The 72,089-nt window shown below is 41.9% G+C and overlaps 2 protein-coding genes across 3 annotated transcripts in view; one reads left to right on the plus strand and one right to left on the minus strand.

Moving 5' to 3' along the window:
* The first annotated feature begins 19,664 nt into the window (after positions 1-19,664).
* On the plus strand, positions 19,665-47,851 carry LOC118359299 (D(4) dopamine receptor-like). The gene is made up of 4 exons (XM_035737773.2): positions 19,665-20,532; positions 23,897-24,009; positions 24,658-25,337; positions 47,129-47,851. Exons 1-4 carry the CDS (start codon positions 20,260-20,262, stop codon positions 47,338-47,340), a joined length of 1,278 nt encoding a protein of 425 aa, XP_035593666.1. The 5' UTR covers positions 19,665-20,259; the 3' UTR covers positions 47,341-47,851.
* Positions 47,852-62,789: 14,938 nt separating this feature from the next.
* deaf1 (DEAF1 transcription factor) overlaps positions 62,790-72,089 on the minus strand; it is a 37,624-nt gene continuing 28,324 nt past the window's right edge. For both annotated transcript variants that reach the window (XM_035737775.2, XM_035737776.2), the window contains exons 10-13: positions 67,818-68,086; positions 67,508-67,606; positions 66,952-67,041; positions 62,790-66,604 (exon numbers count right to left, since the gene is read on the minus strand). In XM_035737775.2, the coding sequence (XP_035593668.1) occupies positions 66,500-66,604; positions 66,952-67,041; positions 67,508-67,606; positions 67,818-68,086 (563 nt within the window). In that variant the 3' untranslated portion in view covers positions 62,790-66,499. The remainder of the gene's footprint in view (positions 66,605-66,951; positions 67,042-67,507; positions 67,607-67,817; positions 68,087-72,089) is intronic.

Genomic DNA, 72,089 nt, shown 5'->3' on the forward strand with positions numbered 1-72,089 from the left:
ATTTAAAACCTGTTTTGCCCCCCAAAAATACTCACCCTAATGTGTCCCCACCCCAATGTGACAATGTCAATCTCTCCTACGCCCCTGTAGACATCAGAGTCTGTCTGACAGACTTACAGCAGAGCAGCAGAAGTTATTCTGACCCACAGCATGCATGGCGAGAGCTGAGTTGACAGAGACACAAAATAAATCTGATCAGAACGCTGAATTTAGCCAAGCTGTCACCAGGAACATACTGTAGAGTATGTGAATGTAACAAGAGCATGCATATGATTACAATTAAATTAGCACCAATTATGCTATTTTTCTGCCTCACACTTCTGTTCCACGCCACAGGCAGAGGGGGCCGGGTGTTGGGTGGGCATGGGGTTGGGGCGGCGGGGACAGTGGAACAGACAAAATGACAGAACAACAGCCACAGTAATATAAATGTCTATCCCCGTACCAGCTACCCTGTATGACAGATATTCCAGTCGACCGAGCCCCCAAAATAGCCCTTCTAAAGCATGTCAATCAGTCAGGTAAATGATAGAATTTACTGTATGCTGTAGAGGTAATTATCTAGGCAGATTAGGATTATCCTTATTGAATGTGCAGTACCAGGCCGGTTGATGGAGAGGGCACTAGAACCGCTGAGGACTCTTGTAAACGGGATGATCTTTCTCTGATGACCCACTGCCGATAGAATGCTAGTGGCTTGAGCTCTACTGGCTTTGACCAGCAGAGTGAGTGGAGCCATGATTTGTTTTGACTGAGCGTTTCACTGGCCACAAGTCTGATGCTCGAATGCTGCCAGAATACCACTACACTCCATTGTTCACATCCTGGTCCTGGGCAATGGAGCGGTCACATATTGTCTGCGGCCAAAATGGCAACCTATTCTCCCTATGGACCCTGGACAACAGCAGTGCACTATATAGTGTATAGTTTGCCATTTCAGATGTATCCATTGTTAAACTTCCAGTTGAAGCTCGCATCCGCTACAAGACCATGGTGCTTGCCTACGGAGCTGTGAGGGGAACGGCACCTCAGTACCTCCAGGCTCTGATCAGGCCCTACACCCAAACAAGGGCACTGCGTTCATCCACCTCTGGCCTGCTCGCCTCCCTACCACTGAGGAAGTACAGTTCCCGCTCAGCCCAGTCAAAACTGTTCGCTGCTCTGGCCCCCCAATGGTGGAACAAACTCCCTCACGACGCCAGGACAGCGGAGTCAATCACCACCTTCCGGAGACACCTGAAACCCCACCTCTTTAAGGAATACCTAGGATAGGATAAGTAATCCTTCTCACCCCCCCCCCTCCCCCCTTTAAGATTTAGATGCACTATTGTAAAGTGACTATTCTACTGGATGTCATAAGGTGAATGCACCAATTTGTAAGTCGCTCTGGATAAGAGCGTCTGCTAAATGACTTAAATGTAAATGTAAAGAATAATAAATAATCTCTTTGAAAACGGCCTATGTGGCTTCGATATGAGTCAGAGACATTTATTCTTAATAAGATCATTTTGTTCATAACGTCAGTCTCGTCTTAAACGGAGTTTGGAACCTGAGTGCGTCACAACGAGTAAATGAAGGTTAGGTTTGGATGACAATGTCTACAATTCAGCTCCACATGCAAATCGCCCCTCCACTCACTTTGGTTCTCTTCATTGAATGGGGCTCCATTGTTTTATCGCGTTCAAAGGATCAGACCGTTTGAGACTGAAAAGGCCTATACAGATTGACAATGTCTCTGGCTCCGGTTCAACAATGCATACTTCCAGTAGGATGAACAGCCAGCTATGGTTTGCATGTCCTGCTGAATGACCCTACCATGCGGAATAGGTGGTTGGAGTTGGTTCCCAATGGTAGTGTGTATACTGGTAGCTAAACCATATACTGCTGGCTTTGTATCTGATTATGTACAGTATATTTTGATAATCATTATCACTATCATCGCTAGCATAGCTGACGTTAGCTAGCTAGCTAGCTACCTAACTAGCTAGCTACCTGGCTAATGTTAGCCTACCTCAATACAACTCATATTTGGCTTGGAAACACGAGAACACTGATTCCTGGTCGTGAACGGATGCCGGGACCTACCAGAAGGAGCAAAGGTGGGTATCATAACATGTCCAGCAATGTGATTGCAATGGTTTAGCAACCTCCAAAAATAATTTATTTCACTGTACACTTGCTATTTTACAGCTTGTCAGGCAATACGAGAGTCTCCCTCGACTCCTATGAAAAAGACACACGATCATGAGGCCTCAGTGACCTGAGTTACTGCCCTGATGACACAGACAGCTCCATCAACAAAGTGTTAATTTCATAAACAAAAATAGTGCAGAAAATATTTTTTAAACACCAATTTTCAGTGGCAGTTGACGAGACAATAACTGACTAAATAGACACAAAAAACTATAACTAAACGAAAAATATTTTTCATTTCTGTTGAAAAAAACGAGAAGAGACTAAATTATCTCTGTAACCGAAATCTGACTAGTAAATGGACTGTGCAAGAGTTTTTGGAGAAATTGAGAGCTTTTCAGTGTTATTCATTTGGTCCAATCAAAAGCATGCATGAAATTAGCAAAATAGTAAGGCTTTCTCACTGCAATGTTTCAATGCTGTTATTGGAAAATAAATACAATGCCCGGGTCATTCACGAGTCATGTGTCTGCCGTCAACCGTTCTCCAATCTGTCGGCAACAAATCATTGATTTAAATAAGGCACAAGCAATGTTTGGAGACATTTTACTTATCATGTTCATTCAAAAATGCAATTCAGACCCAAATGCAATGTTTCCACAGGAAAAGAGACCGTTTGACCCACAAATTGACTGAGGAAAATACTATCAACCTCAAGAGACATCTGTAACGCACCATCCCAAAATATAAACCAAGTATACTAAACATTAAGAACACTTGATCTTTCCATGTCATACACTGACCAGGTGAATCCAGGTGAAAACTATGATCCCTTATTTATGTCACTTGTTAAATCCACTTCAGTCAATGTTGATGAAGAGGAAGAGACAGGTTAAAGAAGGATTTTTAAGCCCTGAGACATGGATTGTGTATGTGTGCCTTTGAGAGGGTGAATGGGCAAGACAAAATATTGAAGTGCCTTTGAACAGGGTATGGTAGTAGGTGCCAGGTTTACCGGTTTGTGTCAAGAACTGCAAGACTGCTGGATTTTTCACGCTCAACTGTTTTCCGTGTGAATCAAGAATGGTCCACCACCCAAAGGACATCCAGCCAACTTGACACAACTGTGGGAAGCATTGGAGTCGACACCTTGTAGAGTCCATGCCCCGATGAATTGAGGCTGTTCTGAGGGCAAAAGGGGAAGGTGCAACTCAATATTAGGAAGGTGGCCCTAATGTTCGATATACTCAGTCTATACTCTCAGGTAATAACAGATTGACAATGTTACTTAGTTTGCTGAATACTATCAGACCGCTACTGATGACAGAACCTTGATTACAATATAGCTACAGTATGTCAAAATCCGTTATGGTCCAAACATCCTCTTTTTTAGCAGCTAAAACCATGAGTTGGTCAAACTGTAAAGTGCATTAGCCTCATGATTCCTGTATTGAAAGGGTCTTCTGACCCACTGGAATTGTGATACAGTGAATTATAAGTGAAATAATCTGCATGTAAACAGTTGTTGGAAAAAATACTTGTGTCATGCACAAAGTAGATGTCCAAACCAACTTGCCAAAACTATAGTTTGTTAACAAGAAATGTGTGGAGTGTTTGAAAAACACGTTTTAATGACTCCAACCTAAGTGTATGTAAACTTCCCAACTTCAACTATATCAGGATATCAAGGTAAGACCCAAGTGTAAACTGTGTGAAGTAACAATGTTTATTGTAACACCAGGGGCAGGCAAACGACAGGTCAAGGCAGGCAGGTGCAGGGTCAGGGACAGGCAGAGTTCAGTAAGCCAGAGGTGGAGCAAAGGTGCAAGACGGTAGGCAGGCTCAGGGTCAGGCAGAGTGGTCAGACGGGCGGGTACAGGGTCAGGACAGGCAAGGGTCAAAAACCAGGAGGATGAGAAAAAAAGAGGCAGGGAAAAGACAGGGGATAATGGGGAAGATGGGTGACACCTGGAGAAGGGTGGAGACAAGCACAAAGACAGGTGAAACAGATCAGGGCGTGACAAGAATATTGTGTTGTAGGACAGCTGAGCTGACTGACATAATTAAGTGGATGGCGGCAAATTGTCTACTTTTAAACTCGGACAGAACAGAGATGCTAGTTCTAGGTCCCAAGAAACGAAGAGATCTTCTGTTGAATCTGACAATGAATCTTGATGGTTGTACAGTCGTCTCAAATAAAACTGTGAAGGACCTCAGCGTTACTCTGGACCCTGATCTCTCTTTTGACGAACATATCAAGACTGTTTCAAGGACAGCTTTTTCCATCTACGTAACATTGCAAAAATCAGAAACTTTCAGCAAACAGCTGGAGGCAGGGCTTTCTCCTATAGAGCTCAAATTTTATGGAATGGTCTGCCTACCCATGTGAGAGACACAGACTCGGTGTAATGGTTTTCTTCATCTGAACGAGAGAAGGACCAAAGCGCAGCGTGGTTGTTTTGATTCATGCTTTAATAAATCACTTCACATGAACACAACAAATGTGAAAACTCAAAACAGTCCTATCTGGTGCAAAGACAGAGACAAGAACAATCACCCACCAACACACAGTGAAACCCAGGCTACCTAAGTATGATTCTCAATCAGAGACAACCAATGACACCTGCCTCTGATTGAGAACCATACTAGGCCGAAACATAGAAATTCCCAAAACCTAGAAAAACAAACATAGACTGCCCACCCAACTCACGCCCACACCATACTAACTAAATACAAAACACAGGAAATAAAGGTCAGAACGTGACACTCGGTCACAACTTTTAAGTCTTTATTGAAGACTCATCTCTTCAGTAGGTCCTAAGATTGAGTGTAGTCTGGTCCAGGAGTGTGAAGGTGAACGGAAATGTACTGGAGCAACGAACCGCCCTTGTTGTCTCTGCCTGGCCGGTTCCCCTCTCTCCACTGGGATTCTCTGCCTCAAACCCTATTACAGGTGCTGAGTCATTGGCTCACTGGTGCTCCTCCATGCCGTCCCTAAGAGGGGTGCGTCACTTGAGTGGGTTGAGTCACTGAGGTGATCTTCCTCCTTTTGGGTTTGTGCCGTGGGAGAGATCTTCATAGGCTATACTCGGCCTTGTCTCAGGATGATAAATTGGCGATTGAAGATATCCCTCTAGTGGTGTGGGGGCTGTGCTTTGGCAAAGTGGGTGGGGTTATATCCTGTCTGTTTGGCCCTGTCGGGGGATGTCGTCAGACGGGGCCACAGTGTCTCCCGACACCTGTCTCAGCCTCCAGTATTTATGCTGTAATAGTTTATGTGTCGGGGGGCTAGGGTCAGTCTGTTATAGCTGGAGTATTTTTCCTGTCTTGTCCTGTGTGAATTTAAGTAAGCTCTCTCTAATTCTCTCTTTCTTTCTTTCTCTCTCCCGGGGGACCTGATCCCAAAGACCATGCCTCAGGACTACCTGGCCTGATAACTCCTTGCTGTCCCCAGTCCACCTGGTCGTGCTGCTGCTCCAGTTTCAACTGTTCTGCCTGTGGCTATGGAACCCTGACCTGTTCACCCTGACGTGCTACCTGTCCCAGACTTGCTGTTTTCAACTCTCTAGAGACCGCAGGAGTGGTAGAGATACTCTGAATGAGCGGCTATTAAAATCCAACTGACATTTACTACTGAGGAGCTGACCTGTTGCACCCTCTACAACCAATGTGATTATTATTATTTGACCTTGCTGGTCATCTATGAACATTTGAACATCTTGGCCATTTTCTGTTATAATCTCCACCCGGCACAGCCAGAAGAGGACTGGCCACCCCTCATAGCCTGGTTCCTCTCTAGGTTTCTTCCTAGGTTCTGGCCTTTCTAGGAAGTTTTTCCTAGGTGCTTCTACACCTGCATTGCTTGCTGTTTGGGGTTTTAGGCTGGGTTTCTGTACAGCACTTTGTGACATCAGCTGATGTAAGAAGGGCTTTATAAATACATTTGATTGATTGAAGGCATGCAACGTGCAATAGTTGATATTGTTTCCACAGTAACGTGTACACTGTATATCCATGATGTGATGAAACATTGAAACTAAGTTGCAAGCTACTTTTGCAGCAACGCATTGTGGAACAAGTGTTATACAAAAGCACATTTCAGACACTGGCTCATGCTATCTTGCCATAACTGATTTGTCAGAGAAATACACCACATGACCAAAAGTATGTGGACACCTTGCTTTGTGCACGAGGGCATTGTCATGCTGAAACAGAAAAGGACCTTCCCAAAACTGTTGCCACAAAGTTGGAAGCACAGAATTGTCTAGCATGTCATTGTATGTTGTAGCGTTAAGATTTCACTTGATTCCACTGGAACTAAGGGGCCTAGTCCGTAACGTGAAAAACCGCCCCAGGCCATTATTCCTCCTCCACCAAAATGTATGGTTGGCACTATGCATTGGGGCAGGTAGTGTTCTCCTGGCATCCACCAAAACCAGATTCTTCTGTCATTTCATTAAGCGCCCGACGAACATTTTGGAAATCAGTAGTGAGTTTTGCAACCAAGGACAGATGATTTTTATGCGCTAAGCACTTTGTTGCTCCTAGACGTTTCCACTTCACAATAACAGCACTTACAGTTGACAAGGGCAGCTCTAGCAGGGCATGAGTGCAGTGGCCGATATAAACATAATGAGTGCAGTGCTAAATAAAAACCTAAACAGTATGAAGTAGAAAATATCTTGAACTGCCACCTTTTCATTTTTACTAGACATGTGGAATACAAATTCCAAAAACACAAACCACTTGAAACAGAAATGTGGCTCAGTATATGGACACTTTCAAAGTATTTTTGGCAGAATGAAAATGGAAACTGACATGGGCAAAATATAACTCCTAAATCCCATGAAGATCAATATTGGGATCAATATCAAGTTTGAGGCTAAGAGCACTGATCCGCAAAGCAAGGTTGACCTCTGTCATTTTTAAAGATCAAAGAGTAAGCTCAGGTGTTACACTGTAGAACTGTGAGGTGGTCAAACAGTATCCATCAAGATCATCTGTTAATAAATGAAAGATTACTATATGACTGAAGTAATAACCGCCTTCAATCTGATTCAGAACCTTTTTTTAGCTGGAATATTTATGAATATAGTATATCATTTCATAAAAATAAATGAGCTACAATATTTTTGCTTATCAAAGAATCTATCCATAATATCTGTGTGAATATCATATTATGATATCATAATATGATACAGTGTAGGGTGGCAGGGCAGCAAGGTAGCCTAGTGGTTAGAGCGTTGGACTAGTAACCGAAAGGTTGCAAGTTCAAATCCCAGAGCTGACAAAATACAAATCTGTTGTTCTGTTCCTAGGCCGTCATTGAAAATAATAATTTGTTCTTAACTGACTTGCCTAGTAAAATAAAAAATTGCTACCCATTTAAAGGGAAATTAATGAGATTAAAATTGATTAGTATTGATGTCATTCCTAATGTCAAATCAACTCTCTTGTGGAAATTGAAACCTATTTGATCATGAATATCATAGTGCCCTTGCTATTGATTTTAATCAATAATGTTGCATATTAGGCTATGGTCGAGTCGATATAATTAATCAAGGTTCTTGAAAAATATCATTTGAGGTCATAAGGTATTCACATTAACGTGATGGTTGCATGATCCCTTTCAGATCTGTGTTTTAGGTTCGGTCAAACTTTGAATTCCTTGACAGTTTTCTGTTCATGCTAATTCACCAGGAGAGCAGGGTGTGATTAGGGTACTGTACTGAATCATGTCAGCAACATCACAGTCAGTTGCTACAATACATCTAATCCCATATTCATATGATTTATTTGATCATTTTTGTCATTTCAATCCCTCATAATCCAGGAGCTTGGCACCTGAATTGTAATAGGTAAGTGGTACCCTACTGTAATGTCTAAGATGCCAGTGCATTGCGTGTCATGCTCTTGGTCAATATGACCAGCAGGCCATTGGGCTCATGGACCAGACGGTCTCTGTGGTTATACTAACTAACCAAGTGAAAGCATGCAGCAGGGACATCATGCACATTGGTCAGCTATTATCCAGACAGATTTCTATTTTTGACATTTTGCAGGATCTCTTGAGATGCACAATCTCGTTTTCAAGAGTGTCCAAATGAGACAAACGAAACAAACAAACAATACTTAATAACAATCATATTATGGCAACTACTGCCTAATAACAATAATAACAACAATGAAATAATAGTATTAACAATACAAACGTACAGCATGAAAAATTTTGTACAATTAATAAAAACTACTACAACTACTAAAACGACTAATAAATCGAAGTACCTATAATATATACATACTTACATATACACATACTTACTCACATACTACACATACTTACATATAGTACTTCACTGTGTGATTTTAATGCCCTGATTTCTATAGGTAAATGATTCCAGTCAGGTCTTTGTATCTTACAGATCTTACTCCAACCTCATGATGTACCCATTGAATTTATGATTGCTGCTGTTGTTGAAAGGAGTAGTTGCCATATTATTACAGATATTCTTATGTAGGCCTAATTCAACTCCAGCTCCGGCTCCAGTGCTAAATGAGAGCTAAAATGAACACTAGGCAATGCTTTAATAAGCAATTTCTTGGTCATAGTTTATGGATTATGTATAATATCATTGAAGTATGTCATAGATAGTAGTTTTAATTGCACGAATGCACTGCAACCAGTGCATGACATTTCTCACTCACACAGCAAATTTGCGATCAGAATTTGTTCTGGACCTGGACACTGTGAAGAGACCTCTGGTTGCATTTCTTGTGTTGTACCGATGAGCGTCCGAACTGTGCGCTAACTGCTTGAACAGAGGTACCTTAGTGACCAATAGTGATGCAGACAATTTCTCCTCAACTTTGAGCCAGGAGAGACTGACATGCATGTTACTGACACTTTCCCCCTGTGCACATATAAGTGTGATACGTGCTGCTTTGTTCTGAACCAACTGCAATTGACCTATGTCCTTCTTTGCCACACATGACCAGACAGCTGGGCAGTAGTCCACATGTGACAAAACTAGGGCCTGTAGAACCTGTCTGGTTGACTGAGATGTCAAGAAGGCAGAGCAACGCCCTATCATGGACAGACCTCTTCCCATTTTAGAAACCATTGAGTCGATATGTTTTGACTATGACAGCTTGCTATATAGGGTTACAAGCAGCTTGCTCAATAGCAACATTGTTAATTAATAGATATAATTAGGTTTGCTTTGAGCGAGTGATGATGCTTTTAGTTTTTGAGATGTTTCGCACCGGACTGTTGCTATAGTTACCAATTCTAAAACTGACTGGAGATCTAAGTTAAGTGCCTCAGTTATTTTGTCAGTGTACATAGACACAGAGGCTTTATTCAAGGTCAGTGGAAAGACATTTGTAAAAACAGAAAACAAAAATGTCCCTAGCCGGGCTGCCCTGCGGTACACCACACTCAACTGAATTTGAATGAGAGAGGCTTCCATTAACAAAAAGCCTCTGTGTTCTATTACACTGAACAAAAACGCAACATGTAAAGCTCTGGTTCCATGTTTCATGAGCTGAAATAAAAGATCCCAGAAATGTTCCATATGCACAAATATCTTATTTCCCTCAGATTCTGTGACACGGTTAGCTTTTAACAGCGAGGATGGCTATTTCTTGTCCTGGAATCTTAACTGACAGGTTAAAGTCTGCTTGAAAGAAAATGAACGGTTCCAGATCTGTAGGAGCTGTATCTACTACGCTTTGTTTCGGGACAAACTGGATCACTCTGAGTTCCAATGCGGCAATTGTTTGCTTGGCGAGGATTATTGGCTTGAGGTGGCTTCGTTGATCACACAGGTCGCCAGCCTATGTAAGAAACTGGGGAAAACGCAGAGTGGAATGTTAATCTTTTCTACACTGGTGGCTGGACGGCGTTCATATTATGACTATCTCAAACTCCCTTGGACAATACCTTTGATGATACAGTGGTAGCAATACAAGGTTATAACATTTACAGAAAATACCGAAATGCCAGTGGTGGAGGTTTTGCTGTTTATATTCAAAACCACATTCCTGTAAAGATTAGAGAGGATCTCAAGTTAAATACTGTTGAATAAATATGGCTACAGTTTAATCTGTCTCACCTAAAGTCCATTATTCTGGGAAGCTGCTATAGACCACCAAGTGCTAACAGTCAGTATCTGGATAACATGTGTGAAATACTTGATAATGTATGTGATATCAACAGAGAGGTATATTTTCTGGGTGATTTAAATATTGACTTTCATCAAGCCTCTTGTTCAGCTCAGGTGTTTGGAGTTGCCGACCTTCTAGCTGCTGCCAAACCCGCTGCTGGAAAACGCCCTTCGCTCATCAACCCCGGACTTGTCTCGTCATCATTACACACACCTGGTTCCAATCCCCACTTTTTTCACGGTATATCTACTCCCTCTGTCATTTTTGTCTTTGTCGGTCATTGTAAATGTTGCTTGTTTTCCTGAGAGGATTCTCTCCTACTCTTTCCTGAGTACTTTATTATTTTGCACTTTGGGTTTCGTCTTGCTTTTATTATGGTGCTTTAATAAATTCAGTATTTCTGAACCGGTGACTGCCTCCTGCCTACTCCTCTCTATGCTTGTGACACCGGGGCTGAACCTGTTTTTAATTCCATGACAAATCAGGACAGGTCGTTTCACTGAGCCATTGCGAACACAGGCTGTAAAACAGTGATCACTAAGGTCATTACAGAAAACACCAGACTGATCGCTATCAGGATTATTTGTGAGGATAACATCAAGGGGAGTAGCATTTTGTGGGTGTTTGGAGTCATACTTTGTGGGATTAGAAATAATCTGACAAAGATTTAGGGAGTCCCATTGCTTTAGGACTTGGTCAGGTGGTTTAAGCATGTCCCAGTTAAGTCACAAAGCAGGACAAATTCAGACTTAGTGTAAGGGGCCAGGAGAGCGCTTAGGGCAGTTAGGGTACAGGCCCGTGCTGATGGTGGACGATAACACCCAGCAACAGTCAACAAAGAGCTTTTTGAAAGTTTAATACTTAAAACCTGCAAATCAAATTGTTTGGAGACAGACTTGGTGGAGACAACCGAGCTCTGAAGGTGTTCCTTGGTAAAGATTGTCACTCCCCCACCTTTAGAAGATCTGTCTTGCCAAAAAAGGTTATAACCAGAAAGGTTAACATCAGTATTCAAAACACTCTTCCTTAACCACGTCTCAGTAATGACCAACACATCTGTATTGGAGCTGTGTACCCACACTTTCAATTGATCCATTTTAGGTAATAAGCTTCTAGTGTTAACGTGCAGAAAACCCAGGCTTTTACGAGAGCAGAAATCAGTGAAGCAGATATCAGAGCACAAGTCAGAATTGGGGCTATCAACAGTAGATGGGCCAGGGTGTTGTTGTGGAGTTAACTCTGTAAACACGCTGGGTGATTTAGAATCCATTGAAGAGCTTGAACGATTCATTGACGAGAGATACTTACGAACTCAAAGAAACATGTCGCTGGTTTCGGAGGATTCAAGCATTGTCAAGGACAACCAACCAAATCTACAAAACAAAACAAAACCAGGTTGGCCAATAGGTATCAACGATGGAACCAAACCATCCCCTAGTAAGAGGGCGAGTGGGGAGAGGTTTAATGATAATCCATTGACTTGTTAAAATCCATTAATGAAAGGCTTGCCAAACTTGATATCTTGGATATACTACGAGAGGACATCAATGCATTATGTGCCAGTCTAGAATTTAGCCAACGTCAGATTGATGATGTAAGGAAAGAGAACACGGCGCTGAAAGGTACTGTAGACTATTCATAGCAAGGTGGAGGTGGTGCAAAGGGAGAACAAACAACTTAAAGAAACCTTGCTTGATGTACAATGTCGATCAATGCAGGACAATGTAATATTTTCAGGGATCCCGGAGAATGACAACAGCAGAGGCTGTGAGGACACAGTCCGAGACTTTATGTCAACTCAACTAAAACTGCCCACCGATGTTGTGCACAATGCCACTTTCTCCTGAGTCCATAGAATAGGTAAGGCCTCTGGAAATAGACCACTTTCTCCTGAGTCCATAGAATAGGCAAGGCCTCTGGAAATAGACCACTTTCTCCTGAGTCCATAGAATAGGCAAGGCCTCTGGAAATAGACCAATTTCTCCAGAGTCCATAGAATAGGCAAGGCCTCTGGAAATAGACCACTTTCTCCTGAGTCCATAGAATAGGCAAGGCCTCTGGAAATAGACCCCTTTCTCCTGAGTCCATAGAATAGGCAAGGCCTCTGGAAATAGACCACTTTCTCCAGAGTCCATAGAATAGGCAAGGCCTCTGGAAATAGACCACTTTCTCCAGAGTCCATAGAATAGGCAAGGCCTCTGGAAATAGACCACTTTCTCCAGAGTCCATAGAATAGGCAAGGCCTCTGGAAATAGACCCTTTCTCCTGAGTCCATAGAATAGGCAAGGCCTCTGGAAATAGACCACTTTCTCCAGAGTCCATAGAATAGGCAAGGCCTCTGGAAATAGACCACTTTCTCCTGAGTCCATAGAATAGGCAAGGCCTCTGGAAATAGGCAACGGGCTATTATTGCATGTTTTGATAAATTTAAACAAAAGGAAATGACGAAGAACATGGGGAGAGAACTCAGAAACACTGATTTTGGAATGAATGATCACTTCCCCACCGAGATCAATGAAAGGACAAAAAAACTATATCCCATCATGAAGGAAAAGCGTTGCCTGAATCAACGAGTCTCCATGGTGATGGATAAACTTTATATCAATGGGCAACTGTATCAGGACTCTAAAGTAACTCCCTGGTTATTTTAATTTAATGTTTAAAACTGAGTTTGTGTGTTGTAGTGTATCATGACAACTTCAACTAAAAGAAATACACGCTATATTGATCTCCACTTGACAAGGAAAGGGCTGCATATAGCTCAGGTTAATGTATGTAGTCTTCCTAACAAAATACATGAGGTTTTTAACTTGGTCAACATAATTAATATTCATATTTTGGCTCTGACCGAAACACATTTAGATGCATCTGTAAATGATGGGCAAATGAACATTCAAGGATATAGTCTACTGAGAAGGGACAGGAACAGGAATGGTGGGGGTGTTGCACTGTATATTCAGAATCATATACCTTTTAAGAGGAGGGATGACCTTAATGTAGGTCAAATAGAGGCACTATGGGCTCAAGTACATCTACCTCACCAGGCACCCATATTGGTAGGATGTGTGTATAGACCTCCTAGCTCTAAGGTGTCCTATCTGGATGACTTGTGTACTGGGGTTGACCAGGCCACAGATACCAACAGAGATGTATTTATCTTGGGGGATTTTAATATAAATTGGAAGGATCACAATAATTTGAATAGAACGAAAATGATGAGATATGCTAAGAACTGTGGTTTGAAACAAATGGTTAATGATACTACTAGATCTTCAATTAAGTTGGGTCATCGTTCAGACACATGCATTGATCTGATTTTCTGTAATATACCATTGCAATGCTTAAAAGCCAGATCAATGCCAGTGGGCTGGACAGACCATAATATTGTGACCATAACCACGAACACCAAGGTTCCAAAGAAACCCCCTAGGGTTGTGGTCAAGAGAAATGTTAAAACATTTAATCATGAGTTATTTCTAAATGATTTGGCTGCTGTACCCTGGGAGCTGATTTATCTAGAGGATGATTTAAATCACGCTATAGAATGTTTTATTGATTTGCTCACTGAGGTAATGGACTATCATGCCCCTATAAGAAAGAGTACAGTTGGTGCCCGTCCATCTCCATGGATTGATGATGAACTGGGTGAAGCTTTTTCTCAAAGAAATATGGCAAAAGTCTTAGCAGCCAAGTCAAAATTAGAAATTGATGAACAGAATTATAGAACATTACGTAATTATGCAGGTAAATTGAATCGAAGGGAAAAAAAGTTATTTTACAACAATGCTTTTACTGATTGTAAAAATGATTGTAAAAAGGTATGGAACACAGTTAAGGGTTTACTTGGTACATCTATCTCATCATGCCCATCTAGTGTGGAGGTTGACGGGAGAATAATAACAGAACCAGTTGATATTGCCAATCATTTTGCAGATTATTACCACAGAAAATGTAATTACTAAGCAACAATGTAGACATACATTCTTCCAAACAAGCAATTGTCCAATGGATTGATGGATGATCATATTATGAGCAATAAGATCTGCTCTTTTAGTCTACAAACGGTGTCAGTGGAGGAGGTGTTAAACCTATTGAAGTCATTACCTGATGGTAAATCTACAGGTCATGGTCTGATGGACAATTTTTTGCTTCGCTGTGCTGCTCCCCAGATTGCAGTTCCACTGAGAGACATATTTAATTGGTCACTGGAAAAGGGGTTGTTTGCAAATATATGGAAGCATGCGAAACTGTGTCCTATTCCGAAAGACAGCAAAGAACCCATTACTCCTGCCAATAGTCGACCAATTAGTCTACTCCCTACACTCAGTAAGATATTGGAGGGTATTGTGAGTAGACAAATGTGGGCGTATATGGAAAAGAATGATCTGATTGCAGACAATCAGCATGCTTATCGCAAAAAACATTCCACTACCACTGCATTGGTTGACATGACTGACCAGTGGCTCAATGCTATGGATAATGGCAGGTTTGTAGGTGTACTATTTTTAGATTTCAGTGCAGCATTTGATTTAGTGGATCATGAAATTATTTTGACAAAATTAATGCATTATGGTTTTAAGGAGGTAGCATTGAATTGGGTACAGTCATATCTAACTGACAGGAAACAGTCCACCTATATCAATGGTTCATTTTCTTCCCCTAATGTGTTAAACTGTGGAATACCGCAGGGCAGCTGCCTTGGGCCACTTCTCTACTTAATATACACCAATGAACTTCCCTATGCCTTAGCTGAAACTCAAGCTACTATATTTGTAGATGATACTACAATTTATGTAGCAAGACAATCGGTTCAACAGGTACAGCAAGCTTTGCAAGGAGATTTGGAGAATATCAGGAAATGGGTTTGCCAAAACAAACTTGCTTTAAACACCAAGAAAACCAAAGTTATGTTGGTCTGTTCAACTAAGTATGGGACAAATTAAAGAAGTGGCAGAAACCAAACTACTGGGAGTGCAGCTAGACAACTGCTTATCATGGTCGTCTCAAATAACTAATCTATGTAAAAAGAAATATATATATTAAAACAGCATGCATAATCAGAAGGATAGCTAAATATTTACCAGGGAAAATCATTCAGCAAATAACACAGGCATTGGTTGAGAGTCAAGTGAACTATTGTTCGGTGGTCTGGGGAAATGCATCATCTAGTGAAGTTAGGAGGCTGCAGAATGCACAGAATAAAGCTGCAAGGATTGTTTTAAGGTGGAGATATGGTTATTCTGTTGTAGTCATGGGTTGTTTTAAGGTGGAGATATGGTTCTTCTGTTGCAGTCATGGGTTGTTTTAAGGTGGAGATATGGTTCTTCTGTTGCAGTCATGGGTTGTTTTAAGGTGGAGATATGGTTCTTCTGTTGCAGTCATGGGTTGTTTTAAGGCGGAGATATGGTTCTTCTGTTGTAGTCATGGGTTGTTTTAAGGCGGAGATATGGTTCTTCTATTGTAGTCATGGGTTGTTTTAAGGTGGAGATATGGTTCTTCTGTTGCAGTCATGGGTTGTTTTAAGGCGGAGATATGGTTCTTCTGTTGCAGTCATGCGCAGTGTTCTTGGTTGGTCATCAATCGACAAGATAATTGAAAAAAACATGCTTATTTTATTTTATAATATACATAATTTAAAACGGCCAAGTTCTATTCACAATGGTATTCAGTTGGTAAGAGACAGACATTCAGTAAATACTAGGAATAGATTGTCCACCATCTATGCGTTATCCAGACAGAAAAAAGAAATGGGCAAAAGAACATTTCGATTTAGAGCAATAAAGAAATTGAATAAATTAACTGAGCAAACTAGAAACCTTTCAACATATAATTTAAACATTATTTTAAAACAATTTAAATATAGTATATATAAATGTTGTGGGACTATAGTAGATGAAGAATCAATATTTTTTTAGATTGAGTATTTATTGGGTCATTATGCTAGTGTATTATGTATGTTTGTATTATGTTTGTAATGTATGTTATATGTGAAAGTGTGTTTGTATTATAAATTGTATTTTAATGTTAAGGACTATTGGAAGATTAGTCCAAATGGGGACTAAAAGAGATCCTAATCAAATCAAATCAAAGGACTTTTAGATTTCTTCAAAACAATTGAACTTTATAAATTACTGCAGTAATGGAGTTGGTAGTAACCACCCTGGAGGTGGTAGTAACCACCCTGGAGTTGGTAGTAACCACCCTGGAGTTGGTAGTAACCACCCTGGAGTTGGTAGTAACCACCCTGGAGGTGGTAGTAACCACCCTGGAGTTGGTAGTAACCACCCTGGAGTTGGTAGTAACCACCCTGGAGTTGGTAGTAACCACCCTGGAGGTGGTAGTAACCACCCTGGAGTTGGTAGTAACCACCCTGGAGGTGGTAGTAACCACCCTGGAGTTGGTAGTAACCACCCTGGAGTTAGTAGTAACCACCCTGGAGGTGGTAGTAACCACCCTGGAGTTGGTAGTAACCACCCTGGAGGTGGTAGTAACCACCCTGGAGGTGGTAGTAACCACCCTGGAGTTGGTAGTAACCACCCTGAGGTTGGTAGTAACCACCCTGGAGGTGGTAGTAACCACCCTGGAGTTGGTAGTAACCACCCTGGAGGTGGTAGTAACCACCCTGGAGTTGGTAGTAACCACCCTGGAGGTGGTAGTAACCACCCTGGAGTTGGTAGTAACGACCCTGGAGGTGGTAGTAACCACCCTGAGGTGGTAGTAACCACCCTGGAGGTGGTAGTAACCACCCTGGAGTTGGTAGTAAACACCCTGGAGTTGGTAGTAACCACCCTGGAGGTGGTAGTAACCACCCTGGAGGTAGTAACCACCTTGGAGGTGGTAGTAACCACCCTGGAGTTGGTAGTAACCACCCTGGAGTTGGTAGTAACCACCCTGGAGGTGGTAGTAACCACCCTGGAGTTGGTAGTAAACACCCTGGAGTTGGTAGTAACCACCCTGGAGGTGGTAGTAACCACCCTGGAGGTAGTAACCACCTTGGAGGTGGTAGTAACCACCCTGGAGTTGGTAGTAACCACCCTGGAGGTAGTAACCACCCTGGAGGTAGTAACCACCCTGGAGGTGGTAGTAACCACCCTGGAGGTAGTAACCACCCTGGAGGTGGTAGTAACCACCCTGGAGGTGGTAGTAACCACCCTGGAGGTGGTAGTAACCACCCTGGAGGTGGTAGTAACCACCCTGGAGGTGGTAGTAACCACCCTGGAGGTAGTAACCACCCTGGAGGTGGTAGTAACCACCCTGGAGGTGGTAGTAACCACCCTGGAGGTAGTAACCACCCTGGAGGTGGTAGTAACCACCCTGGAGGTGGTCACTGAGAACTCAGAAGAGCAGAACTGAGTAACAGCTTTATAGCAAAGACACATACTTCTGAATACATGACAAACAGCAGATGTGTGGAATGTGTCAAAAGGTTAGGATCTGCTGTGAGGACTGTCCTCATTATATAGAAGCCAGGTTCTGGCCCCCAAAACAAGGTTCCCCTCCCTGGTACCTCATAATACACAAACACCAACTCATGCTATGGAATGCAGTCTTTTGGTTTTATCACCAAGGCAACGTAAATCCACTGTCAGCATTAAGCCCCAGAGGCCCACTCTCAGTTCACACAGACACAGATACGCGAGTACTAATAGAACCCTATTCTATTGCATAAAACAACCATTTGATGCAATAACAGTATTATAAGAACCCCTTTCATTTTCCAGGGTACACTAAAAATGTGCGAATTAAAACTGAGGGTCGACCTCTGCCTGAGATCAGTTTCAGGAAGAAGGATGAAAAGGCGAGGGGGTTCAATACCAATTGGTGTCAAAAGTATAGCTGGTTAACAGGGAGAATTTCATCAAGCTGCCTGTATTGCTGGCCTTCCCTGCTTTTTAGAAAGTCTGAGCCTTGGGTGAAAGAGAGGTACAATGACCTGAAGAACATTGATCGTTCAGCTAAACGGCAAAACAAAAGCAGGGAGCATATAAATGCCCACATCAGACTCAAGCTTCTGGGAAGAAGCTGCATCAATCATGACAAAGGTCTGTGTATTCAAACTGCGCAACACAATTAGAAAATAAGAAGAAACAGAGATGTTCTCAAGCAGCTTATCAACACCGCTGCGTTTTTGAGAATACGAGAATGGGCTTTTAGAGGACACGACGAGAGGGAAAGTTCCCGCTAACAAGTGAAACTACAAGGAGCTTGCAGAGGTCATTTTTTGTTGCAATGCTTTACTTGCTGAACATATGGAACGTTTTACTGTCTTTTCTGGGATGTCAATCAATTCAGAATGATTTGTTAGCTTCCATCGTATCGCCCAGGTTGAGAGAGGTTGACGCAGCAAAAAGAATGTGTGCGCGTGCCTTCAAGTAGACTTTCCACTTTTCTACGGTATTTATATAGCAAAAATGATTTTTGTTCAGATGGGTAACTCTCAATCCATAATAAGGAGGATGCAAATCCATAACACCTACGTTTTTTCAGCAATTTTCCTTTTCTGATATATGTGTTTTCAAAATGGAACATATTTGAAACAGTATGTTAAACTTTCATTGAGTTTCCAATATGGGATATATATCTTATGGAATATGAGATGAAACTAGCCCAGTAATTAGCTGTATTGGCAATCTATTTGAATTAACTCATCAATTAAAATCATGACCATTCAAACACATTATTATAATTGAGAATAGGTTATGATCATTAAAAAAATCAAATCATGGCTTTATTAATCAGTATATGATTTGAATCAGAGCTGTGCCTCTATGAAGTGCTGAGATCTTTCTTTGCTGCAAGGCTGTATTTCTGACCTTTTCCAAACGCAATCATAGTTTCATGGACTCATAGTTGTATGGACCTGTGTGTCAACATTTTGATTGTATGACTTAAATTGCCCTTTTTTTCTTTAAAAAAAGTGACTGCCGAAGTGAATGTGTTTTAATTCAAAGTAAACTCATCATGACCACATATAGAGAAGGGGTAGGTGCATCACAATATGGCGACGGGAGTACGGTCAAGTCGTTGTGTAGAAAGTAAAGCAGTGGGCGTTTGGAAAGGAGTGGGTGTGTCGAAAGCCCTCTGCTATAGGTTTCTTACCACGCAACTGCCATACATTGAGCTACCATACTGCAACTACCATACATTGAGCTAGTAATGGCTGGAATGGAGCGAATGGAATGGAATTGATACCATTCCATTTATTCTGCTCCAGCCATTACCAATTAAGGTACCACAACCCCATGTGGCCCAAACGTAATGTTCAGATGAGCATGATGCCTCTGCAAAAAAACACTCACTGCGACTGACAAGTAGTCTAACAAATGCATGCACATAGCTCTTAAATAGTGTATTGGACTTGGGTTCAAGGACAGAGCATGAAAACAGCCAGAACAGGTATAAGCGGCTTTAAGCACCTGGATTTGGAATGACGGACTTGATAAGCCTCATCAGTTTAACTGAAAATAACTAGGCTGCGGAGAGACACAGCAGAGTGCATAGCCTTTCGATGATGCGGTGTCAAAGTGACTCGATTTTAAATCATACACAACGGGATTAAATCTACCGCTTCTGGGTGGACTAGCAGTTTGATTAATTTCGGTGATATCTACCTGTTATTATCAACTGGAACCCCGCATAAAGAGAGCGCACGAAAGCTTCTTGTTGGAAAGCATAGGCTAATGCCGCTCTGTGGTTCTGTCCAGCGCGCACAGGACTGAAAAGACAGACGCGCATGATTCAGGACATCAAGGCGTCTCAACAGTTTTCGGGAATGAAAACTTCAACATGGCAAAATAAACCCATCCTGCATACCTGTTTGAAACGATGCCTACATGAAAATCCCTTTCACGACTGCCGCTTTCGCTCGGACCGGCCGTCACAGAGCGGCTTCTTCTTCTTTTTCTATTGGAAGAGAGGGAGAGAGGATCCTTTTCCGTGCGAGAGCGGCTGTCCGCAGAAATGCCAGGCAACCTCACTGTCTCAAACAACACCGTGCTAGTTCTGGGTGCTGAGATTAACACCGCAAAAACCCGGGACACTGACTATAACTTCCCTGCTCTGATACTCGGAATATTGCTAATTGTGGTCATCATTTGTGGAAATTTGCTTGTATGCCTTAGCGTGTACAGGGAAAAAGCTTTGAAAACTACAACCAACTACTTCATAGTCAGTCTGGCTGTGGCTGATTTGATGTTGGCAGTTTTGGTTTTGCCACTGTTTATATATGTGGAGGTGAGTAAAATATATTTAACTATATTTGACTATCTTTATGAAACCCTGATGATGCTGATTATTATTAATAGTGATAGTATTAATCATTACAATAATTACACATGATAATATGATATAAAAAAAATAATCTAAATATGATATTCATACGGGTCAATTAATTATGCTTAGAAGCCATTTCAAATAAGAGCACATAATGTAACATTGTAATATTGTAATATGCCATTTGTCACTCCAAACCATAGACTATGACAGAACAGACCACATGTTTAATCAATAATATAAAATGTAATTTCGTATTGATATTATGCATAGTTAATAGTATGAAATATTTACACAATTGATTATTGTCTAACAACCTATTGTCTTGAGGGGAAAGGTTTATTACATGTGTTGTAGCTGATGCAAGGATGCACACTGCACAGAATAGATGACGTGCATACTGTATTAACACAGTTAACTCATTAATACAATGGTTTGCAAAGGCATGTGAACCTAGATTGCTGTTGTCCAACCTTCTCTATATGGTTCGTCGACTACATTAAGTATTTGAGCCATCTAAATTATCATTACACAACATGGCTTCGCCAGATCTATTCCTGCTGCATGGTTTTTAATACTGAATGTTCAACTTTACCAATAATGATAAAAGAATTCTGTAACTACACTGAAAAAATATATAAACACAACATGTAAAGTGTTGGTTCCATGTTTCATGAACTGAAATATATGAAATATACCAGAAATGTTCCGAAGGCACACACAGTTTATTTCTCTGAAATGTTGTCACGCATTTTTTTACATCACTGTTAGTGAGCATTTCTCTTTTGCCAAGATAATTCATCAAAATGACAGGTGTGGCATAGCAAGAAGCTGATTAAACAGCATGACCGTTACACAGGTGCACTTTGTGTTGGGGACAATAAAAGGCCACTAAAATGTGAAGTTTGGTCAAAACAACACAATGCCACAGATGTCTCATGTTTTGAGTGTGCAACAGGAATGTCCACCAGAGCTTTTACCAGAGAATTGAATGATCATTTCTTTACCATAAGCTGCCTCTACTTCAACCAGCCTCACAACCGCAGACTACGTGGAACCACACCAGCCCAGGACCTCCACATCTGGCTTCTTCACCTGCGGGATCGCCTGAGACCAGCCACCCGGACAGCTGCTGAAAAAGTGGGTTTGCACAACCAAAGCATTTTTGGACAAACTGTCAGAAACCATCTCAGGGAAGCTCATCTGTGTGCTCGTCATCCTCACCAGGGTCTTGACCTGACTGCAGTTCGGCGTCGTTACCAACTTCAGTGGGCAAATGCTCACCTTCGATGGCCACTGGCACGCTGGAGAAGTGTGCTCTTCACAGATGAATCCCTGTTTCAACTGTACCGGGCAGATGGCAAACAGCATAACGTATATGGCTTTGTGTGGGCGAGCAGTTTACTGATGTCAACGTCGTAAACAGTGTGCCCCATGTTGGTGGTAGGGTCTACGGACAACGAACACACTTGCATTTTATCAATGGCAATTTGAATGCACAGAGATACCGTGACGAGGTCCTGAGGCCCATTGTCTTGCCATTCATCCGCTACCATCATCTCTAGTTTCAGCATGATAATGCACAGCCCCATGTCGCAAGGATCTGTACACAATTCCTGGCATGCATACTCACCAGACATGTCACCTATTGAGCATTTTTGGGATACTCTGAATCAACGTGCACGACAGCGTGTACCAGTTCTCGCCAATATCCTGCAACTTCGCACAGCCATTGAAGAGGAGTGGGACAACATTCCACAGGCCGCAATTAACTTCCTGATCAACTCTATGCGAAGGAGATGTGTCGCGCTGCACGAGGCAAATGGTGGTCACACCAGATAGTGACTGGTTTTCTGATCCATGCCCCTACTTAAAAATATATATATATCTGTGACCAACCGATGCACATCTGTATTCCCAGTCATGTGAAATCCATAGATTAGGGCCTAATGAATTTATTTCAATTGACTGATTTCCTTATATGACCTGCAACTGTTAAGTCTATATTTTTGTTCGGTGTAAGTATTTCAGAAATAATCAGATAACACTGACATCCACTGTCTCTAAAAAAAATCATACACTGTATGAGGATTGGAATCTAACTTCAACCATGTAGATAAAGCTACGCTGTAGGCATAAACTCTATTTGACCCCTCGGGCAGACGCTTGGGTTGCCTCGCCACTAATAGTACCAGAACCCCCTGAAATGAGTCACTGCACAGATGCATCCCCATTCCTTTTGCCACAGCACATGCCTCACCCGCAGCATTACACACACATTTTCCCAGCGGTAGTCATCACTGGGCCGGGAAACTGAAGCTGACTAGCACCTCCCCTATGCCCCTCTCCTCCTCCCCTAAGCCAGACAGCCACTAGTAGCCCAGAGACCCAGCAGAGGAACAATGGTTTGTCACTGACAGAACATTCCATTCCCAGGGCCACTGTCCCAAGCGCCACACTGGACACCGTTATGGCGCCTTCAGAGGGGACAAGACAGCTTGAAATAGCATCCGACTGGCCAGTCTGATGAAATTATTTAGTGGCCCATCTCCCTCCCGTCCTTGGGGTGATCGCTGATCTGACATGACTCAGTGGAAGTGGTGGAATCCAGCCAAGTTGGAACAGTGATTAGGCTACTTCAAGGCTGAGGAGAAGGAAGGAATTAGGAAAGTGTTTAGCCTATAGTGTTGAAACCGAGGCTCGTGTATCACATCAAATGGCAGACTGGCAGTGAACACATGCCGCCAACCTGGCAGCCATATATGGGTCATTTTGATCAGAGAGAGAGAAGACATTAAGAAAAAGCCAATTAAAAGGTTTGTCCATTTATTCCTCAGGTGATAAAAGGCCATTAAAATCCTTTCAATTTTGATGAGAACAAAACGTGCCATAACCCGGCACTGCGCACCACACCTGCATTTCCCAATCAGCCAGGGGGGCCGGGCTGGAGAGTGGTGTGTTTTACTCTGCTCAGCTGTATGACAGAGCTGCAGCAATGCTAATGAGGAAATTAAGATGTCTCACACAGCCAATCTGGTGGGTGCAGAACACTAGCCTGGCGGAATACCTTGTGGAAGTGATTAGAGGCCAGGGAGGGGCAAGGAGTTGTCAGAAGACCTTGGCTCTCTAAATTAATTTAATTATCAGCTGTATTGAAGGAGACGGTACAAGGTGCCTCCCCTCTGACCTTCTTCAATGCGTTTTGAGAAGGAGGCAAGGACAGAGGATGTGGGGAATCGGGGAAAGATGGAGAATGGAGAAAGAGACTGATGTCTTTGATGCTGCTCTCTGACCATGTGGGTTTTGTTGCTCTGATCTGTTTCAGTTCCAGGATGGTCTATGGTCACTGAACATGCACATCTGCGATGGCCTGATGACCATGGACGTGATGTTGTGTACAGCCTCCATATTCAACCTCTGTGCCATCAGCATCGACAGGTGATCAGCCTTTAACTCTCTGTTAACATTCTGTCCGATTTCTCAGGTGGTGGTCGAAGCTCTGAGGTCAAGTATCACTTTATGACAGAAACAGCATTGCATTACAAGCATGAGTCAATTCATCTTATTAGCAAAAATGACCATGCCTCCAGCCATGACCTGTCATCTCTTGTCCCCCTTCTCCCTAAAAGCACTCACTCTTAACAGAAAGCACAAATTAGGCAGACAGAAAAAAAGGGAAAAAAACAGAAACCTCAGGATAAAATATGTATCCATGTTGATTAACTGCCAGAATTGGCATGGAATCATTAGCTAGTTGACCTGATATGATTATCCTTATCTTTGCTCACTGTTGCAAAGTCTCTCACTGAAATGAAGATGTATAGGGCCTGTTCAAGTATTTGTTGCCTCCATGTTGCCTATAGCCAAGAAAACATTTTTAGCTTTCCAACAAATGGAAATCTGAAATAAATGAGAATCCAACACGTACACCAACATACATTTCCTGCATTTCTGTCAAATGTGATGTACTAGAATGACAGATCTAAGTAAATCATTAATTTACTTCATTCGTAAATATTTCTCTTCTACATAGAGTTTAGATACAACTCCTCTCAATCTCTTCTCTGGTTGATGTGATGCATTCAGGTTCATCGCTGTCTCCATCCCACTTAACTACAACCGTAAGCACGTGGACCAGAGACAGATCTTCCTGCTCTCCGCCACGTGGATCCTGGCCTTGGCGGTGGCCTCGCCCGTCATGTTCGGCATCCAAAACGTCCCCCAGCGGGACCCAACAGAGTGTAAGCTAGAAGATGACAACTACGTGGTGTATTCCTCTGTCTGCTCCTTCTTCATCCCTTGCCCCATCATGCTCCTCCTCTACTGCGGGATGTTCCGGGGCTTGAGGAGGTGGGAGGAGGCGCGCAAGGCCAAGCTGAGGAGCAGCATCCAGGCCTGTAGGAAGTTCCAGGAGGCCGCTGCCTCCTTGCCCCCGCTGGCCTCCCTGCCTCCTCCACCACCCGTTATCAAGCGGGATGAGCTGACAGACATGAAGCGGGAACTAAAGGATATTAACCTGGAGGAGCTGGACCCTTACCCCCTAGAGTCTCCAGACGGCCCCTATAACAACTCTTCACCAGACACTCCAGACTTTCCCTATAACTCCTCCACCACTCCAGAATACAAGGACGGTCCTGTGCCCACTGTGGTGGCCTACTGTAACATTAAGCATAACCTCCACCCCACACCCGACTCTCACAAGAAGAAGAGGGCCAAGATTAATTGCCGAGAGAGGAAGGCCATGAAAGTGCTTCCTGTCGTTGTGGGTGAGTGGAATTCTTTTTGTTCTCTTATCTGTTTGGTTGCACTTTGCGGAGCCTCTATTGTGGTAACAGTATTGGCCAGGGCACTGATGCAACTGTTCATGTAACTGTGTAACTGTTGCAGTGTCAATGCTACAGAAAGAAGGTGCCTGTCTTTGTTAAAAAGCCAGCACTCACAGAAAACACTCTCTCGACCCAAACCCAAGTTCAGAGTCAGGCAGCTCTCTTGAATTTCCATTAACGCTGAGTATTAAAAAAGCTAAATAGACATTTCTGATTTAAATGCAAAATGTAGGGCTCTATTTTAATAAACCTAATGCAATGTAAAATCTCGGCACTGACCGTAGCGTTATAGGTTCGGGCGTGTGTCAGAAATATTTTTGCTATTTTCACAACTGTAATTATTGTCGCAGTAGCTAGTGGTGGTGTGAAAGGGCTGGGTTTTGATGAATAAACAAGTGGATGTGTCGTGACTTGGCCCCTCACTGGCCAATCAGAACGTACTCCATGGCTAGATGTGGTTGCTTCAAGTTGTGTATTTGAGGTCTTTTATGAATTACATTGTCATCAACTCCAATTTGAATGTTAGTCCGTTATAGCCCAATTCGTTAAATACCCTGTCCCATATTTGCTAAATATGTTGAACATGTTTTCAGTCCACATTGTTCAAATTGCATTGCTTCAATATGGAACTAAATTGTTAAACACAGGTTGTAGCAGTCTGGACATGAAAATGCCAAACATAGTCAATAAGGAAGATTCAACTCACTAGGCTATTGATAAGGCCTTAAAAAAAACTGTGTATAATTATAATCAAATTATAATAAAAACGAAAAAACAACTTGTTTTAAATAGTCTATGTCTAAATACAGTTCCAGCCACAATAATTGCTCACCATGGGTGTATAATACAGACAAGGTAATTTAAGACTATGGAGAGTTTTCCACACACATACTGTACACATTTTTCATAGGAGCTGGATAAAGATCCAATATAAAGAGAAAAGGAGAATTTACACTCACCATTATACTCGCAAATGTAATGTTTTAGAAACATCATGGTACCATCTTACAAATCAAATATGCACTTCTCCAGAAATAGCGGACGGAATTCCATTGCATTTGAGAAAAGTATGTTCTCACCATAAACCCATAGCCGGGGAATCTTTCTACATAATCATTTTGGCTGTTAATCAACTTAAATGAAAAACAAATCACTGTTTTACGGGATTCACCGGAGCAAAAGGCACATCTCTCCTTCCATGAGCACTGTGCATCATGGATGGATAGGCTGTGCTTCCACTCTCAAAATCCATGCCATCATCAACTGCGTTGCTCAAATGCAGGTAAAGCCTGACAATATTCCAGAAATGCATGGCTATGACATCTAGTCTACAGGGTAGACAAAGTGGTTCCAAATTCGGCTTATTAAATTACTCTTTATGTAGTGATCAATGGAGATATTTTTAGGGCCACCAAGCCAAAACATTGGCAGTTATATAATTATAAACTGGGTGGTTCGAGATGCAGAGTGCCTGGACACAGTTTTGAGGGAGTGTGCAATTGGCAAGCTGACTGCAGGAATGTCCACCAGAGCTGTTGGCAGAGAATTGAATGTTCATTTCTCTACCATAAGCCGCCTCCAACGTTGTTTTAGAGAATTTTGTGGTACGTCCAACCGGCCTTACAACCACGTGTTACCACGCCAGCCCAGGACCTCCACATCCGGGTTCTTCACCTGCGAGATCGTCTGAGACCAGCCACCTGGACAGCTGATGAAACTGAGGAAGATTTCTGTCTGTAATAAAGCCCTTTTGTGAGGAAAACTCATTCTGATTGGCTGGGCTTGGACCCCCAGTGGGTGCACCCATGGCTGCACTCCTTCCCAGTCATGGGAAATCCATAGATTAGGGCTTCATTTATTTATTTCAATTGACTTGATTTCCTTATATGAACTGTAACTCAGTTAAAAGCGTTGAAATTGTTGCATGTTGCGTTTACATTTTTGCTCAGTATAGTTAAATCAGCCATGACAGAGGGAATGGAAGCTTGTTGTGTGCAACAGGGAGGGCCAATTGAATGCAAGTTTCACAAAAATGGTTTACTGTTAAAACATTTGTAGCGTGTCTATCTATGGGTAACAGGGTTGACATGTTATGCTCCACCCACTCAGTTTTTCACCACAAAACACAATAAAATGCCCAAAAAGAGTAGAACCAGCTCACCAACTTTTACATTATGATTTGACTATTATATGTCCAATGTTTCTTTTGAAAGAAAAGGGTCTATTACCCCGAATATCACACATGGACAACTTCTATGGCCAGATATGGACTATATCCTGAGATATGAGACATCCATTTTTCTCTCTTCATGTTGACAAATACTGACTGTACACATCGCATATCTGTGTTTTCTCAGCACATTCAAGATATTAAACTATATTGTTTCTAGATATGCTGCTCTTGGCTGAGGTCCATATCCTGATCTTGATATGCTTTTTTGATATGCTGAAAATAAAGACGATTTGATGCATTTCTGAATTTTGGATTTCCTCTGGATATTGAGTCATTAGATATCCTGAGATAGAAAATAAAATGTCCATATAGTCCTGATGACAAATACTGACAGTAGGCCTACATAGTGTATGTTCTCAGCGCATACGGTACAAGCCACATGCTCTTGACTGAGGTCCATATCAGGATCTTGATATGCTAAATAAGGACAATTTTGGATGCTTATTTGAGTTGAGGACATGCTCAATAATTTGACAAATATTAAATCCATATCATTCTTTCAGACACTATACTTTTTCTATTCCCTCTAGATAAAGGCACAAGCAAACCGCAAGCTAAAGCACTGTAACTGGTAACCTAGCAACAAGAATCATGTATTTTCTGCTGTGCTGTTCCAAGTATCCTTTTTTTTATTTGGGCGGCACAAAAGAGTGTGTCAATAGTGTGTGGTCGAACTGAAAACTGGAGAAACAAAGAAATTTGAAGTTGTTCAGAAAATACCTCCAAGAAGTTAACGCTAAAGTGAGTATCTAATTTGAGATGTTTTATTTATCTTAGCAACTGTAGTTCTGTCCTTGAGCTGTTCTTGTCTATTAATGTTCTGTATTATGTCATGTTTCATATTTTGTGTGGACCCCAGAAAGAGTAGTTGCTGCTTTTGCAACAGCTAATTAGGATCCTAATAAAATACCTTGAGGCTAGATGTGGGGGTACAAGCTACCTGGTAGACTAGTTAGCTAACAAATAACGAAAACATTTTCACCCCCTATCAAGCCTCAAGGTGATAGCTAATGTTTTAAAACATTTAGGCATATTTTGCATTACCGATTAATATAAGATAGCTAGCTTGTTCCAGTTAGTTTTGTCATCATGAATGAAGGAGGTAGAGTACCTACCTTGTGATATGGTTTTGTGGAAAAAAAAGTTTTTTGCAATATTGACTCAATTTTGATTCATGATTTATGCATTTACAGTTTGGAGTGGATCATAGACCAGCACTGGGTCTGGACTGCAAGGGACTGCCACTGATGACCCAATTTGCACCCATCACATCCATCATCCATAAGAAACAGGGCAAGCAGGAGTATTGAGGGTGTGCAACTTTTATTTTCTATTAAATAAAATAAATGTTTAGCAAAGATTGGCTTACGTTAGCATTTTCACAAAAAAACTGTTGTGATTGCTGTTGTGATTGGAGCTCTATATTTGCTATGCTGCATAAAAATAAAAATAAAGAAATAGCAGAGATATTCTTTGGAAATAGCAACTTAAATATGATAATGTTTCCTTTCCGTGCCTTGTATAGCTTACTACTGAATATGGTGCAAATGTATGCTCAGATATGTCACCTTCAAGTGAAGAAGCATGATGATTTTCAGTGCCTGAACAGGTCAAATAATTTGGCCACTGGACCTTTCATGAGTCGGATTTAGCCCATTTTCGATCAGTCATAAGAGGATGAATATTACATATCATGTAACGATATCTACAGAAATAGTTTTTTCTTTTTTAAATACGGACACATTAATTATCAGGTAATGCCAACGGATATGATATATATTTTTTAATATGTGGATTCATTCATGCCTAACTATGAAGGCTTAGATGCAGTTCATTCGATACAGTGCATTCGGAAACTATTCAGACTCCTTGACTTTTTCCACATTGTTACGTTACAGCCTTATTAAATTGTTTTTTTCCTCATCAATCTAAACACATTACCCCATTATAACAAAGCAAAAACTGTTTTTTTGAATTTTTTCCAAATGTATAAAAAAACTGAAATATCACATTTACATAAGTATTCAGACCCTTTACTCAGTACTTAGTTGAAGCAACTTTGTCAGCGATTACAGCCTTGAGTCTTCTTGGGTATGATGCTACAAGCTTGGCACACCTGTATTTGGGGAGTTTCTCCCATTCTTCTCTGTCAGGTTTTCAGGTCTCTCCAGTGATGTTCGATCGGGTTCAAGTCCGGCCTCTGGCTGGGTCACTCAAGGACATTCAGAGACTTGTCTCGAAGCCACTCCTGCATTGTCTTGGCTGTGTGCTTAGTGTTGTTGTCGTGTCTGGAGCAGGTTTTTGTCAAGGATCTCACTGTACTTTGCTCCGTTCATCATTCCCTCGATCCTGACTAGTTTCCCAGACCCTGCCGCTGAAAAACCTCCCCACAGCATGATGCTGCCACCACCATGCTTCACCGCAGGGATGGCCTCAGGTTTCTTCCAGACGTGACACTTGGCATTCAGGCCAAAGAGTTCAATCTTGTTTTCATCAGACTAGAGAATCTTGTTTCTAATGGTCTGAAAGTCCTTTAGGTGCCTTTTGGCAAACTCCAAGTGGGCTGTCTTGAGCCTTTTACTGACGAGTGGCTTCCATCTGGCAACTTTACTATAAAATCCTGATTGGTGGAGTGCTGCAGAGATGGTCGTTCAGGAAGGTTCTACCATCTCCACAGAGGAACTCTGGAGCTCTGTCAGAGTAACCATCGGGTTCCTGGTCACCTCCTACCCCAATTGCTCAGTTTGGCCGGGCAGCCAGCTCTAGGAAGAGAGTTGGGGGTTCCAAACTTCTTCCATTTAAGAATGGAGACCACTGTTTTCCTGGGGACCTTCAATGTTGCAAAATTTCTTTGGTACCCTTCCCCAGATCTGTGCCTCGACACAATCCCGTCTCAGAGCTCTAAAGACAATTACTTCGACCTCATTTGGTCGCTTTGGTTTTTGCTGTGACATGCATTGTTAACGGTGGGACCTTATATAGACAGGTGTGTGCCTTTCCAAATCATGTCCAATCAATTGAATTTACCACAGGTGGAGTCGAAATCAAGTTGTAGAAACATCTCAAGGAAGATCAATGGATACAAGATGCACCTGAGCTCTGTTTTGAGTCTCATAGCAAAGGGTCTGAATAGTTATGTAAATAAGGTATGTCTAATTTAAAAATGTTATACATTTCCAAAAATGTCGAAATCACTATTTTCGAATTGTCATTATGTGAAAAATGTATGAGGAATCATTTTTATTTCATCCATTTTAGAATAAGGCTGTAACATAACAAAGAGGAGTTAGAATATTCTACAACAGTGGTTACCAACCAGTTGATCCTGATCGACTGGCCGATCTTCAAGGCATTCCTAGTCAATCACCAAACATTTCTGTAAAAAAACAACGATAAAGCCTTGCGGTTGTCACGCCCTGATCGAAGTATTTTGTGTTTTTCTTTATGTATTTGGCCAGGCCAGGGTGTGACATGGGTTTTTGTATGTGGTGTGTAGCTTAGTGGGATTGTAGCTTAGTGGGGTGTTCTAGGAGAGTCTATGGCTGTCTGAAGTGGTTCTCAATCAGAGGCAGGTGTTTATCGTTGTCTCTCATTGGGAGACATATTTAGGCAGCCATATTCTTTGGTTGTATTGTGGGTGATTGTCTTGATGTCCTTAGACTGTGTGATGTTTGCACCAGTTAAGGCTGTTTTGGTTTTCACTACGGTTATTGTTTTATAGAGTTTGTGTTTATTCGTGTTTACGTTGTTTTAATAAACATGAATCGCAATCGACACGCTGCAGTTTGGTCCGACTCTCCTTCACCCTATGAAAACCGTGACAGCGGTCCTTTTTTGTTGTTGTTGTTGTTGGCGGTAGGTGCATTTCATTCAGCAGCCCTAGCGCCGGGAAGGCAAAGTGTTCCCATTTTTAACCCTTTCACGTGTCTGAAGGTAGAACTCCGCCTACTCGGCAGGCCCAAAGTGCAAATCAAGTGCACCTATAGGCCTACCGCTGGCCAATCAGATAGCTCAGATCACTGTGTCTGCACAGTTTCCTTGAGCCATTGACTCTAAAAAGATACCTTGAATACACAGTAAAGTTGATACTGTGAGATTTAAAAACATTTAAAACCATGACTAGAGAGACTCAACAAATATAGCAAAGAGCTGCTGTTTTTATGAGTAAGTTCATGTTTATGTTAAGTTATTCAGCACTGTCAACACTTTGTTCAACAATCACACTACAACCAGCACTAAAGCTGTAATGAATGAGTATAGCAAAGTTGTCCGACAAGCTTGCGTTATTGAATATTTCACTTTCTTTGGTCATAGGAGTAACAACATGAATTGGTGCTTGAGGCATACATAATGCAGTGCGTCTTGAGTTTCTGGCCCCTTTTCTCAGTGGAGGTAGAGAGGAGGGATGGTGAGTCAGGTGAGAGGCAGCCTCACAGCTGCTACCTCCCCTCAGATTGATGCAGGCCATCAGTCCAATAAAAAAAACATTATGCTCACTTAGCTGTCCCTCACAAGTAATAACAAATGATATATTACCAGTGTGATAATATACCCACATTCTTTAAATATCATTTCAAAATGATTTCAGAAGAACAACATTGGCAGAGCAATTCAAGCATAGCCAATATGCATGGTAATAACATGGCATTGTTGAATACTATTTTCTGATTGGCTTGAACAGCATTCTAGAGTGTGCATTATTTCAATTTAATGCATGGTATATTTTCACAGTATAATTCAATGTTTAATTATTACATGTTTTATGTTTGAGCTGCTTTTGAAAGCAAAAGTCAAATTGAAAACATTATTGGCATGGTTGAATTCGATATTCATAATAGCAAGCTAGGTTTGGTTTGCTAAACTAGCAAATCAGTTTGTATGGTTACCAAGGCAACTTCTGTCGCGATCTAGTAAACTAGCAGCTTCCTAGCAGCTTCAGTGGACATTTCTAGCGGCAAATGTGTTAAATTATAGCCATGGTATAAAAGAGATAATCAACTTGTGGCTCTATGCCTTCTCTGGAAAATAATACTCCGTGGAAGGTTAGTTCACTATACATCACGTGTCAAGGCATATTAACTAATTATAGAGCTAACGGAATGATCACAACACATAGGTTGTAATATGGCTTTTTGTTTCCTGTATTGGCTTCCCCGGTGATTTTACCCACGCACCGCTACCGATCTTGACTCAGAAAAGGTTTGTGGCCACTGTTCTACAAATATGTAAACGGGGGCACGCTCACACCCCATATATCTCACTGGACTCATACGACAGCAGGGAGAGTTCTGAGGTCCGGATTGGATGCATGTAGAAACTGTCCATTTATGGAGAATATCCTAGTTCCGTATATGAAATTCATGACATGCGTTTCTGGAACATGTTTACTACTTATATCTAATCAAATGTCAGATATCCGGAAATACATACAGTAGATAAAGATAGATATCCCTTGATATGGACCCTTTTCGCCTAGTATTCACCATATTAAAACGAGAGTTCAGTTCACGTAACAGTTGACTTTAATAACTAGGGCTTTACAATGAGTATGGTTCTGCACAGTCAGATTGGATAGTTTGATTAATATAATAATTTTATTAAAACGTTTACATGCTTTGCAATAAGAACGAATCCCATAATAATGCTGTTTACATGGACACATCTGAAATCAGGCTGCCTGATGGCACTCTGATAAATGCAGAGAATCGCCAATGAAAATAAACGTTCTACCACAGTGAACATGTTATTTTTGGGAAGCATATTTGATTCTGAGTTTGGACATATAAAGTTTTATGTGAAAACGACTTTTACGATGCAGACATTGTTGTTCCGAACTCACTTTTCTCGCGCTAAAGCAGGAGGCTCGCTCGGCTGGTGCTCGCACATGCAGATCAAATACACCGCTGGAACGCCGATTAAGGTGTTTACATATCGTAATAATTTGAAAGATTGCTCAGAAAAATCAAGTGTTTTAATCAGTGTATGTTTACTTCGATTTTGACCAGAGTAAGGTGTTAACATGACTTTTGCATAATCTGCCCACTGCCATAATCCGTTTAATATGGAATTATTAGTGTGCATGTAAATGTACTGAATGACTGATTATTTTGGGGGGTTAGTGGGTTAAAACCTTCCAAGAAGTCACAGACTGCACGGAGGAACATGTCAAAATGCAGAATTTAGGCCCTTTAGCAAGTCTTTATTCATATAGAAAATTCATATTTATTGAATTCTCAATGTGGTCACTACAATTGTTTTAGTCATTTAGATGCATTTAAATGCATGTTAGTGTTTTTGGTATCCTCTGGTATGTGTCAAGTACAATAAAAATGCATCTTGACAAACTATATTGTAGCGCTGGCAGCCTTTTAAGAAGACTTGGAGGCGTTGCTTGTTAGGGGTGTGGCTTTCTTGTAGAGCTTTTTGGCCTCCCATGACCCGGATTGTCATGCCAGTTAATGTGTTATGTTGTGCTCTGTGCTTTAAGGTTAAGCTTCTACATGTAAAAATATATATTTTAAAATACATTCCCAATGCATTAAACATACATTGAGTCTACAACACATTAAGATCATATGCCCTTTCTTTTCTGATCCATTATTCATTTCACGTGTAAAGAGACATGGACTGTGTGTATGTGTGCCAATCAGAGGGTGAATAGGCAAGAACAAGTATTTACGTGCCATTGAACAGGGTATATGGTAGTACGTGCCAGGTTTGTTTCAAGAACTGTAGCACTGCTGGGGTTTTCATGCTCAACAGTGTATCAACAATGGTCCACCACCAAAAGGTCATCCAGCCAACTTGAAAAACTATTGGAAGCATTGGAGTCAACATGGGCCAGCATCTCTGGGGAACGCTTCCGACACCGTGTAGAATCCATGCCCTGATGAATTGAGGCTCAATATTAGGAAGGTGTTCCTAATGTTTGGTAAACTCAATGCATATACATTTAAAGTACATTCCGTAATATGTTTGAATGTGTGTAAAAAAAAAGTTTTTTAAAAATACATTATTTTGCCAATTTTAGATGTTTCACATTCATCCTAAAATATGTATCAAAATATATATTTTAAATGTAATTATTTTCGTATAGGAAACGATGTGTCATACAAAGAATACAAGCACAAGTTGAACGCTGGCTTCAAGCATGAAATAGCAAAACAGGTTTCATCAACAACATAGTGACAGATCTTACAGCATTGAACTGGAGTTCCACATGGTATTTCTCTCAGCAACCCAGCCACACAACAACCGCAAGAGATTTGTCGTAAATATTTTTGAGGGTCCATCTTCTGTGCACTGAGTGGTCTGAGTCATCAACACGAGAACTAACATACCACTCTAGCTATACAACGCTTTCTAAAACCTCACCTCTGGCCTAAAGTCTTGTGTGGTCCTTTCAATGTTTTTACTCTCTAAACAGTTGTCTTTCTTACGTGTAAAGACCTTGTTAAGGAAAAAGGATAAACAGGGTCATTATTGGGCCTAATGAGTCATTATGATACCCTAGCCAACATTGGCGAATTACCTTAACTCTCAATCCAATCATTATGTAAGGTTTGCCTGAGGCCTTAAGACCTAGAGAGGGAGTTATCCCTACAGCGTCAGCATATTGTTGTGTAGAGGGCTCAGCCTTCTGACTGGCTGCATGGACCTGGAAACACAGCTGAGTAAACACAGATGAATGATCATCGACAGTGATCATGGAGTATGGAGTCTTGGAAGATTTGCCCCATTGTGGACTACTGTGGACAACTCTGATTTTTTTTCTCCACTAATTGGTATTTTGTCCCAATCACCTCAGATCTTTTCACATCAGATATTTTTTAGAGCTGATCTAATTGGTCAAAATACCAATTAGTGGTGTAAAAATATCAGAATTGTGCTTCCTGTGTAAAACCTGTCAACGAGAATCCAAGCTGACTGTAGGCCATGTGTTGGAATGTTCATGTATTCTACAACTATCAGTGGATGCTGCAGAGGGGAGGATGGCTCATAATAATGCCTGAAACAGAGCGAATGGATTTCTTTTAAACCTTTATTTAACTAGGCAAGTGAGTTATTTTACCAAAAGGCAAAAGGCCTCCTGCGGGGACAGGGATGGGGATTAAAAATAAAAAATGTATTAAATGAAAATATAGGACAACACACACAAGATGACAAGAGAGAAAACACTACATAAGAGACCTAAGACAACAACATTGCATGGCAGTAACACATGACAACACAGCATGGTAGCAACAACATGAGAACAACGTGGTAGCACCACAACATGGTAGCAGCGCAAAACAGGGTACAAACATTATTAGACACAGACAACAGCAGAAAGGGCAATACAAAACATCACGCAAAGCAGCCACAACTGTCAGTAAGAGTGTCCATGATTGAGGCTTTGAATGAAGAGATTGAGATAAAACTGTCCAGTTTAAGTGTTTGTTGCAGCTTGTTCCAGTCGTTAGCTGCAGTGAACTGAAAAGACTTGCGACCAAGGGATGTGTGTGCCTTTGGGACCTTTAACAGAATGTGACTGGCAGAACAGGTGTTGTATGTGGAGGATGAGGGCTGCAGTATATACAGTGGGGCAAAAAAGTATTTAGTCAGCCACCAATTGTGCAAGTTCTCCCACTTAAAAAAGATGAGAGAGGCCTGTAATTGTCATCATAGGTACACTTCAACTATGACAGACAAAATGAGAAAAAAAATCCAGAAACACACATTGTAGATTTTTTAATGAATTTATTTGCTAATTATGGTGGAAAACAAGTATTTGGTCATCTACAAACAAGCAAGATTTCTGGCACTCACAGACCTGTAACTTCTTCTTTAAGAGGCTCCTCAGTCCTCCACTCGTTACCTGTATTAATGGCACCTGTTTGAACTTGTTATCTGTATAAAAGACACCTGTCCACAACCTCAAACAGTCACACTCCAAACTCCACTATGGCCAAGACCAAAGAGCTGTCAAAGGACACCAGAAACAAAATTGTAGACCTGCACCAGGCTGGGAAGACTGAATCTGCAATAGGTACGCAGCTTGGTTTGAAGAAATCAAATGTGGGAGCAATTATTAGGAAATGTGTGGTCCTTCTGTAGCTCAGTTGGTAAATGGCGCTTGTAACGCCAGGGTAGTGGGTTCGATTCCCGGGACCACCCATACGTAGAATGTATGCACACATGACTGTAAGTCGCTTTGGATAAAAGCGTCTGCTAAATGGCATATATATAAATGGAAGACATACAAGATCACTAATAATCTCCCTCGATCTGGGGCTCTGTTGAATTTATTATGGATTTATTATGGATAAATGAATAAACAATATCCCCATTTTAAATAGAATTGTGTCTAGATAAACTTATACTCTGTATGTTGAAATAGACAATATGAGTTCATAGGAAGAAATTGTGTGACAGGAGAAAGGAGTAATAAAACCATTCCAACTGGGCAGGAACAAATGGGTTGTGGACTGTGTAAACACATAAGGTCGTTAGCCTATGGTTGACCCAACCTGAAACTTAGCTCTGGGATTTTTAGATTAGGCAGAGAGTGCATTTCTAGGGTTTCTGTTAATTAAACCTGTCAGTTCAGTGGTGATCGATAATGTTGAGGGGTCAAAAGTTATCTGGGAGTGTGTTGGTAAGATAGAATGAACTTTTCACCGTACTTTGTCCTGTCGAGAGGGGGGGGGGGTTGTTTAAGACAGTGAAATGACGTCATGATATGTATTTAAACTGATGCATTTGTTTTGAATGGAAGCGCGCTCCGAGAATAAATTCTATTACCTATTATTTAAAGACTGGTCTGCGTCTATTTTATGCAAACAAGAAATCTTACAAAATTCTCATAAAATAGACGAAGGGCTTTCAATTGATGAAAACACATCGGCATAATTCAATTATACTAACAGGCTCCACGCAAGATCTCACCCCGTGGGGTCAAAATGATCACAATAACGTTGAGCAAAAATCCCAGAACCACACGGGGGGACCTAGTGAATGACCTGCAGAGAGCTGGGACCAAAGTAACAAAGCCTACCATCAGTAACACACTACGCCACCAAGGACTCAAATCCTGCAGTGCCAGACGTGTCCCCCTGCTTAAGCCAGTACATGTCCAGGCCCGTCTGAAGTTTGCGAGAGAGCATTTGGATGATCCAGAAGAAGATTGGGAGAATGTCATATGGTCAGATGAAACCAAAATATAACTTTTTGGTAAAAACTTAGCTCGTCGTGTATGGAGGACAAAGAATGCTGAGTTGCATCCAAAGAACACCATACCTACTGTGAAGCATGGGGGTGGAAACATCATGCTTTGGGGCTGTTTTTCTGCAAAGGGACCAGGACGACTGATCCGTGTAAAGGAAAGAATGAATGGGTCCATGTATCATGAGATTTTGAGTGAAAACCTCCTTCCATCAGCAAGGGCATTGAAGATGAAACGTGGCTGGATCTTTCAGCATGACAATGATCCCAAACACACCGCCCGGGCAACGAAGGAGTGGCTTCGTAAGAAGCATTTCAAGGTCCTGGAGTGGCCTAGCCAGTCTCCAGATCTCAACTCCATAGAACATCTTTGGAGGGAGTTGAAAGTCCGTGTTGCCCAGCAACAGCCCCAAAACATCACTGCTCTAGAGAAGATCTGCATGGAGGAATGGGCCAAAATACCAGCAACAGTGTGTGAAAACCTTGTGAAGACTTACAGAAAACGTTTGACCTCTGTCATTGCCAACAGAGGGTATATAACAAAGTATTGAGATAAACTTTTGTTATTGACCAAATATTTATTTTCCACCATAATTTGCAAATAAATTCATTAAAAATCATACAATGTGATTTTCTGGATTTTTTTCCCTCATGTCTGTCATAGTTGAAGTGAACCTATGATGAAAATTACAGGCCTCTCATCTTTTTAAGTGGGAGAACTTGCACAATTGGTGGCTGACTAAATACTTTTTTGCCCCACTGTATCTCAGATAGGGGGAGTGAGGCCTAAGAGGGTTCTTATAAATAAGCATCAACCAGTGGGTCTTGCGACAGGTATACAGAGTTTACCCGTTTACAGAAGAGTATATAGAGTGCCGTAATGTGTCCTATAAGGAGCATTGGTGGCAAATCTGATGGCTGAATGGTAAAGAACATCTAACCGCTTGAGAACCCATACCTGCCGATCTATAAATTGCGTCTCCTTAATCTAGCATGGGTAGGATGGTCATCTGGATCAGGGTTAGTTTGGCAGCTGAGGTGAAAGAGGAGCGATTACGATAGAGGACACAAAGTCTAGATTTAACTTTAGCCTGCAGTTTTGATATCTTCTGAGAGAAGGACAGTGTACCGTCTACCCATACTCCCAAGTACTTGTATGAGGTGACTACCTCAAGCTCTAAACCCTCAGCGGTAGTAATTAGGGATGCACAATCTATCGGTGAAGATAACGCCGATGTGCAAAGCTGAAACTTCACTGCTTGACATGTATGATGAAATCCTGGTTGAGAAGGAAACTACTGAACAAATGAACAACAAAACAGCACAGCAAGTAAGTGAAAGAAATAGGTTTTGATGATGTTTTACTGATAATGGGGACATACGTAAATGGCAACAAAATGACTTTTTGGTCAGTGTGGTGTGTGTATATGTGTGTAACCTTTACTTAACTAGGCAAGTCAGTAAAGGGCAGAGAAAGCTTGTTGGACACTAAGAACGCTTTGTAGTAGAGCGTTTAACACAAAATCCGGGGAGGGGCCTACAAGAATGAAATGGTCTACCGTATCAAAACTTTAAAATAGCAGTGCAAGATTGCTTAGAATCAAGGGCAATGGTGACATTTCCCTTGAGAGGAACCCAGATTACTTACCAAAGAATACTATAGACATCAATAACATTTTTCCAACACTTTTGATAAATAGGGCAAAATAGAAATAGGCCTATTAGCAGTTAGGATCAGATTGATCTCCCCGTTTAAATAAAGGATTAACCGTGGCTGCCTTCAAACCAATGGGAACCTCCCCAGAGAGGAGACAGGTCGAAAATGTCACAGATTGGCTTGCCGATCATAGGGGCCGCAACCTTAAAGACGAAAGGATCTAAACCATCTGTTTAAGGTGCTACTTTAGCACCTCGGACTCAGTGACCGCCAGCAGGGAGAAACTTTGTAGCAGGGCAGGGTAAAAAGAGGGAGTTTAATGCTTAAAACCAGCTAATCAAATTGTTTGGGGACAGACTTGGTGGAGACAACCGTGCTCTGAAGGTGATCCTTGGTAAAGATTGTCACTCCCCCACCTTTAGAAGATCTGTCTTGCCAAAAAAGGTTAGAACCAGAAAGGTTAACATCAGTGTTCAAAACACTCTTTCATAACCACGTCTCAGTAATGACCAAAACATCTGGATTGGAGCTGTGAACCCACACTTTCAATTGATCCATTTTAGGTAATAAGTTTCTAGTGTTAACGTGGAGAAAACTCAGGCTTTTACGAGAGCAGAAATCAGTGAAACAGATATCAGAGCCGTCAGAATTGGGGATAGCAACAGTAGATGGGCCAGAGTGTACATGCACATTTCTAGATATCATCAACAGTAATACAATCAAGACACGGCAGAGGACAGGGAGCTCTGCAGTGTTGATTCATGACATTTGAATGTGCATTAAATGGCAACAAGATCATATTATACAGCAATTTCATCAGTTAACATGAATACAAAGCCGGCAAGAGGTGGTTAGAAAAGTCTGTGTAACCAATAGAGTCAGAGTCCCGAGTGTGGGAACAAACATGGTCTGTCCCACGGTTGGGTAAACAAGAAGGTTCATAGTCAACAAAGCATGCAGGAGTCATGAGGCACATAGCAAAATGCACAAGAAAAATATATAACTAGCCATTTGTAAGTTCAGAGTCACTCGCCCCAACAGTGTCTGTGTGCTGAAGGAGAGCGACAGCTCGGGAGAGAGGGGGGAGTGTGGTGGGGGTACCTATACCAGACAGGGGGAGACAGGCCACAGCAGACGGTGAACAGATCGCCAGGTGGAATCCAAGCAGCAGTGCAGCAGACAACGGGAGTAGGTGCCACACCCACTTGGGAGAAGCTTTTATTTCTGGAGGCAGATTTCTTGTAGAAAATGTCAGTGGATGGTCTGTGAACAGCGGGAGGGGGCTTCAAGGCCTCTGGATTTGGGTGGTGTAGCCTACCAAGGCTTTGACACCTCTCACTTCACACCTCAGTACTAATTGAAGTTGTATCTGGTCTGACTGGTCTGTCTCAGTTCCAGGAGTTTTGATCTGGAGTGAAGGTTATGCTGTGGAATTGCATCAAACATATAGAAACCATGTGTTTGATACTTATCCACTTATTCCTCTCTAGCTATTACCACGAGCCAGTCCCCCCCAATTAAGATGCCACCAACCTCCTGTGAGACCTAGAACAATCATTCACGCTGTAGGGGTTAAAACTGCTAAATATGCTCACTAAAATACACAGTGCCTTCAGAAAGTATTCACACCCATAGTGGTGGCTGCATCATGTTATAGGTATGCTTGTAATCGTTAAGGACTGAGGAGTTTTTCAGGATAAAAAATAAACAGAATGGAGTTAAGCACAGGCAAAATCCTATAGGAAAACCTGGTTCAATATGTTTTCCACCAGACAGAGATTAATTCACCTTTCAGCAGGACAATAACCTAAAACACAAGGCCAAATCTACACTGGAGTTGCTGACCAAGAAGACAGTGAATGTCCTGAGTGGCCGAGTTACCGTTTTGACTTAAATATACTTGAAAATCTATGGAAAGACCTGAAAATGGTTGTCTAGCGATGAACAACAACCAATTTCACAGTTCTTGAAGAATTTACAAAACAATAAATGGGTAAATGTTGCACCATCCAGATGAGGAAAGTTCTTAGAGACTGACTCAGAAAGAGTTAGATGTAATCGCTGCCGTAGGTGCATCTACAAAGTATTTACTCAGGGGTGTGAATATTTATGATATTTCTGTATTTCCTTTTCAATAAATTTCAGTTAATGGATGTGTCAACATTTAATGCTAAAGCTCAGAAAACAAACAAGATTCTACGCTACAAAAAGACAGGGTAATGTATTACCAAATGTAAAGGACAATTATCCGGAGCAAGGGCACTTCTAGCATTGCACACATTCTTTAATGCAGTTTTCCCCCTTGAGAAGTTTTGTGCCTGCTTTATAAGCCAGAGAGACAATCCTGTAGTCTTTCGCAGTAGATGCACACACACATATTCTGGTTGTCTGCCTATTGGAGGGTACGGGCAGAGGGCATGGCAGGAAATTGTTCTGGATGATCCTTACAATACCCAGGCCACAATCATCCACACTGGAAAGTCACACACTAAAGGAGCAGCACACACACACACACACACACACACACACACACACACACACACACACACACACACACACACACACACACACACACACACAGCTAAATGAGTCTACTAGGACAGAGAGAGAAAAAGGGGGAGAAAGATAAGGGGAGAGGGGAAGGAGCGGGGAGAAAGAGAGAAGCTCCGTCACCGTCAATTAGCCTTGTGTCCTTGTGCTATCTGTGAGTCTATCTATCCAGGGATGATGTAGATTAATGGAGTTGGTGAATTCATTGAAAAGGTATGTCAGAACTGAAGCGTGGCCTATAGTATGGAATTTGAGGGAGCTTTCAGGGAGTATTTCAAACCCTGTGTTCAAGAGTCAATGTGAAGAGGGAACAACAAAATCTATTCCCCCTCAGGAGACTGAAAATATTTGGCATGGGTCCTCAGATCCTCAAAAGGTTCTACAGCTGCACCATCGAGAGCATCCTGACTGGTCGCATCACTGCCTGGTATGGCAACTGCTCGGTCTCCGACCGCAAGGCACTATAGATGGTAATGGGAACGGCCCAGTAGATCACTGGGGTCAAGATTCCTGCCATCCAGGACCTCTATACCTGGCGGTGTCAGAATAAGGCCTTAAAAATTGTCAAAGACTCCAGCCACCCTAGTCATAGACTGTTCTCTCTGCTACCACACGGCAAGCCGTACCGGAGCACCAAGTCTAGGTCCAAGAGGCTTCTAAACAGCTTCTACCCCCAAGACATAAGACTCCTGAACATCTAGTCAAATGGCTACCCAGACTATTTGCAGTGCCCCCCCCCACCCCCCTCTTTTATACCGCTGCTATTCTCTGTTGTTATCTATGCATAGTCACTTTAATAACTATACCTACATGTACATACTACCTCGACTAACCGGTGCCCCCACACATTGACAAGTCAATAAAATAGATTTGAAATAACGGTTGATCTTATCTGAATCAGGATACTAACAGAAATAGTAACTTACACTGCAGTAGTAGCCTACATTGTAAATAAATAGTTATGTGGGGAAAAGACTAATAGATGCCTCAAAGTCAGGTGGTGTCTGAAAATAGGGGACTCTTGGAGAGAAGACACCATTCCAACCAGCCTCACTCAAGCCTTCCATCCTTTTCTTTATTTAATAGTAGGAGGTGAGAATGGATCTGCAACAACTCCAAATAGCAGGAGTGTTGGAGCTGTCTGGTCAGAACTGACTCAGAAACCCAGAAACACATTATTCCATTAGATAACGCTTTCCTAATCCTGGCCCTGGGGGTTTATAATAAGACGCCCTATGACAGGTTTCCCAACTGGTAGCCTACGGGACGGATTTCACAAGTGGGTTTATTTGGTCCCCCAAGTTATCTGAGCAAAAAAAAAAAAAAAAAAAATTATAATTATATATATATATATATATATATATATACATATACATATACACATATACACACACACACACACACACACACACACACACACACACACACACACACACACACACACACACACACACACACACACACACACACACACACACACACACACAGTACCAGTCAAAAGTTTGGATACACCTACTCATTCAAAAGGTTACTCTTGATTTGTACTATTTTCTACATTGTAGAATAATAGTGAAGACATCAACATAACACATATGGAATCATGTAGTAACCCAAAAAGTGTTAATCAAATAAAAAAATATTTGATATTTGAGATTCTTCAAAGTAGCCACCCTTTGCAGAGATGACAGCTTTGCACATTCTTGGCATTCTCTTAAACAGCTTTACCTGGTAAAAATAAAGAAAAATCCTTGAATGAGTAGGTGTGTCCAAACTTTTAACTGGTACTGTATATACAGTTGAAGTCGGAAGTATACATACACCTTAGCCAAATACATTTAAATTGAGTTTTTCACAATTCCTGACATTTAATCTTCGTAAAAATTCCCTGTCCGAGGTCAGTTAGGATCACCACTTTATTTTAAGATTGTGAAATGTCAAAATAATAGGAGGGATAATTATTTATTTAGCTTTCATTTCTTTCATTGCCTTCCAAGTGGGTCAGAAGTTTACATACAATCAATGAGTATTTAGTAGCATTGCCTTTAGAATGTTTAATTTGTGTCAAACGTTTTGGGTAGCCTTCCACAAGCTTCCCACAATAAGTTGGATCAATTTTGACCCATTCTCCCTGACAGAGCTGGTGTAACTGAGTAAGGTTTGTAGGCCTCCTTGCTCACACATGCTTTTTCAGTTCTGCCCACACATTTTCTATAGGATTGAGGTCAGGGCTTTGTTATGGCCACTCCAATACCTTGACTTTGTTGTCGTTAAGCCATTTTGCCACAACTTTGGAAGTATGCTTGGGGTTATTGTCCATTTGGAAGACACATTTGCGACCAAGCTTTAACTTCCTGACTGATGTCTTGAGATGTTGCTTCAATATATCCTCGTAATTTTCCTACCTCATGATGCCATCTGTTTTGTGAAGCACACTGGTCCCTCCTGCAGCAAAGCACCCCCACAACATGATGCTGCCACCCCCGTGCTTCACAGCTGGGATGGTGTTCTTCGGCTTGCAAGCCTCCCCATTTTTCCTCCAAACATAATAACGATGGTCATTATGGCCAAACAGTTCTGTTTTTGTTTCATCAGAACAGAGGACAATTCTCCAAAAAGTACAATCTTTGTCCCCATGTGCAGTTGCAAACTGTAGCTTTTTTTATGGCAGTTTTGGAGCAGTGGCTTCTTCCTTGCTGAGCAGTCTTTCATTGGAGCAGGGGCTTCTTCCTTGCTGAGCAGCCTTTCAGGTTATGTCGATATAGGACTTGTTTTACTGTTGATATAGATACTTTTGTACCCGTTTCCTCCAGCATCTTCACACGGTCCTTTGCTGTTGTTCTGGGATTGATTTTCACTTTTCGCAACAAAGTACGTTAATCTCTAGGAGACAGAACGCGTCTCCTTCCTGAGCGGTATGACGGCTGCGTGGTCCCATGGTGTTTATACTTGTGTACTATTGTTTGTACAGATGAACGTGGTACATTCAGGCATTTTTTTTCTCTGAGGTCTTGATTTCTTTAGATTTCCCATGATGTCAAGCAAAGAGGCGCTGAGTTAGGCCTTGAAATACATCCACAGTTACGCCTCCAATTGACTCAAATTATGTAAATTAGCCTATCAGAAGCTTCTAAAGCCATGACATCATTTTCTGGAATTTTCCAAGCTGTTTAAAGTCAGTCAACTTACTGTATGTCATCTTCTGACCCACTGGAATTGTGATACAGTGAAATAATCTGTCTCTAAACAATTGTTGGAAAAATTACTTGTGTCATGCACAAAGTAGATGTCCTAACCAATTTGCCAAAACTATATTTTGTAAACAAGAAATTTGTGGAGTAGTTGAAAAATGAGTTGTAATGACTCCAACGTAAGTGTATGTAAACTTTTGCATGTTCATTACATTTGCAAAAATGTCTAAAAACATGTTTTCACTTTGTCATTATGGGGTATTGTGTGTGAAAAAAAAACAAGGGTCTCTCCTTGGCCCAGCCAGAGGGGAATGGCAGGAGTGATGGATATCTCTAATATAATTCAATGGTTCAAACACAAACCAAGGTAGATTTCTGGTGGGAAGGAACTCTACATTACATTGGATAAGACTATCTTATTCATGCTCCTGAGGGACCTACATTAGATGACAAGGAGACTTTATTCACAGTTCAGAGCTTCTCTGAGGAATGCTGAACCGATGGAAAAAAATCAAATGCTATTTCTGCCTCACATTCAGCTGTTCAACCAAAGCCCTCCCTCCACAGTAAGTGAATGAGTCGGAGAAAGGAAAGCCCAGCTTCCAGAGAGAGTTGGTGCTCAGAGCAGGGATATGTCCCAAATGACACCCTATTCCCTATAAAGTGCACTACATTTAAACAGGGCCCATATGGCTATGATCAGTAGTGCACTATATAGGGAATAGGGTGCCATTTGGGATGGAACCCAGACCTCCCCATGCAGGATGGAACAGTTTGTTTCTGATCCATCACTCATCCTAACCCCCATTCTAGATTATTAATAGAAATCTCATCAGCATTTCTGAATTATTCAGCCGAGCGGGGGCTAGGCAGGGAAGCTGGCTGACTGGTATAGTTCGAACGGTGGTGGAGGAGCATTTGTAGCACAGTTTATCTTATATATACCCTACACCTGTATACACCCTTCTCATTTCTCTGCAGGCATACTTCTTTACGTACAAACATCATTTGATCTGGCAAGGTTCTGCTTATATCTGAAGTTTTCACCCAATATACTTTGCTCCTGTATGAGCAATTGGTTTATGTATGGGCCAGTGTTTGATTGAAAATGTAATTTTCCTACTTACAATCCAGATCGGTTCCGTTTTATTACCATAGTCGCGTCGCGCTGATAGGAAATTACACTAACATTTTTTTTGCACCTTAAATTTTTTTACATCTATATCACACCATGGGGATATGATCACACTTCATGATGTATATGTAATTGAGCTCTCAGTGATGTGTAGAATCTATTCAGCAGTGCCTCTTCAGGCTACTTCAATCTGAAATACATTCATCTGGATGGGGCTTTAAGAGGGGGGCGGCTTACAGTAGTTCTGGGCTCAGTCTTTGATTTTGATTGTGTTTGACTTGATCATTATTGCTCGCTATATCTTTTCCAATTGGCCGCTCATTCATGTCCTCAAAGTAAGACTCATCATATATTGAGCAATTCCAGTTTTATTAAATGTGGGATGCGTTCCAAATGGCACCCTGTTCCCTATAAAGTGCACTACATTTGACCAAAGCTCTTTGGGCCCTGATCAAAAAGTAGAGCACTATAAAAGGGGAAAGGGTGCCATTGGGAACACAAGCATAGCAATACATTTTCAAGCCTGTGTTAGCCTGACATACAATCCTTTCATAAATGAGAGAACTCTTAGAGGTGTAATTTTACTGCGATCCCTGTGGTTTGCGAAATCTAAACCTCCCTCTTTGTGTGTGTGTCTGTGCCCATTCGTGCCATTCTGCCTGTGCGCATGTTTTCCTATGCTTGTTCCCATGTACCTTCCTGCGTTTGTGCGCTTGTGTATGTGCCTGACTACCTCTGTGTATGTGTGTGTCGATTCCATCCCAGGTGTCTTCCTGTTCTGCTGGACCCCGTTCTTCGTGGTCCACACCATGCGGGCCCTGTGTGCCACCTGCTTCATCCCCCCCGCCCTGATGAGTATTGTCACCTGGCTAGGCTACGTCAACAGCGCCGTCAACCCCATCATCTACACGGTCTTCAACACAGAGTTCAGGAACTACTTCAAGAAATTCATCCACAGCTGCTGTACATACCGGTAGACAAGACGGCACAGCTAGCCTGGTTCCAGATCTGTTTGTGCTATCTCGCAAACTCTTATGGTCAACTCCTATGGCAATGTGAGTTGGCAACACAGCACAAACATATCTGGGGCCAGGGTAAGCCACCACCGCCAATAAATGGACAAGAAAGCACAAACGATACCATTGTATAGATGTGACAATATCAAATCTGAGCTTTGTTGTACAGTATATCTTGCCATTACATATTTTTCTCCCAATTGGGATTTTATTTTTGTACATAATAATGTTTTCTGTTGATTTAAGCTTGTGATTTATCTTACTGTGACAGAAATGTTTGTTTGTCAGCTGGCCATATGCCGTTTCAATGTTTATTGTGGAAATCTTTGTGATGAGGAATAGCATTGAATCCCTTCAACTAAAAAAGATATTCAGAAATAGAAGCCATTTCTGAGGTTATTAGAGGTAACTGAATGTGTACAAAATGAATCTTTAAGATTAAATGTTTTTTCACTTAAAATGAGGACTTCTGTCTTCTGAACATTGAGGACCTATGTTAAAAACATACTCCACGCCACCACTGCATCACACCTACCTCTCATCAACAACAAAAAATATAATTCTCCACACAACCACGACAATACTGCAAATCCTGAGATGACTCCTGACTTAGTCTGATAAAGATCGTCACAACAAAAGGAAACCTCTTTAAAAAATATCCCTCACGTCTGTACGGAAATTGAGGCTTTGACAAACTGAGAAGCGGTCAACTGAAAGGGCAAAAGAACAAAGAAAGTTTCCTCTGTGTTGCCTAGCAGCTCAAATCATGTATCCAAGACACGAAAATAACAAAAAATTGAGTCATGGTTCCAACCCAAGGAGAAAGCTTTGGGAGGGAGGATTAAATATGATGGAGCAATTTCAGACACCATCTGCTTGCAGTGTGACAGGTATTGAGAGAGTAATTTAAATCCACACACTTCTTCCCCCTCAGGATGATTGGTCCATTAGCCACAGGTGGATGACAGAGGTTAGCCTAGCAACAACATCAGGTGAAGACAGAGGCCAAAAACATTAGTTCCATTTCAAAATCAGGGAAGGGTAAACTAGTGTTGATGTGCTAACATAAAAGTCAACTCCAATTGAGGGCATTCAAAAGAGTGACCAGAAGAGTGACCTGTATATCTATGAACACATAACAGCTGTGAGTTGAAAGGTTTAATGTCAGTCCTTCCATAAACTTTGTTTTTCACACACCTCTTCATGAAAAGGTCTCGCTTACACTATGACATTCTTCTTCACTCTCCTCCAAGACAGCTGATGCGTATTTTATTCAAAGATATTCAAGTCTATCTCAACTAGGAGAATGGAGAGAAAGCAGAGAAGAACAATCTTTGGATAGGACTGCTGTAAAATGTGATTATGGAGGGGAAATTGTGGAGGTGGGTGGACAGAGAAGGAAGTGGGTGTCTCACTCCCAAGCTTTTAAGTAGACCTGAGTGTGTCATCTCTCATTACAATCACAAAGCTACAAAGCATCGGACTGTCTGCCAACAGATGGCCAAGGACAACTCTTCTAACTCCCTCCCGACCTCCCCATGATGCAAAGTAACTACTGGAGTGGTGTGAGTGTTTATGTCAGCAATAACGAGAAATGTGGAGGCGAAGCTACTCTTAAAATAAAGGATAACATCAAATGACAGCTGGGATACACCACTCTGCTTAGCAAGCACGTTGATGTCCAAGTCCACAGCTCATCTTCACATCCCTGGGCTCTCAGAGACCAAACTTCAGAGGGAAGTTTGTCTGTCTTTGTTCATTTTCCAATGTCATTGTGTGGCTTGTATGACAGACTGAGGTGTCTCAGATGTTTTTTTCTTCATATTGCCCTTTCCAGCTGGGTTTATCCAGACTACAGGCACTAATAACTGGGATAAATGCTCAGTCACTCTATATGGTGACAAATTCTTTAAAAAAATCCCGAGGCACTTTTCCTGAAAGGGTTACAGATTCACACAGGGTCCAAACCTAAACAAGTCTAGACAAAGGAGTTAGAAGTGAGCCATCTAACCATAATGAGATAAATTAATAGTGCATCCTCCTGCACACAGACTCCCTCCAATGAAACCTCTTTTCATGGAACTCGGTCACAGATTGAGAAAGGAAACTGTAGCACCAGCAGCAGCACCGTTTGGAAAGCCTCACCTTGGTAGAAGTGTTCCTGTTCTCCTGGGGTTAAATCTTTCCTCAGGTGCCCCAGGCCTGGGTCACAAATAGACCACAAATCTCACAACAGGTGCTAGCCTACAGGGTGCACACTGATTTGAAAGCAGTCAGTACCACAGGGATTCATAGCATACACACATAGTAATATGAAATGTCATGTTTCAACAGGTTCTATCAGTCAAAAGCAGTGCTTTTGGGGAATAGGGTACCATTTGGGACGCAGACCTTGTCATCCACTGAGATAGCAAGGTGCCTACTCCCCACGGACACTTCCCCAGCTCCCCTACTGGCAACCCAAATAGAAAAGCTCAAATTGCAGCAGTAAAGATGAACACAATGGGAGAATAAGTGAGTGACTCACTGCAATGTTGTTGCTTATAACCTGGGGTACAGGATAGGTGTTCACCATATGGGGCTTGTTGTTGCTTATAACCTGGGGTACAGGATAGGTGTTCATCATATGGGGCTTGTTGTTGCTTATAACCTGGGGTACAGGATAGGTGTTCACCATATGGGGCTTGTTGTTGCTTATAACCTGGGGTACAGGATAGGTGTTCACCATATGGGGCTTGTTGTTGCTTATAACCTGGGGTACAGGATAGGTGTTCACCATATGGGGCTTGTTGTTGCTTATAACCTGGGGTACAGGATAGGTGTTCATCATATGGGGCTTGTTGTTGCTTATAACCTGGGGTACAGGATAGGTGTTCATCATATGGGGTTTGTTGTTGCTTATAACCTGGGGTACAGGATAGGTGTTCACCATATGGGGCATGTTGTTGCTTATAACCTGGGGTACAGGATAGGTGTTCACCATATGGGGCTTGTTGTTGCTTATAACCTGGGGTACAGGATAGGTGTTCACCATATGGGGCATGTTGTTGCTTATAACCTGGGGTACAGGATAGGTGTTCACCATATGGGGCTTGTTGTTGCTTATAACCTGGGGTACAGGATAGGTGTTCATCATATGGGGTTTGTTGTTGCTTATAACCTGGGGTACAGGATAGGTGTTCACCATATGGGGCATGTTGTTGCTTATAACCTGGGGTACAGGATAGGTGTTCACCATATGGGGCTTGTTGTTGCTTATAACCTGGGGTACAGGATAGGTGTTCACCATATGGGGCATGTTGTTGCTTATAACCTGGGGTACAGGATAGGTGTTCACCATATGGGGCTTGTTGTTGCTTATAACCTGGGGTACAGGATAGGTGTTCACCATATGGGGCTTGTTGTTGCTTATAACCTGGGGTACAGGATAGGTGTTCATCAAATGGGGCTTGTTGTTGCTTATAACCTGGGGTACAGGATAGGTGTTCACCATATGGGGCTTGTTGTTGCTTATAACCTGGGGTACAGGATAGGTGTTCATCATATGGGGCTTGTTGTTGCTTATAACCTGGGGTACAGGATAGGTGTTCATCATATGGGGCTTGTTGTTGCTTATAACCTGGGGTACAGGATAGGTGTTCACCATATGGGGCTTGTTGTTGCTTATAACCTGGGGCTTGTTGTTGCTTATAACCTGGGGTACAGGATAGGTGTTCACCATATGGGGCTTGTTGTTGCTTATAACCTGGGGTACAGGATAGGTGTTCATCATATGTGGCTTGGCTCCAATTTCATTAATATGATTAAAATACTATATGCCAATCCCTCAGCCATAGTATTAAGAGGCACTACTTGCTACTACTACTCTGTTCCGTAACTACAAGTAGCAGGCTAGGTGATCCCATATTTTTATTGTCTATGGAGCTCCTGGTCCAGGCAATTTGAAAATCGATAGAAATTCCACCAATATCTCTCAATTCTACGGATTACATCATCTTACTATACACTGACGATATCTTACATTGTATAGATAAAGTATCTCAATCCCTCCCAAAAGCTTTGAAGATCATAGACAAATTCAGCACTTCCCTTGTCTCCCCCTTCTGGCTATTGGGATAAAATCCATAGCGGTTTCAAAATGTACAAAATGTTCAAAACATTAGGAACACCTTCGTAATATTGAGTTGCACCCTCTTTTGCCCTCAGAACAATCTCAATTCATCAGGGCATGAACTCTACAAGGTGTCGAAAGCATTCCACAGGGATGCTGGCCCATGTTGACTCCAATGCTTTCCACAACTTGTGTCAAGTTGGCTGGATGTCCTTTGGGTGGTGGACCATTCTTGATACACACAGAAACTGTTGAGCGTGAAAAACACAGCAACGTGGCAGTTCTTGACACATTCAAACCGGTACACCTGGCACCTACTACCAAGGGCACTTAAATATTTTGTCTCCTCCCCTTCATCTACACTGATTGAAGGTGATTTAACAAGAGACATCAATAAGGGATCATGACTTTCACCTGGTCAGTCTTATGTAAAGAGCAGGTGTTGCTACTGTTTTGTACACAGTGTATATGGCAAGGTAAGTGAGCCCGGATAAAACAAACAAACTTGCAAAAAGGAAAAGATGTAGGAGCACCACACATTATACTGTATTTCTGGGAATCAAAATGGCATGCCCATACTCCAGTATTTCACAATAATGCCTTGCGATACATATGTAGAGTGGACTTTTGTATCCCCCCATGGCTCAAATGTGGAATCCATACACTTACCGATATCATGGACAGTCATTGTTTGAGAACATTCCAAGATCTGAAAGACACATAACCAGGTAACTCTTTAAAAAAAATATTTACTTAGGTCAGCTATACTGGCTTAGGGAGTCCCCTGGGAAACCCAACTACTGAACCATCCAATGATGGGATTTAGAACTCAATTATCTGGGCTCCCAACAGGACTGATCTCTATAATATGTAAACAACTTTTGGAAAGCTCATATTCTGAGCGAGCCATTAAAAAAGTATGGTCCACAGATCTGAACAACACTTTAACTGGAACAGAACATGGAAAAATATGACCTTGGCTTCCCGTAATAAACCCCTTTGTGTTTGCAAACATTGCCGCACGAGGGTGATGCGCGCAAGTTGGTGGCAGAACAAGGGGGAGTTCTTATAGAGCGCCGGCCTATATTTACATATTGCTTATGAGTGCATTTCACACTACTTTTGGATTATAATTGGATTACGGCTCATATGAATGTCCTGTTTAATATAAATGTTTGTGTCATCATCACAAATCAACTGCATTATACAAAAAAAACACTTCAACTAGTAAAATGTCTCTTTGGCTAGCTTTTGCTACAGCCGTAATCAATGAATGTTTAGCATTCTAGCTAACAAATGCTGCACCCAAATTGTTATTTTGCAAAGATCACAACTAAATATAAATCTTAGCAACGGTTCAAGCAAGAATCAGAATATCATTGTAAGCGTTTGTTGAATCCCAAAAAGTGATTTTGTTTACAAGTAATCAAAATGTAAATCTAGGCTGTTGAATGCGCGCTGATGGCGATGACTTTCTTACTGCCGCCAAGAGTCACGCGCATCTGTAAAAATTGGCGTGGACGTTGCAACATTAGCACAAGAACTGTTTGTTGGGAGCTTCATGAAATGGGTTTCCATGGCCGAGCAGCCACATACAAGCCTAAGATCACCATGTGCAATGACAAGCATCGACAGGAGTGGTGTAAAGCTTGCTGCCATTGGCCTCTGGAGCAGTGGAAACTTGTTCTCTGGAGTGATTAATTACGCTTCACCATCAGCCAGTCCAATAGACAAATCTGGGTTTGGCAGATGCCAGGAGAACGCTACCTGCCCCAATGCATAGCGCAAACTATAAAGTTAGGTGGAGGAGGAATAATGGTCTTGGGCTTTTTTCTATGGTTTGGGCTATGCCCCTTAACTCTAATGAAGGGAAATATTATCACTACATTCTAGACCATTCCGTGCTTCTAACTTTGTGGCAACAGTTTATTTAGGGAAGGCCCTTTCCTGTTTCAGCATGACAATGCTCCCGTGCACAAAGCGAGGTCCATACAGAAATGGTCTGTCAAGATCGGTGTGGAAGAACTCGACAGGCCTGTACAGAGCCCTGACCTCAACTCCATCGAACACCTTTGGGATGAATTGGAATGCTGACTGCGTTCCAACCCTAAACGTCCAACATCAGTGCCCGACCTCACTAATGCTCTTGTGGCTGAATGGAAGCAAGTCCCTGCAGCAATGTTCCAACATCTAGTGGAAAGCCTTTCCAGAAGAGTGGAGGCTGTAATAGCAGCAAAGGGGGACCAACTCCATATTAAATGCCCATGATTTTGGAATGAGATGTTCGACAAGCAGTTTTCCACATAGTTTATACACTACATCACCCAAAGTAAGTGTGTAAATTGACATAATTTTTTTTTGATAAATATATATATATATCCATACACATATATACATACACATACCTATATATAGTTTTTTTTAAAGAATATACCTTTATTATTATTCCCCGCAAACCCTACCACCGATCCCCCAATTGGAGTAAGCTAATAAACACTTTTACCTTCAATGTATACATCTTATACACATTTTACAGACACAGTCTACTTTACAATAGTTCTCTCTAGTTTGTTCTTAGTCCTTCCTCTATTTCTGATGTCCATTCAGTTCGATTTCTATTTGTAACTATACTATTTCACAAAAGTTCCGAACCTATATACATTTTACAGATCCCGTATGTTTTACATTGTTTATCTTGTTATTAGTCCTACCCTTCAGCTCCATTCAACCTCTTCCATCTATCTCTCAACATCATCCATTTCGGATTTCTATTTGCCATATATTTTAACTGTGCTGTGATGCTTCACAAACAAATTGAACCTTTCTATTCTCATAGCTTCTACAGATTGTAAAAAAACAAAAACATTTTTGCTATAATAATTATTATATTCTTGATTGATTATGGCTTTTCAAATCACCCAGTATTGCTGTCTGCAGCGTTAATTCTAGGCAAATGTTGCAATTCTTCAGCCATTCCTGGACCTGTGACCAAAAATGAGCTACATATGGACAATACCAAAATACATGATCTAATGACTCTGCCTCCTCACAGAAGAATCTGCAGAGCTGGGAAGATTGTATCCCCCATATATATTACATTCTATTAGTTGCAAGAATTTTGTATAGTAATTTAAATTGAAAAATTAGAAGTTTTGAACCCAGAGTTGTTTTGCGTATCAATTCATAAACCATGTGCCATGGAATGGGTACATCCAAAATCTCTTCCCAACTATTTAGCAATTTATATGACACAGCTGTCAGTTTTTAGTCCTTAAATGAAATTGGTATGTTTTTATTTATCACACTTTTCTTTAACCATTATTGTTCTTTAATACAGGGCCGACATACAAGTTCCTTACTTTTTTCCCCTTCTACTTGCCTCTTCCATTTTTGTGGTAATGCTGCAATTAATTGGTTGTAATTTTAGGTAGAGCAGACATTTCCATATGTCTGTGTTAGCTGCATGTGACATCACTCCACCAGTCCTACTTATGATATCATTCACAAAAATTATACCTTTTTTAAACATTTCTTCGAAAAATACAGTTTATACAGTATATTTGAATTTAACCACAATATTTGTTGTATTATTTGTTCTGTCTTTTCAGGTGGATTAAACTGAAATTGCAACCAACTTTCTAAGGCTTGTTTAAAAAATAAAGATATTTTGGAGATGATTTCCTTTTCAAACAACCGAAAGTGAGCAGGTGTAATCTGAATAAAGGGAAAAAGGCCCTTCTTTGAACATGGTATGAAGGTCTCATCCGAATTTACTAGAGAACCCGTTTGGATTGAAGTATAACTTTTGTATGACTAATGCCTTTAGTGAGACGTCTAATGCTTTAATATTTCATCATTTCTGCCCTCCGAATTCATATTCGTTATATAAATAGGCCCTTTTAATTTTATCTGGCTTGCCGTTCCAAATCAAATTGAATATTTTCTGTTCATATAATTTATAAAGCAGGTCACTAGGTGTAGGCAAAACCATAAGCAAACAGGTCAACTGTGATGTGACTAAAGAGTTAATCAGGGTGATTTTTCCAAAAATAGACAGGTATTTTCCTTTCCATGGTAGCAAGATCGTATCTATTTTTTGGGACTTGTATACCAAGTATGTCCACATTTCCGTCAGACCATTTAATTGGGAAACTACATGGTAATATAAAATGTGCACTTTTTTTAGTGATCCAATATGTAAAATAGTACACATATAATTTGGTTTTAACCCAGAGAAGATAGCAAAAGTATCTAGATCCTCTATGAGGCCGTGGAGAGACTAATTGTGGTTTTAAAAGAAAACATGAATCATCAAGTGTGACAACTTAGTTTTTAAACCATGGATTTATAATCCTGCCAAAGCCCCCACCATTTCTCCTTTACCCAAATCCAGAAAGCTGATGTTCTGAAAGAGCTGCAAAATCTGGACCCCTACAAATCAGCCGGGCAAGACAATCTGGACCCTCTCTTTCTAAAATTATCTGACGAAATTGTTGCAACTCCTATTATTAGCCTGATCAAGCTCTCTTTCGTATCGTCTGAAATTTCCAAAGATTGGAAAGCTGCCGCGGTCATTCCCCTCTTCAAAGGTGACACTCTAGACCCAAACTGCTACAGACCTATATCTATGCTACCCTGTCTTTCTAAGGTATTAAAAGCCAATTTAACAAACAGATCACCGACCATTTCGAATCCCACCGTACCTTCTCCGCTATGCAATCTGGTTCAGAGCTGGTCATGGGTGTGCCTCAGCCACGCTCAAGGTCCTAAACGACATCATAACCGCCATCGATAAGAGACATTACTGTGCAGCCGTATTCATCAACCTGGCCAAGGCTTTCGACTCTGTCACTCACCACATTCTTATTGGCAGACTCGACAGCCTTGGTTTCTCAAATGATTGCCTCGCCTGGTTTACCAACTATTTCTCTGATAGAGTTCAGTGTGTCAAATCAGAGGGCCTGTTGTCCGGACCTCTGGCAGTCTCTATGGGCGTGCCACAGGGTTCAATCCTCAGGCCGACTCTCTTCTCTGTATACATCAATGATGTTGCTCTTGCTGCTGGTGATTCTCTGGTACACCTCTACGCAGACGACACCATTCTGTATACTTCTGGCCCCTCTTTGGACAGTGTTAACTAACCTCCAGACGAGCTTCAATGCCATACAAATCTCCTTCCGTGGCCTCCAACTGCTCTTAAACGCAGGGGAAACTAAATGCATGCTATTCAGCCGATCACTGCCCGCACCTGCTCGCCTGTCCAGCATCACTATTCTGGACGGCTGACTTAGAATACGTGGACAACTACAAATACCTAGGTGTCTGGTTAGAATGGTTAGACTCCTTCCAAATCTAGAATTGGCTTCCTATATCGCAACACAGCATCCTTTACTCATGCTGCCAAACATACCCTTGTAAAACTGACCATCCTACCGATCCTCAACTTCGGTGATGTCATCTATAAAATAGCCTCCAACGCTCTACTCAACAAAATGGATGCAGTCTATCACAGTGCCATCCGTTTTGTCACCAAAGCCCCATACACTGCCCACCATTGCGACCTGTATGCTCTCGTTGGTTGGCCCTCGCTTCAAACGCGTCGCCAAACCCACTCGCTACAGGTTATCGACAAGTCTCTGCTAGGTAAAGCCCCGCCTTATCTCAGCTCACTGTTCACCATAGCAGCACCCACTCGTAGCACGCGCTCCAGCAGGTATATCTCACTAGTCACCCCCAAAGCCAATTCCTCATTTGGTCGCCTTTCCTTCCAGTTCAATGCTGCCAATGACTGGAACAAACTGCAAAAATATTTGAAGCTGGAGACTCATCTCCCTCACTAGCTTTAATCCCCAGCTGTCAGAGCAGCTCACAGATCACTGTACCTGTACATAGCCCATCTATCTACCTACCTGATCCCCATACAGTATTTATTTATTTATCTTGCTCCTTTGCACCCCAGTATCTCTACTTGCACATTCATCTTCTGCACATCTACCATTCCAGTATTTAATTGCTATTTTGTAATTACTTCGCCACCATGGCCTATTTATTGCCTTAACTCCCTTATCTTACCTCATTTGCACTCACTGTATATAAACTTTTTGTTTTATTTTGTTCTACTGTATTATTGACTGTATGTTTTGTTTCATCCATGTGTAACTCTGTGTTGTCTGTTCACACTGCTATGCTTTATCTTGGCCAGGCCGCAGTTGCAAATGAGAACTTGTTCTCAACTAGCCTACCTGGTTAAATAAAGGTGAAATAAATAAAAAATATATTATTGTTTGATCTAATTTTAACGGCTAACATTTCAATGGGTGCGTCACCTGAGTGGGTTGATTCACTGATGTGGTCATTCTGTCTGGGTTGGTGCCTCCCCTTGGGTTGTGCTGTGGCGGAGATCTTTGTGGACTATACTCAGCCTTGTCTCAGGATGGTAAGTTGGTGGTTGAAGATATCCCTCTAGTGGTGTGGGGGCTGTGATTTGGCAAAGTGGGTGGGGTTATATCCTTCCTGTTTGGCCCTGTCCGGGGGTGTCCTCGGATGGGGCCACAGTGTCTCCTGACCCCTCCTGTCTCAGCCTCCAGTATTTATGCTGCAGTAGTTTATGTGTCGGGGGGCTGGGGTCAGTTTGTTATATCTGTACTTCTCCTGTCCTATTCGGTGTCCTGTGTGAATCTAAGTGTGCGTTCTCTAATTCTCTCCTTCTCTCTTTCTTTCTCTCTCTCGGAGGACCTGAGCCCTAGGACCATGCCACAGGACTACCTGACATGATGACTCCTTGCTGTCCCCTGTCCACCTGACCGTGCTGCTGCTCCAGTTTCAACTGTTATTATTTGACCATGCTGGTCATTTATGAACATTTGAACATCTTGGCCATGTTCTGTTATAATCTCCACCCGGCATAGCCAGAAGAGGACTGGCCACCCCACATAGCCTGGTTCCTCTCTAGGTTTCTTCCTAGGTTTTGGCCTTTCTAGGGAGTTTTTCCTAGCCACCGTGCTTCTACACCTGCATTGCTTGCTGTTTGGGGTTTTAGGCTGGGTTGCTGTACAGCACTTTGAGATATCAGCTGATATGTAGCCATTATTTACTATTTTACACCTAGGGTTAATATACATAACTTTAACCCATTTTACAAGAGATTCCCCAAAATTTAAATATTCTAGGCATTTATATACACTGCTCAAAAAAATAAAGGGAACACTTAAACAACACAATGTAACTACCTCCGCCTTTGTGCAAGGAGGAGCAGGAGGAGCACTGCCAGAGCCCTGCAAAATGACCTCCAGCAGGCCACAAATGTGCATGTGACTGCTCAAATGGTCAGAAACAGACTCCATGAGTTTGGTATGAGTGCCTGACGTCCACAGGTGGGGGTTGTGCTTCCAGCCCAACACCGTGCAGGACGTTTGGCATTTGCCAGAGAACACCAAGATTGGCAAATTTGCCACTGGCGGCCTGTGCTCTTCACAGATGAAAGCAGGTTCACACTGAGCACATAACAGACGTGACAGAGACTGGAGATGCCGTGGAGAACGTTCTGCTGCCTGAAACATCCTCCAGCATGACCGGTTTGGCGGTGGGTCAGTCATGGTGTGGGGTGGCATTTCTTTGGGGAGGCCGCACAGCCCACCATGTGCTCGCCAGAGGTAGCCTGACTGGCATTAGGTACCGAGATGAGATCCTCAGACCCCTTGTGAGACCATATGCTGGTGCGGTTGGCCCTGGGTTCCTCCTAATGCAAGACAATGCTCGACCTCATGTGGCTGGAGTGTGTCAGCAGTTCCTACAAGAGGAAGGCATTGATGCTATGTACTGGCCCACCCGTTCCCCAGACCTGAATCCAATTGAGCACATCTGGGACATCATGTCTCGCTCCATCCACCAATGCCACGTTGCACCACAGACTGTCCAGGAGTTAGCGGATGCTTTAGTCCAGGTCTGGGAGGAGATCCCTCAGGAGACCATCCGCCACCTCATCAGGAGCATGCCCAGGCGTTGTAGGGAGGTCATACAGGCACGTGGAGGCCACACACACACTACTGAGCCTCATTTTGACTTGTTTTAAGGACATTACATCAAAGTTGGATCACCCTGTAGTGTGGTTTTCCACTTTAATTTTGAGTGTGACTCCAAATCCAGAGCTCCATGGGTTGATACATTTGATTTTCATTGATAATTTGTGTGATTTTGTTGTCAGCACATTCAACTATGTAAAGAAAAAAGTATTTAACAAGAATATTTCATTCATTCAGATCTAGGATGTGTTATTTTAGTGTTCCCTTTATTTTTTTGAGCAGTATATAAACTCCAGTCATACTTTATCAAAAGCCTTTTCAAAATCAGCTATGAAAACCAGGCCTGGTGTCCCCGATATTTCATACTATTCTATCGTTTCCAGTACTTGTCTTATATTATCTCCAACGTATCGCTCATTGAAAAAACCTGTCTGATTAGGATTAATAATATCTGAGAATACTCCTTAAATTCTATATGCCAAGCATTTTGCTAGGATTTTTGCATCACAACACTGAAGTGTAAGAGGTCTTCAATTTTTTTAATGGACTGGATCTTTATATACACCACTTGAGTCCTGTTTCAGTAATAATGATATCAGACCTTCTTGTTGCGCGTCTGATTATCTACTATTTCTATAGTAGTGGTTAAAACATGCTAATAATGGTCCTTTGAGTATATCAAATAAGTTTTATATACTTCCACTGGTATGCCATCCAGCCCTGGAGTTTTCCCATCCTCAAAGGCCCCAATTGCCTCAAGCAGTTCCTGTAATTTGGCCTTCACATGAGTCTTTCTGTACAGATGTTAATTTTACATTATTATTAGGGAAAAAATCCATACAATTAGTTTCAGTTAGTGGAGATGGAGGAGACAAACAAAAACATATTCTTAAAGTACTTCCTCTTTCAAATTATCATTTGGTAAATCATGCGTGACTCCATTTGTAACAAGTTTTAATACATTTTATTTGGTAACATTTCTATATTGAAGATTGAAAAAGAATTTGGTACATTTTTCCCCATATTCCATCCGGTTCGCTTTATTTTTACAATATATTACACGGAGGAACTTATTCAAGAAAGATCCCATTTCTTTTTGTTTTTCCTCTAACTTATTCTGTGCCTCTATGGTACAGTTTGTATCTAACTGTACTGTTAGTCCTTCAATTTCCTTTGTTAATATGGACTCTTGATCTAAATTGCTTTTTTATATAGAGGAGTACTGAATTGCATGGCCTCTATAAAAGGCACACTTAAAAGTGTCCCATACAATATGTCTGTTGTACCTATTCATGTCTGGAAAAAGTCAGTTATAAATTATTCTGTTTAGTTCTAAAAAATTTATCATCTAGTAGGCTTTGATTAAATTTCCCAATATCCTCGCCCATGTGGAAATTCTGTAAGAGTAATATATATGCCAATTATGTGATGATCTGACCGCATTCTGTCCCCTATCAACACTTTTTAAACGTTTGGTGCCAGAGAGAATGGCATAAGAAAGTAGTCAAGACGACTAGCTTAAGATTAAGCCTCCGCCATGTATATCTCACTAGGTCAGGGTATTTAAGTCTCCATATATCCACTAATTCCAATATATCCATGACATTCATGATTCCCTTAAGTGCCTGAGGGTAATAGTTTGTAGTGTGATTACCTTTCCGGTCCAGAGGTATTTAAGACCGTATTAAAATCTCCCACCATAATAGTCTAGTGTTGCTTGTAGAGTTAATAAATTATTATATATATTTTCAAAGAAGCTTAGATCATCATTATTCAGACCATATAGGTTAATAAGCCATATCTGTTTATTGTCCAATAACATATTTAAAGTAATCCATCTACCTTAAGGATCTGTTTGGACAATTTGCACATTTGGATCAAAAGTATTGTTAATTAAAACCATCACCCCTTTTGAATTTCTTTGCCCATGGGAGAAATATATTTCACCCCCCCCCAGTTATTTTTCCACAAAACTTTATCTAAAATTGTTGAATGGGTTTCCTGTAAACAATAGATATTATATTCCTTCTCTTTTAGCCAGGTAAATACTGATAGTCTTTTCTTATTATCTGCTAGGCCATTACAATTGTAACTGGCTATACTTATTTCACCACTTACCATAATGAGACAACTTTCAATTATTTTTATCAAAATCTATGTTTGTAAACGTACCATTAAAAAGTAACATGATGATTGAGTGTCTATATAGCTGTACCATGATATTTGCATTGCTACTAAGTAAACCTCCAATTGGTCCCTACTATTCCACCCGCTAAAAGCCCTCCTCATCCCGAGTTGGGTTGTCATCCCAATGTCCAGCAGACCACCCTCGACCCCCTGTATCCCATAGTCCTGAACCGACGGGGATCCATCCTTTGAAAAGAGCAGTGCCATTTACCAAATTGAAGTTGATCAACTGCCAAATGCATTTCCATCGCCCTCACCTCGATGTGTATTATATATAGCTGTGGATCATCCTCTATTGTCCCTAACATCTTTTACTCCTTCGCAACAGTTGTGGAATACACACATACACACACTCAACCCTTTCCTCCCACACAACCATAAGCTCACATTCTCAACAAATGCACCATCCCAGAGCCCACCTCAAGAAAGGTCTCAATTTACAAATGCACTTGATTTACAAATGCACAGTTGCACGAGAAGGCCTGCAAGACCGCGCAAAAAATGGGCAGAAATTGAGATTTTATTAACCATTGTCACATCCTAGATGATGGAGGTCAAATGTACACTTTTTCCCTGAAACACCCACAATACGGTCCTCCGTATTGACCATATTCCCAAGCATCTCCATGCAGTCAAACTTCGATTTTGTAATAATATACCCCCTCTCTGAATGTATGAGTGTGACCCCCTCCCCATGGGTTACTGCAGCTAGTGTTGCCAGCACTGCCACATTCATATTTTACCTGTAACCCCCACCCACCCAACCCCAAGAAATTGACAAATGCAAATAAACAATGATTTTTTCTTCTTCTTTTCAAGATAGGTGTTGATCAGAGGCATACAAGAGAATCATTACATGACAGAGGGAATTCATAAGAGCTCCCAGATCTAGAAAATTGACAAATAACCCCCAACCAGAACCTCATCTTGAAAGACTAATACAAGGCTCCAAATAACAATGCAAAACGACCCAATAGTAGTAGTGTTTTTCAGGGTTATTTCCTCTGGTCATCGTTTCTCATAAGCCATTTTTATTTAAGCTACTAGCTTGGGTGCTTTTGAGGTGTGCAACATTCCACGAAAAAAGTTCAAATCTACCTTGAGAAAAGCATTAGGGGTTAGAGGGGAGAAGGGAAAACATTGTAGAGGGTTTACACATCCACCATTAAAGGTGGAAAGTGGTAGAGGGTATTTGTCTCACCACATCCATATGGGCCCATCTGCAAATTTCCTCCCCTACCTTCACCCTCTCCCCTTCCTTGCAGCTGAAGTACTTGTCAAATATACCAAATGGGACAAACTCAGAGTGGCTCTCAGTCCAGGGCATCAGATTAGAACCACTGTTAATTTCCTTCCACTCTCCCTCCCTGTGCGGTGGACACAGGCTCAGCCCAGTGGTGGTTGGGCAGCCACGGTGCGGTACAGCAGCAGTCATGCCTGATACGGCGAGTGACGCGTGAGTTTGACAGATGCAGGGGATTACAACGCCAGTTAAGACAAGGCTGTGTGCTCAGTGTTGGAGAGCTGAGGCCGGGGTCATTGTGCAGTGCTCCATTGCATAAGGAACATTTTTCTTCCATGAGTCATTCTATTTGGTTAGTTCTCTAATCTAACTAAACGAGGAACAGAAGGGGAGAGTGAGAGAACTCATTGGTGACAACAGCATGTGTCGAGGTGACCTCACAAGAGAACATGACTGACCTCTATCTGAAACATTGAAACGGACATACCTGTCAAATTAATATACTGGATAAGGTTAACCTTTCATTCCCAAACTCTGGTTGAAGGGCTTACTGTGATTACTGCATCCAGAGGCCACAGGAAGTCAGGAGGACTCCCCCAGAAAGTTGGGTAGGTCATTGTGGGTCTCAAAACTCTTCCAATCCCTGAACAGCAGTCTTAATTTATCAATGTAATGGACCCTCTTTTGGACGGGTAGCTGTTGCTCAAATTGACCCTCATTTTTCATACTAGTTCTCCGGTGAGTAGTGATGTTGTTGGTCTTCACAGAAAGATAGCGGGTCGTACTGTATGCAGCACACACATCCTCCCCTCCTCCAGTCACCTGACAGCTTTAATCCATTGGATTAATACACATCAGTGCAGCTGTGTGGCATTAGACAGCTATCACTGAGAAAAACTCTGATAATCTCAATCATGTCCACCATCCATTAAATAATAACCATGGCAGTAACATACTTAACGATGATGTCCAGAGACAGTGGGTGGGTGGATGGCAGTTGCCTATGTGTCAGACAACTCTTGCCCTGCATGAACTCCTGACTCAGGGCAAAGTTCATTCACCATCTCAAATCAATATCCTTGTGGAAATATACAAATGAAAAATGTGTTGAAAATGTAGACTGTATTGCTGTGTTGCAATGTAATCAAAACATATTTTCACCCAGTCAAACTCAAAGCAAGCTGGTTTGAAAAGCAGTTTGCAGGTTTGTTGCAAGTTACATAGAAAATATGTTAAAATGACAAACCGTGTGAAATTCTCAGTAGTCATTATCTATCAATGTGACTGCAGAATTATTTAGGTCATTATATCCCATAATCTCTCACAGCAGGCAGTCATTGGGAACAAGCAAGAGGACAATCAACAAGGTCATTTATTTGTCATTGTGTTTTATATACACTCCTCAAAAAAATAAAGGGAACACTAAAATAACATCCTCAATCTGAATGAATGAAATATTCTTATTAAATACTTTTTTCTTTACATAGTTGAATGTGCTGACAACAAAATCACAAAAAATTATCAATGGAAATCAAATTTATCAACCCATGGAGGTCTGGATTTGGAGTCACACTCAAAATTAAAAGTGGAAAACCACACTACAGGCTGATCCAACTTTGATGTAATGTCCTTAAAACAAGTCCAAATGAGGCTCAGTAGTGTGTGTGGCCTCCACGTGCCTGTATGACCTCCCTACAATGCCTGGGCATGCTCCTGATGAGGTGGCGGATGGTCTCCTGAGGGATATCCTCCCAGACCTGGACTAAAGCATCCGCTAACTCCTGGACAGTCTGTGGTGCAACGATGTCCCAGATGTGCTCAATTGGATTCAGGTCTGGGGAATGGACGGGCCAGTCCATAGCATCAATGCCTTCCTCTAGCAGGAACTGCTGACACACTCCAGCCATATGACGTCTAGCATGGTCTTGCATTAGGAGGAACCCAGGGCCAACCGCACCAGCATATGGTCTCACAAGGGGTGTGAGGATCTCATCTCGGTACCTAATGGCAGTCAGGCTACCTCTGGCGAGAACATGCAGGGCTGTGCGGTTCCCCAAAGAAATGCCACCCCACACCATGACTGACCCACCGCCAAACCGGTCATGCTGGAGGATGTTGCAGGCAGCAGAACGTTCTCCACGGCGTCTCCAGACTGTCATGTCTGTCACATGTGCTCAGTGTGAACCTGCTTTCATCTGTGAAGGGCACAGGGCACCAGTGGCCAATGCCAATCTTGGTGTTCTCTGGCAAATGCCAAACGTCCTGCACGGTGTTGGGCTGTAAGCACAACCCCCACCTGTGGACGTCGGGCCCTCATACCACCCTCATGGAGTCTGTTTCTGACCGTTTGAGCAGACACATGCACATTTGTAGCCTGCTGGAGGTCATTTTGCAGGGCTCTGGCAGTGCTCCTCCTTGCACAAAGGCGGAGGTAGCGGTCCTGCTGCTGTGTTGTTGCCCTCCTACGGCCTCCTCCACGTCTCCTGATGTACTGGCCTGTGTCCTGGTAGCGCCTCCATGCTCTGGACACTACGCTGACAGACACAGCAAACCTTCTTTCCACAGCTCGCATTGATGTTCCATCCTTGATGAGCTGCACTACCTGAGCCACTTGTGTGGGTTGTAGACTCCGTCTCATGCTACCACTAGAGTGAAAGCACCGCCAGCATTCAAAAGTGACCAAAACATAAGCCAGGAAGCATAGGAACTGAGAAGTGGTCTGTGGTCACCACCTGCAGAACCACTCCTTTATTGGGGGTGTCTTGCTAATTGCCTATAATCTCCACCTGTTGTCTATTCCATTTGCACAACAGCATGTGAAATGTATTGTCAATCAGTGTTGCTTCCTAAGTGGACAGTTTGATTTCACAGAAGTGTGATTGACTTGGAGTTACATTGTGTTGTTTAAGTGTTCCCTTTATTTTTTTGAGCAGTGTATAACCTACAGTTGTTTACCAGCTTGTCCTGCTCCATTCAACGTAGGACAGAGCCAATGTAACACATAAAACATGTTAAATTAAATAAATGTATTGATAGAGCAAGTCTTTTTTCGGCAACATGCATTCTGTGTTTTTAAACCCTGGTAGTGGACTACATTTGAAACATACAGTCATTCAGTAATTGATACATTTACAAATCTAACTAGACACCAGTGTGGGTTCAGGGAAGCAATCACTACTCTTCAAATACTTGATCATCTGAAGCACACAGGCCCCGGAGCTGCATTTGTTAGAGGAAACACATTGACAGAGGTCCCGGGGTGTAATGTTGTGTTTTCAGGAGTCAAAATCTTCACATTTATTTCTTCAGACAGGAGACAATGTAATAGCATACTGCAAAACCTCTGTTTGGTGTAAAATAAATCCCAGCTATCATCAAATGCATGCTCTAGGGACATGACAAAGTCTAGCAACTATCTTTGATGTATTCAAAAGAGCAGCAGCAGCACTTAAATTCCAGCTGGCTGAGTTCTGAATGAGAGGCCATGCTCAAGTCTCCAAGGTATTGAAAGGAGGACTTTGCTGTTTTTACAGAATCTGTTTTCAGTGTCTATACCTGCTAGACCTTGACTTTGTCCATGTCTATGGTTGACATGGGCACCTCCTCCTGGACAGCCACAGCCCCACTGGTCTGGCAGCAGTTGTGCTGGTGCTCCTTCCAGTCCTGCAATAAGAATAAGGCAGATGAAAGGAGTGGGACAAGTGGTCAGTGGTGGGTGAGTTGAGGGGGCGATTCAATCTCGACACAATTTCAAGAAGTAATGTTTTTCCCTCATTTTGCCTGTTTTTGGTTCCTAAGAGTAGGCTGTTTGATTGAATCACACCCCCACCACTGACGAGGGATCAGTAGTGGGGAGGGTGGTGGTTTTCTGTGATCCAATCAACAGACTTGATGACATGTTCATGGGTCCTAAGAGACCTTTTATGCCCTGCAGAACGAAATGAAGCCGAGCTGACACGACCCCTGACAACTTAGTGCAGTGACACGGTCTGTAGAGGGTTAAGTCTCACCTTTCTCTGACAGAAGGTGGAACAGTAGTTGACCTTGTGGCATCCTGTGCATTGGCTCATGGCCTCCCGTCCACAGTTCACGCACATTTGCTGTGGTAGAGAAAGTCACAGAATGGAATTACAATCTAAAAAAGGGATAGAATTGATTTGAAAATGAACTGGAAATCGGATAACGCAGGTCATACTTGGCATGATAGAAGAGGTTTGCTTCTCCAGGGGAACCAAGAGGCACAAAATGTCACCGCTGGCTTTTTTGTTGATATGATACCAGGGTTACATTTCCCTTTCCCCCATTCTATCTAACAAATGCTCTCAGGTGGGATAAGTCATGTAGCTTCAAGGTTGTTTGTTTCTCTCGTATCTATATTGTTTATGTGTGTGAAGTAGCAGGCATGATATTTCAACCAGCTCTGACAGTTTTATCCTCCAAGGGGAGACCTGGATAAAATAGTATTTTTCTCTTTAATGGACTGAATGGAACACAGCCAAGAGAAAAAGAAAGAGAAAGAGAGAAAGGGAAAATGAGAGAAAGAGAGTAAGAGGTCTCTCCATGTACCTTGATGATGATCTCTGTAATTTCTGAGCCTCTCTTCCCCTCTGGGTCATCTGGGTGCTGGAATGATATCTGACTCTGGAAGGGCTGGGTGAGTGTACACTGCAGGAGGGAAGACCGCAAATAGAAGTCAAACTAAAAAAATGTTTTTATTTTTTTTTTAAACACCTCAAGACACCCAGCATTTCCCCATGGCCATGTTCAATAGGCACAAAACAGAAGAAAATGCTACAGTGCGAAAACGTTTCACTACATTGTGTCATAATGACCATGATCCTGGACTAACCACCAGGGTCTCCTCCAGTCCCCTCACCTCCTTCCTGCTGCCGTGGATCTTGTCCTGGCTGAAGGCATCATGGCCTGCCTGGCAGTGGCAGGCCTGCTTGGCCTGGTCGATCAGTGCCTTGAGCTGCTGCACCGTGCTCAGCAGGCTGTTGGCCGTCTCCTCCAGGTAAAGCCATGTCCTCTGGCCCTCCCTGACCCCAGACACCTCCAGCCCCCCGTTCACCAGCCCCGGAGATGAGGATGGAGACTCCACCTTGGCCTGGGGGGCCATGGCCAGTGCCGGTAGCGCTGTCAACACTGTAGGAAGGGAGGGAGCGGTTAGATTAAACCTTTCCATTCCAAACGTACAATGAGAGTATTCAATAATAATTTCTTAATTATTTGAGGCAAGGAATGTAGAATATGGATTATGAACCAATATACTCTCAATAAGGGCATTGGTATGCATACAAACAATCAATATATTGTTTGACAGAAAAATATATGCATTTAAATGTGTATTTATTGATAATAGCGATTGATAAGAATGTTAGGCCCGTCCAATTAATATGTAAGCCAGATAAATAAATAAAATCAGGGCAAAAACTACCTTCTGAAATCATGTCAACCCCAACGATAGCTGCCCTTCCTCAAACCTTGATCGCCCCCACACCTAGTAACTCCTGACATGACTCCTTATTTTATGCTTCCAAAATAAGACTGGAAAAGGGGGGGAAACGTGGGTGGAACGAGGGAGAAAATTAGGCCAGATAAGCCTGCGTGCCCCACCCATTGTCCAAGTATCATGGAGGAGGAGAGATACGTCTGTGGAAGTGGCGGTCAGTGTCTTTTAAGATGAGGACAAAACAAATATTCATGAGCATGTCCTTATTTCTATTACAGCATATTGGATGACTGTCATTCATATTCCATTCACCCAGTTCAATGTAACAGCGACAGGTTTAGACTACTTCACGATACTCAAATTTTCCCTATACTCATGAGGTTGCTACAACCTAGCATATGAATGAACATTTACAACGTAGGTGCAGACAGGTCGAGAGACAAGTACAACAGTTGCAAAGTTTCTATTGGATAAATTCAGGTACGTTTATCCCTGTTTTGTTCCCTTTGCTTCAGTTTAAGAAAAGTTTTTCAACAGAATTGGCAGAATGAATACACTCCTGTTCACACTTAAACACAGTTCACTTTCATAGCAGCCACGTTGTATTTCTTCTCGCGTCTATGCACTTTCCTCCTCTCACCTCTTCCCTTCGGTTTTGGACTTAAGTGCACAACACATCAGCTGTATGTGACCAGGCAAAAAAACCTTTCCAAGAAAACCACTAACAGCCTACATCGTTCTCACCATATTAGCTAAAGTAACATCATCAGTTAGCATAGCTAATAGAACTAACGCTGCGCCACTCGGGGCTCCCAAGTGCTTGAGGTAACACTACAGACACCCTGGTTTGAATCCAGGCTGTATCATATCCGGCCGTGATTGGGATTCCCATAGGTCGGCGCACAATTGGCCCAGCGTCATCCGGGTTTGGTCGGTGTAGGCCGTCAATGTAAATAAGAATTGTTCTTAACTGACTTACCTAGTTAAATAAAAGGATACATTTTTTAAAAACATGTTAGTAAACCCAATAGAATCAAGCAGTAAGGTTACAGTGTACAGTCAGTAAGAGTTACACCGGCGGGCCCCGGTGGCAATACATTTGTAAAACCAAACGCTTACCTTGACTGTTCCAGTGTTGTGTTGGAAAAATATAGCCAGCTAGCTAACATAGCATCCCTCTCTTTGAGCAGGGTGTTTCAGTAGACTAAACTAGCTAGCTGCATCTAGCTAAGTAAGTGACCCTGAAAAAAATACACTCTCTTGCGTCTCACTTTGGATTAAATTAATCTGTTAAAAACTTAAACTATTGTCTCTCTCTCTTTGAGTCAACGACTGACCACATTTTATGCACTGCAGTGCTATTTAGCTGTAGCTTATGCTTTTAGTACTAGATTAATTATCTAATCCTGTGATTGGGTGGACAAATTGTCAGTTCATGCTGCAAGAGCTCTGATAGGTTGGACGACGTCCTCCAGAAGTTGTCATAATTACTATGGAAGGTGGCGAGAACCATGAGCCTCCTAGGTTTTGAATTTAAGTCAATGTACCCAGAGGAGAATGGAAGCAAGATGTCCTCCGGCTACACCGTGTGCTACCCTACAGAGTGCTTTTGAGGCAACTGTAGACCTTCTTTGCAAAATAACAAGTATTTGGTGACACGTGATTATATTTAGTTTAGTTTTATCTAAATGGGTTAACTTTAATGTTTTACCATTTTTAATTTTTATGAAATTCACTGAGGAGGATAGCCCTCGCCTTCCTCCTCTGAGCAGCCTCCACTGGTCTGTGGCTCAGGGAAAGGTTTAATAATCATAGGGTTCCACCAAGCAGCACACCGTTGGAGAGATAAATCACTAGTGGGCTTTCATCTTTCTCCAACTGTACCAGAGAGCACAGCAGAACAGACAAAGAGCAACAACAGTCTAAACAAAGAAGCCCCATCTACTCCGGTGGGAGAGAGGGAGATGGAAGGACAGAGGGCGACAAGCGTCATCACATACATCACAGGAGCCCTAACACACACACAGCATGAGATGAGGCTCAAGACAGACACAAACACGCACCCTGCATGCAGTCATACGCTCCCCATCCAACCTGAAAGAGCTCAAGAGGATCTGCAGAGAATAATGAGAGAAACTCCTTAAATACAGGTGTACGAAGCTTGTAGCGTCATACCCAAGAAGACTCAAGGCTGTAATCCCTGTCAAAGGTGCTTCAACAAAGTACTGAGTAAAGTCTGAATACTTATGTAAGTGATTTTTTATTTTGTTTATATATTTGCAACATTTCTAAAAACCCTGTTGTTGCTTTGTTATTTTGGAGAATTGTGTGTAGATTGATGAGGGGGAAAAACTATTTAATAATCCATTTTACAATAAGGCTGTAATGTAACAAAATGTGGAGAAAGTCAAGGGGTCCGAATTATTTCCGAATGCACTTTGTGTGTCACTATGCAGTGTAGTCTCCCAGGCCCTGCCGCTGAAAAACATCCCCACCGCATGATGCTGCCACTACAATGCTTCACCGTAGGAATAGTGCCAGGTTTCCTCCAGATGTGACGCTTGGCATTCAGGCCTAATAGTTCAATCTTGGTTTCATCAGACTCAATCTTGTTTGTCATGGTCTGAGAGTCTTTCAACTCCAAGCAGGCAGTCATGTGCCTTTTACTGAAGAGGGCTTCCATTTGGCCACTCTACAATAAGTAAAGGCCTGATTGGTGGAGTGCTGCCGAGATGGCTAGAGCTCTGTCAGAGTGACCATCAGGTTCTAGGTCACCTCCCTAACCAAGGCCATTCTCCTCAAATTGCTCAATTTGGCCGGGTGGTTCCAAACTACTTCCATTCAAGAACTGTGTTCTTGGGGATCTTCAACGCTGCAGACATGTTTTGGTACCCTTCCCCAGATCTGTGCCTTCGACACAATCCTGTCTCTGAGAACTACAGACAATTCCTTCAACCTAATGGCTTGGTTTTTGCTCTAACATGCACTGTCAACTGTTGACCCTTATATAGACAGGTGTGTGCCTTTCCAAATTATGTCCAATCAATTGAATTTATCACAGGTGGACTCCAAGTTGTAGAACAATCTCAAGGATGATCAATGGAAAAAGGATGCACCGGAGCTCAATTTCAAGTCTCATAGCAAAGGGTCTGAATTCATCTGTAAATAAGGTATCCGTTTAATAAACGTGCAAACATTTCTAAAAAACTTTTCGCTTTGTCATTATGAGGTATTGTGTGTTGATTGATGAGGAAAACATTTCATTTAAACCATTTTAGAATAAGGCTGTAATGTAACAAAATGTGGAAAAAGTCAAGGGGTCTGAATACTTGCCGAATGCACTCTATATACAATGCATGGGGTGGAAAGCAAGGAAATATAATCAACAATGACCAGTCCCATCATATCACATCACCAGGTGTGATGCAAGCTTGTGATTGTTCATTCAAAACAAGGTTTTCCCCCTTCAAACAGCTAACATCTTCCACCTATCAAACAAGGTGTGTGTGTGTGTCAGTGGAGGCTCCTCAGAGGAGGAAGGGGAGGACCATCCTCCTCAGTGAATTTAATTTATTTTTCAAAGCCAAACATTTAAAAAGTTATAATTTTTAGATAAAACTATACTAAATATATTCACTTCAATAAATAATTCAAACAAATTGTTTAGCCATGAAGGTCTACAGTAGACTCAGCAGC

The sequence above is a fragment of the Oncorhynchus keta genome, chromosome 26, assembly GCF_023373465.1.
Source record: "Oncorhynchus keta strain PuntledgeMale-10-30-2019 chromosome 26, Oket_V2, whole genome shotgun sequence".
NCBI classification, from domain to species: Eukaryota; Metazoa; Chordata; class Actinopteri; order Salmoniformes; family Salmonidae; genus Oncorhynchus; species Oncorhynchus keta.

Excerpts from the sequence above, each read along its gene's own strand:
- LOC118359299 (XM_035737773.2), top strand. The coding sequence starts at position 20,260 with ATGCCAGGCAACCTCACTGTCTCAAACAACACCGTGCTAGTTCTGGGT. Across the intron at positions 24,010-24,657 it reads TGTGCCATCAGCATCGACAG|GTTCATCGCTGTCTCCATCC; the intron begins GTGATCAGCCTT and ends TGATGCATTCAG. Across the intron at positions 25,338-47,128 it reads AGTGCTTCCTGTCGTTGTGG|GTGTCTTCCTGTTCTGCTGG; the intron begins GTGAGTGGAATT and ends ATTCCATCCCAG.